This window comes from Plecotus auritus (assembly GCF_963455305.1).
Source record: "Plecotus auritus genome assembly, chromosome: 4".
Classification (NCBI taxonomy): Eukaryota; Metazoa; Chordata; class Mammalia; order Chiroptera; family Vespertilionidae; genus Plecotus; species Plecotus auritus.
In genome coordinates this window covers 63,353,156-63,425,244 of record NC_137775.1, presented here as the reverse complement: position 1 = coordinate 63,425,244, position 72,089 = coordinate 63,353,156, and the positions used below count along the sequence as shown (strand labels likewise).

The 72,089-nt window shown below is 37.4% G+C and overlaps 1 protein-coding gene and 1 pseudogene across 2 annotated transcripts; both read right to left on the bottom strand.

The window, feature by feature from the left end:
- Positions 1–11,496: 11,496 nt before the first annotated feature.
- LCA5 (lebercilin LCA5) lies at positions 11,497–54,727 on the bottom strand. The gene is made up of 8 exons (XM_080666739.1): positions 54,536–54,727; positions 37,278–37,665; positions 31,813–32,342; positions 22,564–22,701; positions 19,215–19,311; positions 18,368–18,507; positions 15,721–15,853; positions 11,497–14,226 (listed from the first exon to the last, which is right to left on the bottom strand). Exons 2-8 carry the CDS (start codon positions 37,474–37,476, stop codon positions 13,391–13,393), a joined length of 2,073 nt encoding a protein of 690 aa, XP_080522865.1. The 5' UTR covers positions 37,477–37,665; positions 54,536–54,727; the 3' UTR covers positions 11,497–13,390.
- Positions 54,728–70,076: 15,349 nt separating this feature from the next.
- Positions 70,077–71,103, bottom strand: LOC308246128 (heterogeneous nuclear ribonucleoprotein H2-like; annotated as a pseudogene). Its single transcript has one exon. The product of its transcript is annotated as a heterogeneous nuclear ribonucleoprotein H2-like (transcript).
- Positions 71,104–72,089: the final 986 nt, after the last annotated feature.

The following is a 72,089-nucleotide window of genomic DNA, read 5'->3' as shown; positions in this document are numbered from 1 at the left end:
AATTTAAAATTAAGAATTATTTCAGCTCCAAATCCATATACATTGTACAACACAAAGGAATGCTCTCCCTAAAATAGAAGCGACCCATCCATTAAATTGTTATTCAAAACACATCCCTCTAAGTGTATCTAAACACATTTCTGTAAAGCTAAAAACATCCAGAGATATATAGCACTCATCGTGCTACAATTTTGAATGCAATCCTGACCTGTATTTTTATGAATTAGTAAAGCTGTTACTTGGGCAATCTGAGTTTTGCAGTTAATCAAGAGAATTGTATCTTTAAGAGAGTATCCTAGCAACCTTTCAGCTGCTAAGGAAACACCCAATGACAATATACACCAATTTAATTATGCTGCTGGTCTCCATCAAACTTTGCATTTAATCAGAAAGATACTTAAAAACAGAGACGGAAATTAAGCCACAGCTGAACATGAGAACCCCTGCTGGTGAAGGGGTTTAAGGAAAGACTTTCATAACTAAATGAGAACTTTTACTCTGGAACATATTTAGCAACAAGCAGAACAACAGTGAAATTGGTAAAGTTATGATTGCTGTGGGGGTGTCAGAACCAATATGTTAATTACTCTAAGAGATTGTAGTCCCAGGGCCAAAATTACACTGGGATAATCACAACTTTAAGGGTAAATTCAAAACTTGCAATCCCACTACATTTTCAATGGCCCATCCAAATGTACATTTTCCAGTGGCAATGTATTGTACAAGATTTAAGTCCAGGAGAAATATGATTTTCTTGAGTACACATTTGGAAATATAGCTAATTACATCACCACCACCATCTCCAGCCACCACTTCTACCCACATCACCACCACTGTTTTACACAGCTCAACTCTTGGCACCATCTTTATCTGTTTATATTTAACAGATTACACAGAATAGGTCTAGATGAGGTGGAGTTTTTTTGATGATATACTCATAAATCAAGGAAGCCAGAGAAAGACAGATGGAGACTTTGTATAGCAAACAACATCCAGCCTCATTAAAATGTGACCCACTCTGTTGATAAACACTTTTTCTGGATGTATATAGGACTTCTTGTTTTGTCTTCACAGATGCTAAGGAATTGACACATGAGAAATTTGAATACTTAGTTCTAATTTTTCTTTTATCTAACATATTCCCTGCATATAGGCTAATTTCTTTTAGATAATTTTAATATTTCTTAAACCTCAAGCACAGAAACTATTTTCCTGGACCATTTAGTACACGGATACAGACACACACACACACACACACACACACACTGACACATTACCTCAAACTTCAGAAAAGCTTAACTTTTTAAAAATACTTTTATTAAATTTATTGGGGTGACACTGGTTAACCAAATTATAGGTTTCTATTGTACAGCTCTGTAATACATAGTCTGTATATTGCATTGTGTGTTTACTACCCAATGTCAAATCTCCTTCCCTCACCATACATTTGACCCCCTTTACCCTTTACTACCTCCCCCTACCCCCTTCCCCTCTGGTAACCACTATATTGTTGTTTGTGTCTGAGTTTTTGTTTTTTGTTTGCCTTATTTGTTCATTTGTTACTTTCAGTTTTATATACCACATATGAATGAAATCATATGGTTCTTTCCATCTAATTTATTTTGCTTAGCATGATATTCTCAAGATCCATCCATGTTGTTGCAAATGGCATTATTTCATTTTTTTCTTATGACTAATATTCCATTGTATATATGTACCACATCTTTATCCAACCATCTATCAAAGGACACTTTGGTTGTGTCCATGTGTTGGCCATGTACATAATGTAAAATTATTGGTGATTGGGGGAAGGGGGGAGTGAAGCAGAAGAAGAGGTGGAAGAGGGCATAGAGGCATAGAGGTGGTGATAGAAAAAAATAACATTAAAATAAAATAATTTAAAAAGAGGGAGAAGAAAACAATTAACTACTGCAATTTAAAAACGAACTCACAACACAAATAGGTATAATTCGTGACAACAAAAACAAAAAGGGAAGGGTAAAAGTCTGAATTTGCAAAGGGAAAACTTAACTTTTCAATTTAAGAAGCTTACTGCTCTAAGGAAATGCATGCTCACAAAAAAAAAAAAACATCAAATTTAAACTACATTGATTAGTTTTTCTTCAAGAAATATTGCAGGGCAGTGTTTTAAAGGTTGGGGATTACAGGCTATGATGGAGGAATGCCACATGATCTATCCAATTCTTTTGGTGCTGGTTGTTCCTGGCAAGTTCAAATCTCCTGACATATTAACAGAAAACTGACATTACGGACTATAACTGGTGTAGCCATGAGAAAAGACAGCGTGCGTGTTTTTCCAGACCGGGCAGTGTGCAGTGTGAGGGAGTCCATGCATGACACCCGCACACTGTGAGCACAGGCTCCTAGGGGCTGGATTGGAATCTGCAGAACCCCACAGATGGCCACTTCTGTCTATAACAGAACGCTCCCCTCACACCACCTACTAGTGCTGTCAGAGCCGCGGTTCTCACACTGGAGCGGCGTCCGAATCTGGAGGGCCTGACGACAAAGACTCCCACCCAGAAGTTCTGACTCGGGAGGTCCGGAGTGAAGCCCCCCGAGAATTGGCGTTTGTAACAAATTCTCCGGGGACGCTGCTGGGACTCTGGCGGGGGCACTTTGGGAACTGCTACCTAAAATTACAAGCAAACTTGTCTCTTTCAATGAGGCTGAATCTGTTCTTCAAGAGGAAACTGTGGTTGTTGTCCAGGGAAGTTATTTTCTGCCTAGGACCAAGGAGTGTGTAGTTATTCTAAAACGAGACGTCAGCGTTATGGGCGTCATTGATCTGGCCCCGGTGACGATGGTTGAGGCGATGACGTTAACAGGTTTTCCTGCCTGTGTTCTTTGGTTCTATTGATTCTATTTCTCTCCTGAAGAATATTTTAGATAGTAAGAACTTACAGATTTGTGCTGATCGACTGAAGGAGCGCCTCTGTAAGTGCTTAGGAGAGTAAATAGTACAGGTACCGCTGATATTAGAAGCAAATAATGAAGCTAAATTTAAAATTGGGGGAAGTTCTTATGGAAGAAAAAGGACTTTAATAAACCTTTGTTTCTACATATACCCCAGTTTTTTCTGTCTCCGTGATCGTCTGTGTAGGCCGAATCAGATGTTTTTATCGGTGGTAAAAAACCTGAAGTCTATGATGCCCTGTTACAGATTGTGTTAAAAGTGTACCTAACCAGAATCGACAGCAACTGGTTCAGGAATCTGGAAATTTGATATTCAGGTCAGTTAGCGAGAGAAGCAAGGCAGCCACCTCTGGCCATGCTGCTCAGGGCTCTCGCTGGCTCCACTGGCAGGGAAGCCTCACCCTGAATTCTAATGGCCTGCCTTCAGACCAAAATATGAGCTCCCGATTTCTAGCTATTACTCCTCCATGGAAACGGCCTGTGAAGCAAAACTATGTATACAAACTGCTTCTCCCACAGGCTGCTTGTCCACAGAAGCCGCCTAATGCCTTCTATGGAAGACTGTAACCTTTGCAGGGCCTGTAAAGACAGAAGCCATTTCAAAGATGGCAGCTTATAGGGTGAAATAACATGTTTAGTTTTTAAAATCCCATACTGACCAGCTTCTGTTGTTAAAAAAGTTTGGGGTGTCAATACAGAAATGGAAGAAAATGCTTTATAGGAATGCTCTCTCTGCTTACAGCCTCATTATTTTACCTCCCTTCTCTCAAAAGTCAACTCATTTAATCCATATGATGACCTTGTAAAATATGATTGGTCTCATTTCACATTTAAGGAAACTTAAGAAAAGTTAAATTATTTGACCAAAGTTGTAATTAGTAAATGGCAAACTCCAACACAACTCCCAACCCAAAAGCAATGTTCTTTCTACCCTAACCTAACTACCCAATTCTATTTTTTGTTTTGTTCTGGATTGAAATAGACTACGTATATTTATTTGGATATATATTTCACAGCTGTAGCATTTAGTATGGGAAAATGTGTATCTGGATCTCTAAGCCTTTTCTATGAACTCTAAAGTTCAGTTTAAAGGTCTTCTACATTCATCTCACCCTTCAGTAACAAAATGAACTTCATACTGCAACCCCATGGTATAATTATATCTTATTACAGAAATGACTTGTTTTTGAAATAAGGTATGTTGAGTAAGTAACGAATGCTTATTCCATTAAGAGCCTTTCAATTTTTTTCCACAGAGCCATTAATTTAAAATATTTTAATTGGGAAATACGGTAAATATGTTGTTTTGTAAGTCCAACATTTCTTCATTAGGGGAAAATGGCACAGATCACCTGATAATTCCACGAAGGGGGTAGGAATAGGGAGTCCACCCTTTCCCTGCACAATGCCACCAGCCCTATAGGTGAGCACAGAACATAAACTAGCCAACCAGACTTTTGCCAGAGATATTGGAAAGACTTTCTCTTTTTGAGGCAGGTGCCAGCTAAAGGGATGAAGTGGGTTTGAGGCTGCCAATTACAATATTTTTACCAAATGTAAAATTTATCTGTGAAACCCAGCAAGGCAAAGAGGGGGACAGCATAAGTACTAATATTTGAACCTCCAGATCAAATCACAGTTCTTGAGCTTTCCATATTCAAGTCAAAAATAATTTCCTTATTTTGCTTAAGCTAGTTTTATTTGGGTTTCTGTCACTTACCATTTAATGAGTAGCAATGCAAAACTCTTCCTAAAATATTTTACTTCTTTGGACTTCTTAAATTGAGACTACTGAATGTGTAACCTACCACTTATATATTACAATCTATTACCCTCAACTGTAAAATGAGAGTAATAATAAGTATCTATCTTAGAAAAAATATGAGAATTAAATGAGCTAAAGTACGTATATAAAAACACTAACTGCCATGCCTGGCATTCAACAAATATCACTTCTCTCCACCTTTTCTTGATTACCTTTCCAAAAGATAAAAAATGATAATTTGAGCACTTATAGTTCTAAGTGTTTTTCATGCATCAACTCATTTAATGTATACAACCACCGTAAGGTAGGTACTGTCATTAGCTCCATCTTATAGATGGGGAAGGGAGTACAGAGAGGTTTTGTGACTTCTCCAAATTGTGGGAGAGTTGGGATACAAACTGCTATATTATGTAATCATAAACTCTTGTGTTTTCTGGATTTCATCATTTTTTGCTGGGAGGCTGTTAACTCTCACCCCTCCTTATGTCACTGAAAGAGTCTTCAGAAAATCTTTCCAAAGTTTAGGTTTTCTACTCTTCTGTGAATCAGGACACAAGCTCATCAATTTTACTGCACAGTTAATGCTGAATAAAGTAAGGAAAGTTCTAAGTGCAGACCTAAGAGGCACAATATAGTACAGATGTTTTAGGATAGTTAACTTGGAGATATAGAAGAGTTTTTTGCTTGTATCTTGTGCAAAGTATAGTGTGTTATATATACACACCTATTATCTATTTCCTCATTTTTAAATTACTTATTTTTTATTTTATTTTTTAAAATTATAGTTGACATTAAATATCATATTAGTTTCAGTATACCTTAGTGATTAGACTTTATATAACTTACAAAGTGATTACCCCAATAAGTCTAGTACCTTCTGACACCATACATAATTATTACAATACTAGAGGCCCAGTGTACGAAATTCGTGCATGGGAGAGGGGTGTCCCTCAGCCCGGCCAGCACCCTCTCCAATCAGGGACCCCTTGGGGGATGTCCGATGCCAGATCATGCCTAAACCAGCAGTCGGACATCCTTCTCACAATCTGGGACTGCTGGCTCCTAACCACTCACCTGCCTGATTGCCCCTAACCATTTCTGCCTGCCAGCCTGATGGATGCCTAACTGCTCCCCTGCCGGCCTGATTGCCCCCAACTGCCCTCCCCTGCCGGCCTGATCGCCCACAATTGCCCTCCCCTGCTGGCCTGATCAACCCCAATTGCCTTCCCCTGCCAGCCCAATAGTCCCTAACTACCCTCTCCTGCTGACCTGATCACCCCCACCTGCCCTCCTCTGCTGGCCTGGTTGCCCTAACTGCCCTCCCCTTCAGGCTTGGTTCCCCCATACCTGTCCTCCCCTGCAGGCCTGGATGCCCCCAACTGCCCTCCCCTGTAGGTCTGGTTGCCCACAACTGCCCTCCCCTGCCGGCCATCTTGTGGTGATGTCACGGTGGCCATCTTGTGATGATGCCACCTAGGCTTTTATTATATAGGACTAGGGGCCCATTTCATGAATTGTGCACCTTGAGAGGAACTGTGAGCTGTGAGGCTGTGGTGGGCACAGGGGTGGGTCTTGGCCCATCCTCTGTACCCCTGCCCAGCCCCTCCCGAGCTATTGGTCTGGTGCCGATGAAAGTGGGTGTGAGTGGGGCCGGCACCAGTAGCAGGTGTGAGTGCCAGGCAGGACTGCGGCACGTGGGACCAAAGAATTTTTAGTAACCATCAGAGTCTCATCCCAAAGACAGCAACCAGCACTCCACCTGGGTCTGGTGCCCCTGCTCACCTGCTCTACCACCTGCCACGGTCAACACCCGCCATGTTCAGCGTGCGTCCCCTGTTGGCCAGTGCACGTCATAGTAACCAGTTGTTCAGTTGTACCGCCATTCGGTCTATTTGCATATTAGGGTTTTATATATATAGATCATTGACTATATTCCCATGCTATACTTTACACTTCCATAACTTTTTATAACCTGAAATTTGTATATCTTAATCCCTTCACCTTTTCCACTCAGCCACCCAACCCCCTCCCATCTGGCAACCATCAGTTTGTTTTCTGTATCTATGAGTGTGTTTCTGTTCTGTTTGTTCATTTATTTTGTTTTTTTTTTGTTTGTTTTAGATCATACATAAAAGTGAAATAATATGGTATTTGTCTTTCTCTGTCTGACTTATTTCACTTAGCATAATACCCTCTAGATTTATGCATGTTGTTGCAAATGGCAAAATGTCATTCTTTACTATGACTGAGTAGTGTCCCATTGCATATATGCACCACATCTTCTTTACCCATTCATCTATCAATGGACACTTAGGTTGTGTCCATATCTTGACTATTATAAATAATGCTGCAATGAACTTAGAGGTGCATATATCTTTTCAAATTAGTGTTTTGGATTTCTTTGGATAAATACCCAAAGAAATGCTGGGTCATATGATAGTTCTATTTTAAAATTTTGTAGGAACCTCCATACTGTTTTCTATAGTGGCTGCACCAATTTACAATCCCACCAACAGTGTACAAGTTGACAGAACTTGTTTGTTGATTCATTGATGATAGCTATTCTGACAGATGTGAGGAATATCTCATTATGGTTTTAATTTGTATTTCCCTGATTAGTGATGTTGGGTTTTTTTTTCATGTCTTTTGGTCATCTGTATGTCTCCTTTGAAGAAATATCTCCAGGTCCTCTGCCCACTTTTTTAATGGGATTGTTGTTTTTTTGGTGTTAAGTTGTATGAGCTCCTTATATATTTTGGATATTAACCACTTATCGGATGTATCATTGGTGAATATCTTCTTCCATTTTGTAGGTTGTCTTTTCATTTTGTTGATTGTTTCCTTTCCTGTACAAAAACTTTTTAATTTGATGTTGTCTCATTTGTTTTTGTTTTTGTTTTCCATGTCTAAGGAGACATGCCCCTCCCCCCCCCAAAAAAAAGTGATAAGAACAATGTCAAAGAGTTTACTACCTATATTTTCTTCTAGGATTATATGGTTTGGGGTATTACATTTGTCTTTAATCAATTTTAAATTTATTTTTGTATATGATATAAGAAAGTTACCTAGTTTCATTTTTTTGCATATATCTGTTCATTTTTCCCAACACCATTTATTGAAGAGACTATCTTTGCCCCATTGTATATTCTTTGTCATAGATTAATTGACCATATAGGCCTGGTTTTATTTCTGGGCTCTCTATTCCACTCTATTGCTCTATATGTCTGTTTTAATGCCAGTACCATGCTGTTTTGATTACTACAGTCCTGTAGTATAGTTTTATATAAAGTAGAAAGACACCTCCAACTGTGTTCTGTTTCAGGATTCCTTTGGATATATTGGGTCTTCTGTAGTACCATATAAATTTTAGGATTATTTGTTCTAGTTTTGTGAAAAATAGCAGATATTTTAGATAGGGATTATTTGAATCTGTAGATTACTTTGGGCAATAATGATATCTTAATGATGTGAATTCTTCCTACCCATGAGCCTTCCATCTCTTTGTATTTTCTTCAGTTTCTTTCTTCAATATCTTATACTTTTCCCAGTTTAGGTCTTTTAATTCCTTGGTTAAATTTATTCCTAGGTATTGTATTCTTCTTGATGTAATTGTAAATTGGATTATTTTCTTAGTTTCCCTTTCTGATAATTCATTATTGGTGTGTAAAAATGCAACTGATTTCTGTATATTTACTTTGTATCCTACTACTTTACTGAATGCATTTATCAGTTCTAGTAGTTATTTGGTGGAATCTTTAGGGTTCTCTACATAGAGTATCATGTCATCTGCAAATAATGACAGTTTTATTTTTTCTATTCAATTTGGATGCCTTTCATTTCTTTTCTTTTTGGATTGCTGTGGCTAAGACTTCCAAACCTATGTTGAATAAAAGTGATAAAATTGGACATCTATGTCATTCCTGTTCTTAAAGAAAAAGCTTTCAGCTTTTCACTAAATATGATCTTAGAATGGGGTTTGTCATATATGGCCTTCATTATTGTGAGATATGTTCCCTCTATTCCACTTTGCTGAGAGGTGTGTTTTTTAAAAAATATTTTGTCAAATATTTTTTCTGCATCTATTGATATGATCATATGATTTTTAAACCTTCATTTTCTTTATGTGGTATATCATGTTAATTGATTTGCAGATATTGAACCAATCTGAAATCCTTGGAATAAATCCCACTTGATCATAGTGTCTTATCATTTAAATGTATTGGTGAACTTGGTTTGCTAATATTTTATTGAGAATATTTGCATATATGTTCATCAAGAATATCGGTATATAATTTTTTTTTTGTAACTCTTTGTTTGGTTTGGTATCAGGGTTATGCTGGCCTTATGAAATGCACTTGAGAGCTATAAAATTAAATACCCATTGCATTTTGAAGTTATTACATGTTCTTACAAACTAATATCTTTTTAAAGTATGATACTTTGTAAAACACTGTAAGATGAAGCTAGAATTCTCGTGATCCATCCACAGTGTGTTAAGTAGTAGGTATCCTGTGAGCTCAGTGATAGAGTCTCCTTGTTACTTGAACCAGGTGCTCCAGTATCTCTCAGGTGGGTTGTGTCTCATGCTCTAGTTGAGCTTGTCTGTTGTTGGCACATCGCTGACCCTCAGGCTGACTGGATGTGACCACAGCAGACAAGCTGTTGTGTGGGGGCTTACCCCCAGAGCAGGACTCAGTTTAGTGCGGCTATGGTGCCAGTGGAGTCTGCCCTTCAAACACATCCTTCGTGGAGGTGGGTAGTGCTCTGTTGTGATCTAAAGCCATCCACTGGATGTGTTGGTTCTGGAAGGTCCTGAGAGGGGCTCTGGTGCAGGCCAAGGTCAGCTGCCTACTCCTGGTTTGAGACTAGTAGGAGCTACAGTTATCTGTGGTTGGTTGCTTCTTGGGCTGGGTTTGGAGGCGCTTGGGAGAGGCTATGTTCGAAAGTGAAGCCAGCTGCCCCTGGTGCCATGCATTGGACCTTTGGTAGGCACCATAATGAGTTCAGGCCAGCTGCCTCTTGGGCTGGGTTGGTGGCTACTTAGTTGAAGCTACATACCTGGGCAACACTAACTGCAGGTAATGCCAGGCTTGGGACCACCTAGTGGGAGTTATAGTGCCAGTTAAGACTTATTTCCCCTTGTGCCAGTCTTGGGGCTGTTTAGCAAGAGGTACAGAGCACGCCATAGTCAGCTGCTGCTTGTTTAGGGTTTATGAACCTTTGATTTTAGGGAAGTCTACAGGGGGAGACAAGGCAGGCAACTTGTGTGTGGGAAAAGCTGCTGGAAGTGGTTTGTCAGGGAACATGAGGTAGGTGGGGTGGTATTAGCCAGGTTAATGAAAGGCTCAGATTTGGCACCCACCTGCACCTGCTGATTGTGTGTGTGGAAGGTGGGAGGCTCAAAAAAACAAAACAAAACAAAAGCAATGGCACCTGCTAGCACCTCTGTCCTCAGAAAGAGCTGCCCTGAGCCCTGCCCTTTAAGCCCTCATCCTGAAGCCAGTCAATTCAATTCCTCCCTATGTGCCCATGCTGTTTAAGCTGCTGCCCTACACTGACGCCCAGAACCAGTGAGGCTGTGAGTTAATCCGTATGCCTGGGATTGCCTGGGACTCCAGCAACTATTCATCTCACTTGGGAGCAATCCCCACAGGTTTTCACAGCCAAATGGTATGAGGACTCCTCTCCCAGCACTGGTGCTCTGGGCTGGGGAGGAGGGTGTGGAACTGGGAACCCTTGCTCCTCAGGGATGCCTCTGCAGCCGAGCTATCCCCCCGTTTCATAATTACCACCCCATAGGTATGGAACTCTGTGTCTCCTCCTCCTCCTCCTCTTGTTGTGGCTTCTTTATAACCTTATAGTACTCCAGCTTGTCTTCAGGTGATTCTCAATGATGGTTGTTGTGTAATTTGATGTGGTTATGGGAGGAAGCAGGACAGCATTTACCTCCTTCATTACCTTGACCAGAAGTCTATGCTTTATTTTTAAAATTATGTCCTGAAAGAAACTAGTAATTAGCTATAATAGCTGATATTTACTGAATGCTTATGATAGACCAGACACCCAGTCAAACATTAACCTAAGTTTTTCATTTATTCCTCAAAACCACCTTAAGAAGTGTTTTAAGAAATCTTGAACAGCTGACACTCAGGGAGGATGGGTGGGCAGAGATGGCTCAGCATGTTCTGCATCCACTCTGTGAGGGCAGTCTTACTCTCCTGGCATCTAATACAGTGCAACATACCCAGGAAGCACTCATAATGAATGAATACATGCTCTTTACTAAAAGAGCACTTTCAAATGATATAATAGGGGACTTTCTTGTGAAAGGAGCATTTATTGCGTAGAAAGGAAAAAGCTTTAAAGGCAGATCCTTCCTTGATAATTTATGGTACCTTCTTTAATTCTAAAAAGTCCATTTTGTTACTGTAATACAAATTTCCCATCCCCTTTTCATCAGGCAGATACACATCTAATAACCAACAAGGGATAAGTTTTAGTATGTCTGAATATGAGATGGAGAGGAGAATAAAAACAACAGCAAGTCAGCCATATAATAAGTTTATGATTTAATTTAATTCTTTACCCCCACCTTTTTTTATTATGAGCAATATGTCATTATGATAGCTATTAAGGATAAAAAGGCTAATTAAAACTATAACCTGATAAGACTAGCATACTAATCTGATTTAGGGTAAATTAAGCTAAAAAGAAAGGTGAATAATGAAATAAAAATTAACCCTGTTTCCATTATATATTCTCTAAGGGACCCAAAGTATCACTCAAACAACGAGTCACAGTTTTTAACTTTATTAGTAAAAGTTCTGAGTACAAATAACAAATTTCACTTGACATTTAGAAATAAATGATTTACTCTCTATGGTTTGTTCATAAAGAAAAACCTGTTCTGTACATTTTAATCTCCAATTTTAATGCTTCAGACCATAATGCTTCTAAGTCTATGACTTAACTTTAGGTTTAAATTTAATAATTCTGTCTTGTTGCATCTGGTTAAAGAGCCTCGAAAACACCAGGTAGAGAAAAGTAAGAGAGTAATTAAAATGACCTGAATATAAAACTTTACCAAAGTGCTTTTCAAAAAGCTTGTAAGACAAAGTAACCTAAATATTAGAATACTTTTGGCAGAAAAACTAGCAGTTATGAACAAAATTAATATTACATAATATTTTATCAAGAACTGCATTACAATATTGTGGTTCACATATATTAGACTACACTAAATGTGTATTTATATCAGATATAAAAATGTATTAAAACATTTAAAAAATACAGTTTAGCACTTTTGGGAGATTCAATTCCCAATAAATGACAGGAATATAATTTAAAAGACAGCTGGTATATCTTTTAATTAGAGACCTAACCAGGTAAGTCGTGTCAAATAGTTATGAAATTATATTCAATAATAAGCATTTATAAGAACTCAAGATAAAACACTAACACTTGCACCCTCATCAGTATGTATGCTTGGCATTAGAAATCATACTGAGTGAAAAAATAAAAAAAGACCTCACTTTAGAATAAGTGCCAATCTACATTTTTTTACTCTTCCTTCAACACACTTTTTCTACCACTTTCCATTTTAAGTGTTAACAGAAAACTCTCCTTGGTTGGTAATGTATTACTACTTCTTAAAGACCAACCATACCCAGCATAATCCAAGGTCATAAAATCCTTTGTAGATAAAGTGAGCTACAAAGAGCAAGACTAATTAATGCAAATGCATTTCAACAGTAAAACATCCACCCTACACTGCAAGTCAGAAATCCCATTTCTAAAACACCTTTAACTGCAATAGTGTTACACTATCACTGTCTCTTTGATTTGACCATAAGTTCAAATCTTAATATATATTTTAAAATTTCCAAGTTATGTTACTTTGGAAACATAATTGAGTTGAAAATCTTTCTATATTGGAATGAAATCTCAGATTCAAATAATGTAGAACAAGAAGAGGAATTACTGTTTACACTGGGAGCCATGTCAGGAGAATTGTCCATGCAAACTAAAGTCGTCTGAATTGAACCTAATGTTAGCACAGTTGTAGGTAGGTGATTTATGGGACTTATAATTGGGAAATGAGTAGTGCTTAACTATGGTTCTTTCCAAAGGAATGGGAAATCCCAATGTGACAGCGTCCACTTACAAGTAGCTCAGACTTGCCATGTAAGAAAGGGACCTGTACCCCTAACCAGTAAAGACGAGGCTCCGAAGCAGCATCCATTCTCCACCACCTGGGAGTTTCAACACTTCCCAACAGTCTCTCATCCTTAATTTACATTCAGTAATCAGCAGGGAGGCTATTCTTGGTTATATCCTCACTGAGCTAAGCACAAATAAATAAATAGGGATTAAAAATAGAAAATAAACTCCAATGGAGTTAAACTTCCCAAAGAGCTGATTTAAGAGGTAGAATCTATATGTAAATAAAGTAAAAACGAAGTTAAGATATATATCTCTATTTTTGTTTCATTCAAAAGAGCCTCCTTCATACTTGGCAAACTAGCTAAGTGGTGTGATATACTTTACTTATTTTTATTTGCACTGTATTTATCTATTAAAATCACTCCTTAATAAGGACTTTTCAATATTAAAAAGTCTAAATGTTTATAACATATACTATTAAAATATTGTATTTAAAATTGGAAAAAAAGTATATACCCTAGTCACTCATCTCAGTGCTACTTCTTCAATTTCATCTTCTACAGAATCAACTGGTTTATGGTTTGCCTTTTTTAATCTGTGCCTGTTTGGATTAAAACCTCTTCTTTCGTTGAGGAAAAAGTCATCTTCATCATGTCCTCCACCCCTGCTGCTTTTGTCCCCAGGGAGAACATTTAAAGGGTCAGAGTCTCCCTTGTTGGCAGCCAGGGAATTCCGGTCACTGCTTTTAGAGGATCCAGTGCTGCTGGCACTCGTACCAAATAGCTGTTCCATCAGATTGGCTTTTTTCTCTTTTCTTGTGGTTAAATCTGCGCTGTCTTTACTACCAAGTTTCTCTATACTGTTTCTTTGGAAATCCAAAAGGCTACTTTTTTGGCTAAATGGACTGGACTTCCTTGTGTTTGCAAATGAAGGCACATAGCTGCCAAATGCAAGCTCATTTGGAGAGAGTGGGCTTCTGATACTTCCTGGAGTCTGACCATCTCCTTTTGAAGTTAAAACACTGATATCTTGTAAGTGATGCCCATTAAATAATCTCTCTGAGGAGTCAGAGAACATGTATGGTTTGGGGCTTCTCTTTGGGGAGGGCAGTTTAGATTCCAAATCAGGTAGCAACGGCAGAGGAGGACATTTTAGATTCAGAGACTCTTGTTCTCTGCTGATTTCCTTCAGTTTAGCAAGTAGCAGTTCTCTCTTCAGTCTGTCTTCTTCCTCTTCATCAATATTTTGAATTTGGTACATTTCCACTTGGTATCTTCCAGTTTCCAGTGGTGTTTTTTCTTCTCTCTCCAGCATAGATGCCTTTTCCTTTTGCTTTTTAGCAAGTTCTTCTCTTTCCCATTCTGTATGAAATCAAATTTTAAAACTGAAATTTACAACAGTCAATATTTTTAAACATAAAATCTCAACTCTCATCTTTGACAAAACAACAGTCTTTATTTAATTTGGGCATTATCGGTATAGTGAAAATGGACACCATAAGAAGGGTGGTGGGATGGATGGGGAAGACTTATCTTAAAAATGAATGGAACCTATGGATGTCATACCCTGAGACAGACACATCACTTATGTAATATTCTGACAGAAGATGCTTTAACCTGAATCTAATTAAGAGAAAGCTTCAGATAAACCACAAATGAACATTCTATTTTTAAAAAAAATGGGTCTGTATTCATCAGTAATATCAATCTCACAAAATATTTTTTAAAATGCTATGAAGGACAATACTGTGTCAGCTGATAAAACTAATGTAGACAGCAGATTAGAGAAATGGGTTGTATCAAAGTAAAATTTACTGAGGTTGAAAACTATACTGGAATAAAATATTAAAAGAATGTCCTTATTTTGGAGAAAATATACATGAAAGTATGTTAGGTCTACAACTTAAACAGTTCTTTGGCTATTGCTACTTTGCTGTAATTTTGAAATGATTTCCAGGTAAAATAATTAAAAATATTAACATATGTAAGAACACTCTGCATTTGGTAATTTTAGTGAATGGCAAACATTCTCACTGATGTAAGAAATCATTCCATATAAAGTCCAGGAAAAATGTAAGTCAAGAAGGACAAAGAAAAGTGACAGTCTGTTACTTTATTCCTTTTCCTGGTACCCAGAAAGAATTGAATAGAACACCTAATTGTCTATTCTACAGTTTAACATGTGAAAGCATCTTCCTTTCTGAATTAACCAATAGTGATGTAAATATAGCTTCTATTCAACTGTTAACATTGTTTTAAATCCATATAGTAATTTAAGTAACAATTACCAGTAGTCACAATTTTATGTTCCATTAACTTTGAGAGGGGAAAAAAAGGATTTCTCTGTAAGCAGCCACTATATAATAAAATACAATCAAAGGATTAGCCTCATCTATACCTTTAAGATCTTTTATCCAGACGGAAATAAATTTTATTCCTGAACTTCATTTATAGTATCTGAAACCATGCGAGTTGATTCACTAAACTTCCACACTAATGGTTGAACATATTAAAGATTAACTTATTAAAATCAACGAAAAATTATAGGAATATATTCAGGACCTCACAATTCATTAATTTTAACGCTTAGGCTAGTCTACACACTAAAGAGTTTCAAGGTCAAGACAATAAAGCGGGTTGTACTTCAGTCATATCTTAATCAAACTTTAATTAATATACAAATAATTTTTTTCCCTTCGCCTGAATTTTTGAAGGTAACTTTGTCATTATTCCCTACCACTGTTATCAGTCTTTTCTTGGTCTGTATATCCAATTCACTCTTCAGCTGGAAGACATTAGGGGATGTTAACCCTTTCCCAAGGGATGCTGACTCATCACTTGCTTAAACAAACTCACCATCCTCCAGCTTCTCAACCTCTTGTTTTACAACATGACTTCTTTGATCTTTAACAACATTTTCTTCTCTTTCCTCAACTGGGTTTAGAATCCCTGTTTCTTCATGCTCATCTCTCTCTTGAGATTTCAGGTCCTATTACACATTGTTTAAAAAAAAAAAGGAGAAGCTACTTAAATATTGTAGATTTATCTCTCATTAAGCATGATACCAACTGAGAAATTAAAGCAAGTTTTTCAGTAAATCAGATGTAACATCTTTTGAACGATGCTTCAAAAGTACACAGGTTTATTTCTTAAAGAAGCATTTATAAGCTATATCTAAACCAATCCTATATAATAAAAGGCTAAAATGCAAATTGTCCCCTTGGGAGTTTTGACTGACTGGGACTTCAACTGCTCACTATGACATGCGCTCACCACCAGCAGGTGGTATGGAATGAAGGAAGGCCCCGATTGGCTCTGATTGCCGGCCAGGCCTAGGGACCCTACCCATGCACAATTTCATGCACTGAGCCTCTAGTATAATATAAGTAAAGTCAATACACTACATAAAATTCTGAAGAAACAAGTTTCAGATATATCCTTGTTTTGTACATTTCACAACAAAATCTGATTCATTCAGTTAACCAGAAAAGCTATTAACTAACTATAAACACCATCAATGGTGCTGAATTGTAACACAGGCAGAGACAATTACTGACTCAAGTTTATGTTAGGATTTGAGTCTCACCTATACCTTTAGGCCCAAAGCCTTTAGTTAATAAATTTTGTAATATTTAAATCAAATAAAAATATCAATTTAAATTCCTAGTTTCTGATGGTCCCTTTCAGGTGTCTAATTTTTCTTAACAATAGTAAAGTATCTATTAGTATTATTAGTAGTGTTGTATTAGTTGAGTACTGTCCCCTAGTATCCATCTTCCCCTCCTCCCTTTGAGTTACAAAATACATGAGTTTTAGCAGAGAACAGGGCTGCTTACCTGGAGACTACACTGAGTAGCCTCCCTTGCAGCTAGACAGGACCAATAAGGTATGAGTGGAAGTACTATGTATACAACTTCTGATCACATGTATAAAAGCAAAAGCTGCTTGCCCTTTATTCCTGATTCCTCCTTCTCATAGGGGTGGTCAGCCATTTTCAAGCATAGCGAAGAGGACTACACTCTTTAAGATGGAAGAGCAATAAGACAGAGGATGGAATAAAGCTGTCTACCTATTCTGGACCACCCATTGACCTTCAGTCTATTACAAGAAAAAGAAACTTGTATTTTGTTTGAGCCATTGTATTCTGGGTCTCTTTCTAGAAGCAACTTGGCCTGTACTTTAACTTCCATTTGCTGAGGCCCTTTAAAAGTGGCAGGATCAGTCTTAAGAGCTTTATAAACTTCATTATTAGTTATTACCACAACCCTAAAAGGTAACACACCCCTACTGTATAAATTAGGAAATTGCAACTCCAAGAAGCCATACAACTCAAATGTCAGAACCAGAATTTAACTAAAAAGCAGTGTTAATTCCAAAGCTATCCCCTTTTCACTATATCAAGGTGCTGTTCCTGCAACGGAATCTTCTAAACACCAAATATTTTTATTCTCTTGAAGTTAAGAATTATGCCCTAGCTGGTTTGGCTCAGCCGATAGAGCGCTGGCCTGTGGACAAAAGGGTCCCGGGTTCGATTCCAGTGAAGAGCACATGCCCAGGTTGCAGGCTCTATCCCCAGTAGGGGACGTGCAGGAGGCAACCAATCAATGATTCTCATCATTGATGTTTCTATATCTCTCTCCCTTCTCCCTTCCTCTCTGAAATCAATAAAAATATTAAAAAAAGAATTACTTTGTTATTCCATATTTTACCCTTTTGAAAAGAAAAATTAACATGACCTCTAGTCTCAATGATAGAGCAGATAGAGCTAACTTGTCTAAATTGTAAAACAAAATAAAAAACTAGAGGATACATAGGAACAAAGTCCATCCTTTCAAGAAGAGATCTCAAAGTCTCGGGAAAACTTACAAAAGGCCCAAAAATATAGGATTATGTAGAATATGATGGCTCTCTGCTACACATTTCCTTTGGATTTCAAACTAAACACGAAAGAGAAAAGCCTCTTAGAGAAAAGTACCTTCTGGTATTCAGAACAAAAGTCCTGTGAAATGAAGGGCTGACAGAGACCCACGGAATGTCACTCTAATTTGAATGGTATAAAGTCAGATTCATGGCAATTACTTTGCTCAGCTTTCATCTAACTTGCAACATTCTATTACATAGAAGGCCCCCCAAATTAAATGCAAATTCTAACAAATCATTTGAAAGCTACTATAATTTGCTTTTAAACATAAAAACAAGGATTTTGAGGGACTACTTCGGTACACACAAAGTAAGACACTTAGTAAATTTTTCTTCCCTTCTACTTCCAGCCCACATGGTACAATCAACTTTTCTGAAGCATGTGAAAGATGCAATGTGAACTAAGAGTCAATCCACAGCAATTTAATAAAATATACAGATGTTATCTGTCTCTCTGAAAGGCTAGTTGCATATTTACAGATGTAGCATTGGTGTCACTGCTGAAATTTTAAAATGTTTGATTGGTGTTGTAGGAATAATTTCAAACTCTGAATTGGGTACCCAATCATACTGCTGAACTCACCAAAGTAAGAAGTTCGGGTTCCCATTTGTTTTCATAACACATAACTGTTTGTGGTATAATAGGAAATTCGTCCAGCGTGAAGTCTTCACTGGTTTGCACTCCTTTTGTACACTGATATGTAAAATCACTCTGGCATGCAGCTTGAAACACCATGAAAATTATAAAAAAAATTTTCTAATTGTATTAAACAATGCTAAGATATATGGAATTCAGCTTGTATGTATATTTACCATCTAAATGAGATAATGCATATTTTGCTTAGCTCCAAGACTATTCACATTAATATTTTTGTTTCTAGGATTTACTGGCAATTACATAATTTGAGAACAATTCTGACAGGTAAATCCTAAAGTATTTACAAAATTTACGTTTTTAACTTTTTGTAATTTACAGAAGAGGGAAATTATACCTTTATTTTAAAAAATATAAATATATTTGCATAACAATAACAAAGTATTTAGGAATAAAATGACTGCTTTAAAATACTCTGGGGGAAAAGTATTACAATTAGTAAAATGTATAACGGTTAAAGTTAGGTGATATGTAAATAAAGGTTCATTATAATATCAAATTAGTAAAACGTACAGCTGTTAAAATTAGGTGATATGTAAATAAAGGTTCATTACACTAAAAGTTATGTAAAATATAACTTGTGAACTCAGAAAAACTTGAGAAAGTTGAAAGAATTTCTGAAAACTATTTAATATTAAACTAGTCAGTAGTTTAAAGGAAACATTAAATTTTATTTCAATGAAGTTCTTTCCTCTTTGCCTTCCTTCTATTTCAGAATTTATTTTGTTATTAGTAATAGCTACCACATGTTTTTCAACAATAATAGCTACTATACCATTTTTTCTTGATATATGTTCTCTTTCTTTCTTTAGAGAAGACTTTGGTAGACGATTAGAATATATGTTTTTTATATCCAGTTCTCTCTCCTTTTCCTGAAAAAAAATCCAATACACAGAGTCTCAGTTTAAAACAAATATCCCCACGTTGTCAATTGGTACTTTACTTACTTACCAATTGGAATATCTAGTTCAGCTTCCCTTTATAACTACCTAACTATAGGAGGGAATGTCTCTAGGACCTTCGGGTTAGGGTAGAGAAATGATTCTCCCTACAAAATCCAATATGTAATAACAGTTAAAAAAAATGAGAGAAAATAAGGCAAAATTAATTTTCTACACAATCCTACGTGATAGAGCTATTACTGTCCTACCTAAACTGTTTTCCAAGCTCAGCAATAGAGACAAAGAATTTAGTTATAGTGTCTCTCAAATGTGAGTTATAAATTATTAAGTTAAAAATTAGATCTTTTTGTAAAAAAAGAAAAGTATTCTTGTTCATTTGGGGACTATAGCCTTCTCTGATAAGTTGATTAAAAGAGTAAAAAGTTTATGCAAGGTAATGTCTAAACACTAAATTTTGCACAACATTTCAACCCATCAATGAGGTCAGGAGAGAATGAAAAGAATACCTGTTTTAACAAAGTAATTCGAATGTTTCTTCTAAAAACTATGAAAATGAAGGGATTATTTAAAATAACTTTAAAAATAATTACGCATAGGGTTATCTGAGGAAGAACACTGAATTATTCAAACATGTGACAGAAAAACTCTAGTTTCCATAATTTTCTTCCAGGATTTTATAACTTGAATAAGTTCTATCATTACTGTATTCAATGTTTCATTTTTGACATATGTTTTTATTGATTTCAGAGACGGAGAGAGAGACAGAAACATCAATGATGAGGACTGGCTGCCTCCTGCACCGGGGGCATGTGTCCCAACCAGGGATCGAACCAAAACTTCCTGGCTCATGGGTCAATGCTCAACCACTGAGCCACGCTAGCTGGGCAACAAACTTTTTCTTTATAAGTGCTGAAGATTATATATATTGGAATTTTGTAAATTATACTGTACCACTGTATAAAATATTAAGTTTTCATTTAATAAATATTATAGGGAGAATATAATGATTTAAAATAAAATGCTGAGAATGGGGAGAAACCAAGATGGCGGCATAGGTAAACACCTAAACTGCTGCCTCGCACAACAATTTCAAAACTACAACTAAAAGACAGAACGGACACCATCCAGAACCACAGGAAAGCTGGCTGAGTGAAAATTCTACAACTAGAAGGAAAAAGAAAAGCTCACAGAGAATTGGAGGTACGGCAAAGGGGCTTTGTGCACGCAGAGAGGAAGGGCGGCTGAGAGCCTGGCTGACTTTCTCTGGCGGAAGGGGGAAGGAAGCCTCCGACCGCACTGAACCCCAGTTCTGACTGCACTGAACCCCAGTTCCGGGCGAACCCCTGGGGACCCACGCTCTTACGGGGGGAGTCTGGACTCTCGGGTGGAGACTCGGGAGCCGGGGAAGGCGGAGGACTGAAAGTGCGCACGCGCGCGCGTGCCAGTGCACACAAAGGCTGCGGAGGTTGCCACAGGCTTTCCCTAGTGGAAGGGAGTCAGAGGATTCTGACTGCACTGAGCCCCAGTTCTGACTGCAGTGAACCCCAGTTCCAGGCGAGCCCCTGGGGACCCACGCTCTTGTGGGGGGAGTCTGGACTCTCGGGTGGAGACTCGGGAGCCGGGGAAGGCAGAGGACTGAAAGCGCACATGCGCGCAAGGGCAAGGCTGACAGGAAGCCAAGACTGAGACTCCACCCCATCCAAGCTGAGCACAGAGGCTATTGCAATTTGGCAAGTCTAATCCTATAAGGCTGTCTCCAGCACCGAACTTCTCCCAGCATAGACACAGCTGATCCTTACAGCCAACTGGCCCGGAGGTCAATTCTTCCCAGTGATACCAACAACAATAAAGACTTAATTACAACAAGGCTGTACACACAGTCCACAAAGGGGTGCACCAAGAGTGTCCACCTCAGGTTAACTGGGGAAGCAGACCCACTGGGCCATATTGGAAACCTAGCACAAATATCTACCTTACCAACTCAGGGAATCAATGAAAATGCGGGGTCAAAGAATCAGATCACAAACGAAAGAAATGGAGGAAAACAAACGACTGGATATAGAATTCAAAACCACGGTTATAAGAATTTTTAAGAATATCCTAGAAAAGGCCGATAAATATAATGAGACCCTCGAAGATATGAAAAAGGACCAACTAGAAATTAAACATACACTGACTGAAATAAAAAATATTATACAGAGACCCAGAAACAGAATAGAGGAACACAAGAATCAAGTCAAAGAATTGAAATACAAAGAAGCAAAAAACACTCAACCGAAAAAGCAAAAAGCAAAAAAAAAATCCAAAAAGTTGAAGATAATGTAAGAAGACTCTGGGACAACTTCAAGCGTACCAACATCAGAATTATGGGGGTGCCAGAAGAAGAGAGAGAGCAAGATACTGAAAACCTATTTGAAGAAATAATGACAGAAAACTTCCCACACCTGGTGAAAGAAATAGACTTACAAGTCCAGGAAGCCCACAGAACCCCAAACAAAAGGAATCCAAAGAGGACCACACCAAGACACATCATAATTAAAATGCCAAGAGCAAAAGACAAAGAGAGAATATTAAAAGCAGCAAGAGAAAAACAGTTAATTACCTACAAGGGAGCACCCATACGACTGTCAGCTGACTTCTCAACAGAAACTATGCAGGCCAGACGGGAGTGGCAAGAAATTTTCAATGTGATGAATAGCAAGAACCTACAACCAAGATTACTCTACCCAGCAAAGCTATCATTCAGAATTGAAGGGCAGATAAAGAGCTTCACAGATAAGAAAAAGCTGAAGGAGTTCATCACCACCAAACCAGTATTATATGAAACGCTGAAAGGTATTCTTAAAGAAGAGGAAGAAGAAAAAAGTAAAGAGAAAAATTATGAACATATCTATCAACAAGCGAACCTAAAAATCAAGTGAATTAAAAACCTGAGGAACAGAATAATCTGGTGAATATAATAGAATCAGGGGCATAGAAAGGGAGTGGACTGATAATTCTCAGGGGGAAAGGGGTATGGGGGGTTCATGAAGAGAATGGACAAAAATCATACACCTATGGATGAGGACAGTGGGGGGGAGGTAAGGGCAGAAGGTGGGGTGGGAAATGGGTGGAGGGGAGCTATGGGGGGAAAAAGGAGAAATAATTGTAATAATCTGAATAAAGATTTATTTAAAAAAAAAATTAAAAAAAAATAAAAATAAAATAAAATAAAATGCTTACCTTTAACTTATGATGCAGTTGTTGTAGCTCCTTTTGAAGAGCTTTATTTTCATCATGAGCATCATATGCCCTTTTCTTTTCAGCAAGCAACTGTCGTTGGAAACTGTTACTACTCAGTTCAAGGTTTTTTGATAGTTCCTATGATATGTGTACACATAAAAAAAGTGTTTAAAAGTAATTCAGCAATAAAACAATGCACTTAGCATCAAAGTGATTTTTTTTAGCAGTACTGTACAAGACATGGAAACGAAGCTGGGATTAGTGTTCATAAACAAAATAAGCTATAAAATAGACTGACCAACAATTTAATACTTAGCTATTGTTCCTTTCTTTGTTTTTCACAATGATTTATAAATAATTTCTTAAGTGTTTGAAGCGTACATGAATAGTGATTTAAGTTGGGAGCAAAAGAAAGTTAAAGGTTGTGATAAGAAACACCGGCTTTTGATAATCATTGGGCAAACAGATATGAAGACAACTGTAATTACACAGCATTATTCAAGGTGCAGAGATTACCTTGTAAAATATTTTTAAGTAAAGACAATGGGCAGTTCCATGGTCTTTAACATGTTTCATGAAGTTTGTGAAAGAATTTATGTTAAAATATTTTCTTTAGGTAATGTCAGCATCATGGTGGCTTGAGTCATTCCTTTTTTCTCTCTCCTTTGACTTACAACTAATCAGACATCCATAATGGAACAAAAGTGCCTTCTGCACAGCATACCAGGAAACTCAAGAAATCCATCCACATGTACACCCAAAAGTGGGTGGATTGGGTCTCAGAGAAGGCTGCAGAGCCAGGAGAGGGGCAGCAGAGGTAGCCAGCATAACCTTTCTGGCAGAGGCGGTGAGGGTGAAGGTAGTGAATAGAAAGGTCTGCCCTGCTGTGCATAATGCAGCTGGAGGAACCCATTGCTCTCTCTCAGAAGAGACCAGAGTCACTAGATGGATGAAAAGGAAAGGGAAGAAGGCAGACAAAGAGAGTTGAAGGAATATGTTTCCTTCTGTAGGCCCCAGGATACTGGCAAAAGATCCATCCACAGACCTCTGAGGATCCCTCTATATGGGCACACCTAAAGCCACACACACCTCCCCAATAGCTTTTAGTTGTTTTTTTTGTTTTTGTTTTTGTTTTTTTAATAAAAGAAAGGTTCCTAATTATGGACCTATTAAACTGTTAGAATCAAAGTAAACAAAGGTGTTCACTATGTCAAATGCAGCAGCAGAGGGACTCTTCATCAGACAGAATGAAAAATTATGGTAGCAATATCACAAAAAGAAAATGACAATATTCTAGCAACCAAAATATGAAATATTGTGATATCACTGATAAAGAATTCAAAATGATTGTTATAAAGAAATCCAGCCCTAACTGGTTTGGCTCAGCGGATAGAGCGTCGGCCTGCGGACTGAACGGTCCCAGGTTCGATTCCGGTCAAGGGCATGTATCTTGGTTGCGGGCCCATCCCCAGTGGGGAGTGTGCAGGAGGCAGCTGATTGATGTTCCTCTCATCGATGTTTCTAACTCTCTATCCCTCTCCCTTCCTCTCTGTAAAAAATCAATAAAATATATTAAAAAAAAAAAAAAGAAATCCAACAAGCTACAAGAAGACTCAAAGGCAATACAATGACTTTGGTATAAAATTGATGGAAGAAGTACTTTACCAAAGATACTGAAATTCTAAAAGAGCCAAATAAATTCTGGAGCTAGAGAATTCAATAAAAGTTATGAAGAATGCATTACAAAACACTAGAAATAGAGCAAATCAGATGAGAGAGAAAACTAAAATGAAGAAACCCTGTAAGAACTGTTAGACTGCATTAAAACAGCTACCACAAAATTAATGGGTAAACCAAAAGAAGAAGAGGAAAAAGGGAGCAGAGACTTATTTAAAGACATAATAGCTCAGAAATTCCCAAACCTGAGAAAGGAACTGCACATTCAAGTCCATGAAGCTAATATGACACCATATTATCTCAACACAATAGACCTACTCTAAGCACATTATATTAAAACTGTCAAAAATTAATGACAAAGTATTTTAAAGGCAACCAAGGGGGGAGCGGGGGCGCGGAGACGCAGTAATCTACAAGAGAATGCACATTAGGCTATCAGTCAATTGCTAGCAGAAATGCTACAGGCCAAGAGAATGAAAAGACATATTCGAAAGATTGAAAGACTAAAATTGCCAGCCAAGAATACTCCATCTAGCAAAGTTACCCTTCGGATATGAAGGAGAAATAAGGCTTTGGCAAACAAAGGAGCTCTTCAAGATGAAATGAAAAGAAAAGAAAAAAAAGGACACAAAACTCTGATTAAGGTGATAGAATTAGAAAACTATAACTTTTTTAGAATAGTATACTAAACAATTATAGCATAAAGTTTAACTACAGCTATTACAACTTGGTAACAAATCACAGCATAAAAAGAATTTGTGACATAAAAAATACAAGAGGGTAGGATAAAAAGATAAAACATTTATAAGTGAGTAAAAACAAATTGCTATCAGCAGAAAAAGGACTATTTTATCTTTGGGATGTTTTATGTAAACCTCATGTAACCACAAAGCAAATACCTAAACCAGAGATATGAAACATAAAAAAGGGGGAAAGACTGAGAAAATCACCATGGAAAACCACCAAACTTACAAAGGTAGACAGAATCAAATGGAAAAAAAGAAATAATGAAAAGACAAAATAACCAGAAAGCAAAAGGTAAAATGGTGATAGTAAATCCTTACATATCAATAATCCATTTAAATATAAATGTATTGAATTTATCAATCAAAAAGTACAGAGTGGGTGGATAAGTAAAAAACAAGACCCTACTATATGCTGCCAACAGGAGACTTATTTTAGCTCTAAAAACACATACAGACTCAAGTGAAAGGATGGCATATGATGTTCTAAGCAAATGGAAATCAAAGGATGGCAGCCATCCTTATGGCAGACAAAACAGATGTCAAGCCAAAAGGGTAACATGAGGCAAAGAAGATCATTATATAATGATAAAGGGGTCATTACATCAAGAAGATGTATCAATCAATCATAAATATTATATGTTCCAAATGCGCAAGCACTGAAATATATTAAGCAAATAATAATGAATTTTAACAGAGAAAAAGACAATAAAGTAATACTAGGAGACTTTAATACCCTACTATCAGCAATGAATAGATTGGCCAGGCAGAAAAATCAATAAATAAATGTTGGCATTGAACCACATTTTAGAACAGGGGTGGGCAAACTTTTTGACTCGAGGGCCACAATGGGTTCTTAAACTGGACCGGAGGGCCGGAACAAAAGCATGCATGGAGTGTTTGTGTGAACTAATATAAATTCAAAGTAAACATCATTACATAAAAGGGTACGGTCTTTTTTTTTTTTATTTCAATAGTTTTATTCATTTCAAACATTTTAACAAGAAGAATGTAAACACTAATTATTATAATTTGAAACTTCAAAAAATGGAGGAATCATAGCACAATAACATACCTTATATTGAAGATGGCAAAGGCAAAATGAAATTGCCTAACAAAGGAAAGGTACAAAAGCCTTTCAAATTAAACTTAAATATAATAAAATAATTTAAAACTAAAACTAATAGAAAAGAACAAAATGTGTAAACAGTAAATTAAACATTTTCTTTAGTGCAACTTCCAAATTATGCCCGGGACTTAGATGTAGATGGCAATGTAGACTGGGTTGAAAGGTTTTTGGTCTTTAAAACATCAACTTCAGTGGGAACAGTGTTGTTGGTCTCCTTTTTAGCTAATGCTCTGATACTGTGCTCTCCAGGGGCGTGTCTCCCTACATCACCAAGATAACGTTGTCTACGCATTCCCAGGGTGATGTCGGGCATTACAAGGAGCCTCTGGAAGATTGAGAGGTTGTTCCTTCTACTGAATGGGCGGATATAAATCCACCCACTCAGAAGAAGGAGCTGCGGCCGTGTTTCCCGACATTGCCATGTTAACACTGCTGCTGGTGAAGGAGTGGAGGGGAGAGCAAGAGAACCCTCCGCTCTTTCGGCTCCGCGGGCTGGATAGAACAGCCGAACGGGCCAGATCCGGCCCGCGGGCCGTAGTTTGCCCATGGCTGTTTTAGAACAACTGGACTTAAGAGATATAACAGAACATGCCATTCAACAGCAACAGAATATACATTCTCAAGTGCACATAAAACATCCTCCAGGAAAGATCATATAATTGGACAAAAATCCAAGCATATTTAAGACTAAAATCATACCAACTATCTTTTCTGACTAAAATGGCAAGAAACTGATTTCAAAATAAGAGAAAAATGAGGGGATCTACAAATAAGTGAAAACCAACAATACACTTTTAGACAACCATTGAGTTAAAGAAAAAAAGGGAAGTAAAAATTTTCTCCATAAAAAAAAAAAATATCTTTAAACAAATACAAATGGAAATACAAGCCAAATCTTGTGGCATGCAATAAAAGCAGTTCTGAAAGGAAACTTTATAGCAATAAATGCATACATTAAGAATTTAGAAAGACCTTAAATAAGCAACCTAACTTTTCACCTCAATGGACTGGACAAAAAACAAATTAATCCCAAAGTAGCACAAAGAAGGAAAAAATAAAGATCTGGGAAATGTAGCAGAAACAAAGGGAGAAAGCCAAAATGAGAAGACAAAGAAACATGTCCCAAATGAAAGAATAGGACACAACTCCACAAAAAGAATAAAAAGGAGAAAAGCAATACAGAGTTCAAAACACTGGTGACAAGGATGCTCAAATAACTTAGGGAAAGAATAGATGAAGTTAGAATCTCAACAAAGAGATAAAAACCATAAAAGAACCAGTCAAAAATGAAGAATACAATAACAGAAATGAGAATATATTGGGGAAGGAGAACAACAGCAGATTAGATGAAGCAGAGGACTGAATCAGCTATCTGTAACAAGGTAGCAGAAAGCACCCAATCAGAATAGCAAAAAGAAATAATAAATGGGGGGAAAAAAGAGAATAGTTTAAGGAAACTCTGGGACATAAAGTATACCAACATTTGCATTACAGGGGTACCAGAAAGAGAAGAGAGAGCAAGGGATTGAAAACTTATTTGAAGGAATAATGACCAAAATTTCCCTAACCTGGCTAAAAAAATAGACATACAGGTCCAACAAGTTCAAAGAGGCCCACATGAAACATTTAAGTAAAATGCCAAAGCAAGAATATTAAAAGTAGCAAGAAAAAAACAATTATTTACATACAAGGGAACTCCCATAAGACTATCAGCAGATTTTTCAACACAAACTGCATATCAGAAGGTATTGGCAGAACTAAGATTACCATACTAGCAAGGCTATGATTTAGAACAGAAAGGGAGATAAAGAGTTTTCCAGACAAGAAAAGGATAAAGGAGTCCATCACCTCTAAACCAGTATTATGAGATATGTTAAAGGAACTTCTTTAAATATTTACGAAAGATAAAAAATGTAAATATAGGAAAGAAAAAAATTCTCACTGAAAAGGATACTTAGTAACTAGTAGATTAACCAACTACAAAGCTAATACAAAGGTTAAGAGGCAAAGTGGGAAGATCATGTGTAATTAGTACAACAAATTAAAGGACATACACAAAAGAAGTGAAAAAAAATAATAAACACTTAAATGTAGAGGAGGTGAGTAAAACATGTAGTGATTTCAACTGATAATAGACTGAAATAAACATAGCTTTATATGTGTATATGAAGCACATGATAACCACAAACCAAAATCTGCAAGAAATAAAGAGAAGGAATCCAAACACAACAGTACAGAAAGTCATCAACATACAAGAGAATAAGAAAGGAAGGAGAACTACAAAAACAATCAGAAAACAATGAACAAAATGGCAAAAGTACATACCTATCACAGGTTACTTTAAATTTAAATGTTCCAACCAAAAGGCACAGGGTGGTTAAATGGATCAAAAAACAAGACCCATACTTATATTGCCTGCTAGAGACCAACTTCAGATTGTAAGACACACCAAGACTTAAAATAAAGGGATTGAAATAGTTATTTCATGCAAATGAAAGTGAAAAAAGCTGGGGTAGCAATACTTGTATTAGACAAAATAGACTTTAAAACAAGGGCTGTTCAAACAGATAAAGAAGGGCATTTCATAACAATAAAGGGACCATTTCAACAAGAGGATATAACTCTTGTAAACATCTACACACCCAATGTAGGAGCACCTAAATACAGGGTGTTCCAAAAAAAATGTATATACACTTAGAATAATTATTAATTTCAATGGGTTAAATCTGAAAAGAAACATCAATTGCGCTATCAACTGTTAAGTGTCTGCATATTTTGGGGGGACACCCTGTATATAAAACAAACATTGACGGACATAAAGGGAGAGATCAACATTAATAGTCACAGTAGGGGACTTGAACACCCCACTGATTTCAATGGGTAGATTATCTAGACAGAAAATCAACAACAACAAAAAATCATCTTAAATGACACATTTGACCATACGGACTTAATTGATACTTTTTTAAAAAAATGTATCTTTAATGATTTCAGAGAGAAAGGGAGAGGGAAAGAAAGATAGAAACATCAATGATGAGAGAGAATCATTGATTGGCTGCCTCCTGCACGTCCCTTAATGGGGATCAAGCCCGCAACCCAGGCACGTGCCCTTGACTAGAATCGAACCTGGGACCCTTCGGTCCACAGGCTGACACTCTATCCACTGACCCAAATCAGCTAGGACTTAATTGATACTTTTAAACATTTCACCCCAAAGCAGCAGAATATACATTCTTTTCAGGTGCATTTTCAAGGATAGACCACATGTTGGGCCACAAAACAAGTGTCAATATTTAAGAAGATTTAAATCATATTAAACATCTTCTCTGATCATAATTATATAAAACTAAAAATCAAGTATAAGGAGAAAACTGAAAAATACACAAAACACATGAGACTAAATAACATGATATTAAACAATGAATGGTTTAGTAATGAGATCAAGGAAGAACTAAAAATACCATGAGACAAATGAAAATGAAAACATAATGACCCAAAATGTATAGGACATAGCTAAAATAGTTCTAAGAAGGAAATATACAGCAATACACATCTACCTCAAGAAACAAAAATTTCAAACAATCTAACCTTACACCTAAAGAAATTAGAAAGAGAACAAACTTTGCCCAAAATGAGTAGTGGAAGGAAATAATAAAAATCAGATTGGAAATAACAAAATAGAGTAAAAAAAAAAAAAATCAAGAAAACCTAGTATTGATTCTTCCAAAACAAACAAATTTGGTAAACTTTACCCAGATTAATCAAGAAAAAATGAGGGGCCAAATAAATAAAATAAAATAAAAAATAAAATAGGAGAAGTGACAACTGATATCACAGAAATAAAAAAGACTAAGGAAATAATAGGAAACAATTATCTGCCAACAAATTTTACAGCCTAGATCAAGTATGTCAAACTGCTTGACCTAGATGAAATGAACAAATTCCTCAAAACATACATTGTTCCAAGGCTGAGTCAGGAAGAAACAGGTAATCTTAATAGACGAATAACTACTATCAAAATCAAATCCGTAATAAACTCCCAACAAAAAAAGCCCTGGACCAGATGGCTCCACAGGAGAATTTTTACCAAAGGTTCAAAGGGAAATTAATACCTGTCCTTCTCAAACTACTCCAAAAAATTGAAGATGAGGGAAGGCTTCCAAACTCATTTTACGAGGACAGCATTACCCTAATACCAAAACCACAAAAAAGAAAATTATAGGTCAATATTCCTGATGAACATGGATGCAAATATCCTCAACAAAGTATTAGCAAACCAAATTCAGCAATACATTAAAAAAATCATACACCTTCAGTGGTCGGCAATCTGCGGCTTGCGAGCCACATGCAGCTCGCGAGCCGCTGTTTGCCGCTCTGTTGACTAATGAGTTTGCCGACCACTGCCTTAGGGAAAAACACTTAAAAAACATTTTAATAATGTACTAATGTCTTTAACTTGAAGTCAAAACTTCTGGGTAAGGGTAATGCCTTACAGCAGTGGTCGGCAAACTCATTAGTCAACAGAGCGGCAAACTGCAGCTCGCAGTTTAACAACCACTGATCCTAGATCAAGTGAGATTTATTCCCAAAATGCAAGACTGATTCAATATCCTCAAATCAATTAATGTGTTGCACCACATAAACAAACTGAAGCCTAAAAATTATATATTAGTAGATGCAGAAAAGGCAATTGACAAAATCTAACTTCCATTTATGATTTAAAAAAACACCCTCAGCCATGTATTAAATACATTGCAAACAGTTAATTCATTTACAGTCTGACTTTCCCTTCCTCAGACAGCTCTCTCAGCAGGCATTATTCCCATGCTTTTCCCTTACCTTTGTTTTCCAAACTCTGTGTCAATTCTTAGCAATTCTAAGTCCTAACTCAGGGCTTCTGTTTAATACGTATTTCTAGCAGGTAGCATCTATAATAATAAAAGCATAATATGCTAATTAGACCATACGTCCTTCTGGACAAAGCCGGGGCTGCGAGGGATGCCCAGGTTCCGGGTGCCTGCCAGTGGCCAGAGGGAAGCTGGTGCCAGCAGCGGGGGGGGGGGGGGGGGGGGGGGGGAGGGGGGGGGAGGGAGGAAGGCCTACCCTTGCACGAATTTTGTGCATCGGGCCTCTAGTCTAATATAAATTCCCTTTGTAACAATGATGGGATAGTACCATTTTCCTCTCTCATTTCAAGAAAAAAATACTTACAAACATCTGCTGTATTCTCAGACTAGTAACTCAACATTCTTCCATCTACCTCTCATGTCAGTTTTCATTTTGGGGAGTAGGGGCACAACTGCCCAAAAGATGTCTTTCAGAAATGTTGAAAGGAGTAAAAACAGAAAGTATTGCTCATGTGGCATTTCTTATACAATGGCTCCAAAATGTCGGTTTCATACACTACAGCTATTATATAGTATTTTCAATTTAGAGAAACAATCAAATAATCAAATAGTGTATTTCCCCCAAATGATTATGACCCACAAAATTAAACATTCATCTATTAACATGTGGCCCTTAATCTTTTGCATCTTTCTCTTAAATATATGTTAAATTTTTCCTAATCTCTTACTGAGAAAGATAATACTAAAAAAGTCTTCAAATGATGAACTGCAATAAGCAATCTTAATAGAGCACATTAAATACCCAATGAAAAATAATACAAAAAAGCATAATTAGAAGCTGTAGAAATTTTACCTTAATTTTTCTCTCAGTGTCATCTAATTTTAACTCTGCTGCAACTAGTTTCTTTGCCAAATCATCTCGCTCAGGTAGGTGTCTAGCTTCAGAGATCATTTTCAGTTTCTTTAAGGAAAATTTTGTCTTAAATAATTCACCTTCTGCATCTTTCACTTTTTTCTCAGTTGCCCGTTCTTTGTCCTGAGATTTTCGTAAGCGTTCTTTGAGTGCTGTAATCTCATTGTTATGACGAGCAATAAGTTGTGATATTTCATTTTCTGTATCTTCAAACTTATTCAGGGCTTTCTCCTGTCTGTATTGAAGCCTTTTCAAAGCCTTATTTTCTTTTAGCTGCTCAGCTAACTTGACCTGGAGTTCAGTCACTTCATTCTGCAATTCACTGATTTTTAGCAGTCTTGCAGAAAGAACCCGTTTTGTAACGAGATCAATATCTTTCCGAGGTGGCTCCCTATTGAGGCTCTGGGAGCGAAATCCCACTCGGACTTCCTTTCTGTTTGATGGACCCTTAGGACTTGCTTTCTTAGGGGCTAAAAAAGAAACAGTAATATTGTAAAGTGAAAAAGCTGTACCAAATATACTATTTTTCATTCTAACAAGTGGATCCATAATATTAGTTATTTTGTTCCTTAAAATCTGATTTTACAATATTTAGTTAAATATCAGATTTTATTTAGAACTTTTAACGTAATCTTTTTAAGAAAGGTTTGGAATCTTCTGAAGAAAGGTAAAGAATATTCTGATCCATCAAAATGATATAACAATAGCTTATAAGGAATTGTTTGACATTAATTTAAAGGATGGTTATATCAGGATTTACCATTTTTAACTTTATAAGATGACAAGTCAGAAATTCGAACATGGGCTTCATGAGCATTAGCATGGTGCCGAATAAACACTGGACAAAACTGTGTTATTCAAGTCACTTGTGCCAAGGTATTCGAAATAGGAAAATGTAAGTTTTCTCTAAATTAATTAGAACTCTTTTCTTTTTTATTTGAAGAGGATGACAACATGTTGAACAGTGAGAAGATTTGGGTTTGTAACTAAGATTTACCACCTAATAACTCCTTGGTCAGTTCAATAAACCTTCCCAGGTCTATTTTCCCCATCCACAGGATGAGGATAATACTACCTACATAATTATGCTGTTTTGAAGATTAAATGAAGTATGCTTGTAAAACAAAGTTCTCCACAAATATTCTCTGCCAGTAATAAGAACTTAATCCCATTTATTAGTGATTGAAAATGAAAAATACTCCAGCAGTACTGATGTGATTCTAAATGCTTTCTCAGGGGCTTTCTTTTGTGTGATGCTCATATCAAAAACATCGGACATAATTTGAGAACAAGATAAAAACTAAATACTACATCTGAAAAATATAAGCATGTGAAATCCTTAAAGTATACATACTAGATCCCAACATTTCACAGAAATCTGGAATGTTATTATTTTTAATAGAAGTTCATTAAACTTAGGCCTCCTCCCTTTTTAAAGAGGCTTCTGGATATTTGTTATAGTTAAGAATAATGAACTTTAGTCATAGTTAAGAATAATGAACTTTAATCTCCAAGGTGACTGCATTTTTTCAAGAAGGAAATGCATTCCAGAGTAAAAAACAACAAAACCCCCCTAGAAAATCCAACCTTTCCCTACCCATCTCACCAGCCAGGAATACCCTGATTCCATTATGTAAATAAGCAAAGATAAACAAGTAGCATTTACAATTCAACATTATAAAGTTTCATTAAAAAGATAGATTATAAAGAAGGTGTTTGCACACATACTAATTTGGGATTCCAGCTCTAATAATGCTTAAATACATTAAAGGAAGTGGTAATAAAAAGAAATAAAGGAAAAGCTACTTGCAATTTCAAAACTATACAATATTGTAGTCACTAGCCACATGCGGTTACTGAGAAATGTGAAGTATGGGTAGTACAAACTGAAATATGCCATAGCTGTGAAATGTAGCCTGGAATTAAACCACTTCTGCCTTCAAAAAGAATGTAGAATATTTCACATACAATGTTTTATATTAACTGTATTTAAAAATATTTTGGATATGCTAGGTTAAATACAATATATTAAGTTCACCTTTTTTAAAATGTGGGTTATTAGACAATATAAAATTGTATGTGTGGCATGTATTTGTGACTTGCATTATATTTCCATTGGACAGCAATGCTCCAATTTTAAATTAGAGAGTCCATCATTTCAAGGTTCTTTCTTTTCTAACATACCAAGTTAATAGAGTATTGGTATCTATACGCTATTATGGAATATGTACTCAGCTCTTGGACAGAAACTTGTTACATAAAAATTATTATACATAAAGATGAACTTCAATAATTTCATATCTCTGGTTTTTATGTATAAAGTTATATTGCTCAGCAAAAAAGATTTCCTATAAATAGAAACTTACTTTATTTCAAACTTGAAGCCTATGTAAAAATCAGGATAAAAACTTTCTACTAACATTTTACTTCAAGTATTCAGTCAGACAGAAAGGGCTTCCACAACCAACTTTTGACATACTAAAAATCTGACCATTTACTTTTAGCCTATTCTATTTGTATGACTACAAACTGATTAACAAAAGTATACTTAACTTGAAGTAAAAAATACCAGCTTTCATCTACCTTTTTTATTTTCATTTTTAAAATTATCAAGATCAAATGCAGTGTTAACAGGACTGAGAATATGACTGATTCCCATATCATTCTTCATCTGCCCCATAAGTCACCACCAAAAAGAGGGTGAGAAAATAATGCTTTTCTTCTTCCTCCAGGAGTTAAAAATAAAGTATGACATTGAAAAAATATGTAGTAAAGGTAAACTATATATCTACCAAAACACCAATATATTTATTTTACTGACAAAAGCAAGAAGTAAAATAAATGTGTAATACACAAACATGCATATCCTAAACTATTATTATACTAGAGGCCCGGTGCATGAAATTCGTGCACTCAGGGTGGGGGTCCTTCAGCCCAGCCTGCACCCTCTTGCAGTCCAGGAGCCCTCAGGGGAAGTTCGAATTTCCCTGGTCCATGGACACCAGGACTAAGCTGGCAATTGGACATCCGTAGTACTGCTGCAGAGGCGGGAGAGGCTTCCGCCATGGCCGCTGCACTCCCTAGCCATGAGCCTGGCTTCTGGCTGAGCTGTGCTCCTCCTGTGGGAGCACACTGACCACCAGGGGGCAGCTCCTGCATTGAACATCTGCCCCCTGGTGGACAGTGCGCATCATAGCAACCAGTTGGTCCACCGTTAGGTCGATTTGCATATTAGCCTTTTATTATATAGGATTTTATCATTATACATCCAACTTCTGATAGAACACAGTTTTATTTTTTTAAATAATAAAATATGCCAATAAAGGAGAAAGGAAAGAATTGCTATCAAACATGCAAACCCAGCCCTCCTCAGTTTTGCTCAGTGGATAGAGAGTTGGCCCGCGGACTGAAGGGTCCCGGGTTCCATTCCAATAAAGGGCACATGCCTGGGTTGCGGGCTTGATCCTCAGTAGGGGCTGTGCAGGAGGCAGCCAATCAATGATTCTTTCTCATCATTGATGTTTCTATCTCTCTCTCTCCCTTCTTCTCTGAAGTCAATAAAAGTAAATTAAAAAACAAAACAAAAAAACCCAAAACATGCAAACCCACAAATTCAAGTGTTCAAAATGCTGTAGTTTTTTTATTATTAATCTGACTGGCGATCAAACCTTCAATTTAGGTACGTGCCCTTGACCGGGAATCGGACCTGTGACCCTTTGGTGCATGGGTCCAATGCTCTACACATTGAGCCACACCTGCCAGGGCCAAGAAGCTGTTTTAATCATATTTGTTCTTTTCTTAGTCTACACTGGTGATTGCAACTTTAACCAAGGGAAAATAACTTAATGTTTAAGGGAAGGTATAAGTTTAGTCCTGTTGTTTGATCTAATGTAGTTAAACTACCACAGATTTTAATCCAGAAGACAATGCAAGGCAGAAAACTGTGCAAGTCAGAGTGAAGACAATAATTGAAATTTTTATAGGTGATGTTAGAACTGTTTTTTCACAGCTTTTTATCAATTATCTTCTCAAATAAGATAAGGCTTAAGAAGTTCCGAATCCTTAATTGGGTGGCCTCCAAAATGCTCTGGGGAAGGATTGAAAAATCCAAATATTCCTACCAGTAATTCCCTAGGTATATAAATTATTTCTTGGGAATAAATACGCATTTCCCAAGGTTCAACCCTAAGGTCTGTTTGTTCTTAATTATGTAGAGCAAAAGTTTAATATCAGATAATGATCTCAACCACAAAATCAAAATAGGAGGCGCACATTGATACAGATGGAGGAAGAGACCAAATTCCTGCAGAAGGAAAAAAAAGGCGGGGGGCGGGGGAGGAGGGAGAAAGGAAAAGAAGGTAGGAAGGGTGAGCACCCAATTGTTAAAAGTATGAAGATCCCTGAGAAGCTAAATCTGGGGTCCATGAAAGGGTTGTTTTTGAAAGAAACATGTATTCTTATTGACTTTTAAAAAGCAAATATTATTTTTTCAAAGTAAAAATTCATATAGGCAATTTTAATTATACCCCTGCTTAAATCTTTTCAATGGCTATTCTCCCACAGAAACAATCAATATATTGCATAGGATTCAAGGTGTTTCGTGACCTGGCTACTGTTTTCCTTTTCCGTTTCCAATTTCACCACTCCTTGCCTTGCAATCTGAACTCTCACCATTCTAAGCTACTGCTGTTACAGCTGTGCTGCATTTATTAGCACAGACTATAACCACCTCACTTAGCTCATTTTTTATGGCATACTTGTAGTCCTTACACATTTTGTTACTAAGTAACATTGGGGTTTACTTGACCAGGGATTTATTAAAATGAAGAGTTTCTATAATATTATCTAATCAAATGTGTATTAATACCAGTTCCAGACTAGTAACACTTTAATAAGAAAACTTATTTAAGAAATATTAATCTTGTCTCCATTATAACACAGTTTAATAGGAAACTGAATGGTGATCTCAAGTCTGAACTTTTGCAGTAAGCACTATATTACTCAGTAGAAGTAATTTTACTCAATCTAAAATGCCTCTTAACCACTTTATACCAATGCTTTTCACTACTTCTTAAAACTGAAGACAAAAAAAGGTACATTTTGATTTTTTTTTTTTGCCTTTACTGTACCTCAAAACTCCAAAATAAGCATTTATTTAGGAAGAAAACAAAATGAAGAGCCTTAATTATGGTTCTTTCTTCTGTATATATTATGACTTTGAATATAACAAAGGCTAATACAGTGCCATAAGCAACATATAAATTTACAAAAATATAGTCTATTCAAACTGTAAATTAGCCAATTTCCATGCATATATTAATAGAAGAGTTTCATTCATGCAAGCTTTCCTTAAGTCCTTAAAATGAGTCTTCTATGTCTATTGGACTCTCTTACAAAATGCTTACCTTGGTGATGCACTTCGCTATCTGAAATTTGTCTTTTAGGATTTTTTTTCTTACTACTCCTATGTGAGGAGGGGTTGACCAGCGATGACCGGCCAGAAGACTGTGGTGTAGTTTCAAAATCAGATGAACAATAATAGTAATGGTGTTTATCTGCCTTATTTTCTTGGTCAGTGTCTAGACTTCTTTCTCTTTCCCCCATGATTTTGAAAAAGTCTCTATTCACATAATTTCACAGATTCCTTTGTCCAGAAAAATCCATGACAAGCCTGAAGAGAACTTCTTTTAGTCTTTAGATCCTGGTGAAAATATTCACGTGTGTGGTCTGTTTTCTCTATGTATCTGTAGTCCACAATTCACATTAGCAACCAGAAGAAGCACTTTTATACCCCTACAATTAAGGAAGGGGGAAGAAAACTCATTATTTTGTGAAATACATTTTTACAGTTAATTACCATGAAAGATACTAAAAGCAAAATAATATACTACTTAAAATTTTTAAAAGAGGCTATAATATAATCATATTTTCACACAGATATTTACAGTATTTGAAGAAAAGACAAACTGTCAATAGTCATGATAGAGAACATGTAAAATGCCTGACATATAACTGCTTCTGAATAAATATTGTATTTGACCCCCTTGAATATTAAGATATGAATATGAATATGCAAATACTGATTTTTAAGAGTTGGATAACGATCAAATAACCAGTTGTTTTCTTTGTGGGCGGGGGGGGGGGGGGGTGGTAAAGAACAAGCCTGCTAATAAGAACCAGGAAAAATCTCTAAGATTGACTACATAAAAAAGTAACACTGAAGTATGTAAATGTTAATAAAATTAAAACACTTGAAAAACATTTGCAACATTACAGCAAAATGGTTACCATTAACACATAAGAAAATACTCATACCACCTCATTAGAAAAATAGGAGCCCAAAAGTTAAATGGGCAAAAACATGTTAAGACCCATAGCAGACAATACAAATGACAGGCACATAAAAATATTCCACCTCAAAATACCTTTTTAAACCTATCAAATTATCAAAGATTTTTCAAAACAACTCTTCATGCTGCTATCAAAATCCACAGAATTTTTGAAAAAATGTTGGCAAGATAAATTAAAACTTTAATTACGCTTTTAACCTTAGATCCAATAATTCTAATCCCAGATACCAATAACCCTAAAAATAGGGGAAAAGTTATGTGAAATATTTAATGAAATACATTAAAAAAAGGGGTGGAGCACCCATGGCAGGGCTTTTCAGTTGGTTGGAGCATTTCCTGTGTGCACCAAAAGGTTGGGGGTTTGATCTTTTTCTCTCACATTGATGTTTCTCTCTCTCCCCCCATTCTTCTTTCAAATCAATAAAAACATATACTTGCGTCGGGATTAAAAAAAAATAAGGAAGCAACTTAAATGTCTAATCACTGTGCTGTAATTAAGAACAATATTGTACACACATGTCAGAATGGTTATCATTAATGAATCAACAAACAACAAGTACTGGTGAGGAACTCTTGTGCACTGTTGGTGGGAATGCAGATTGGTGTAGCCACTGTGGAAAACAGTATGGAGTTAACTCAAAAAATTTAAAATGCAACTACCTTATGACCCAGCGATTCCACTTTTGGGAATTAAGCCAAAGAAACCCGAAACACTAATTCCAAAGAACATATGTACCCCTATGTTCACTGCAGTGTATTTAAAATATCTAAGATCTGGAATCAGCCCAGTAGATCCATCAGTATATGAGTGGATAAAAAAGCTGTGGTACATTTACACAATGGAATACTACTCTGCCATAAAAAGGGAGAAAATTTTATCCTTGGTGACAGCATGGATGGACCTGGAGAATATTATGCTAAGTGAAATAAGCCAGTCAGAGAAAGACAAGTATCATATGATTTCACTCACTGTGGAATTTAATAAACAAAGTTAACTACCAAGCAAAACAGACAGACTTATATAGATAGAGACCAGGCAGACAGCTCTGAGTGGGGTGGAAGCGGGTAGTGAGATTGAGCAAAAAAGAACAAAAAAATGAGAGAGAACTCATGGACGTGGACAACAGTGTGGTGATGGTGCAGGGTAGAGGAAGAGGGGTGGGTAGAGGTGGAAGAGTGCATAGAGTGGCTAAATGGTGATGAAAAATAAATAAAATTTTATAAAGAACAATATTGTAAAAATCAATACAACATAATATGCAGTTGTTAGAAATGTTTACAAAAAGTCTGTGTCAACAAGCAAAATGTTTATACTATTATGGCAAAGAAAAATTTAAACAGGTATATACAATAGGATTTCAACATATTCATTGAATAAAAAGTATTCGATTTGAACTCAGGAACTGAAAAATATTTTCAAAGCAAAGGGTACACATATACACCAAAATATTGTCTGTCTGGGCAACATGAATTTTAGATGATTTCATCTCTCTCGTAATATATTTTTATTTTTTAATAAAATGAAATTAGATTATTTTTATAATTAGTATATTTTTTAATAATTAGAAGAAACAAAAATCCCACTGAGGAAATTAGTGTTAAAAAAATAGTGGTTCTAATAATATGTGAAAAAAGACATACATTAGACAGCACTACAACTATTCATTGCAGCACTATTGCAGTGGTTAAGGATTAAAACAATCAAAATGACCATCAATAAGGAACTGGCTATATATATTTAACCATCTACACCAAGTACAGTATTATGAAGCTATTTAAGGAATGAAGACTATCTTTGTATATTCTCTGCAATCTGGAGTGAACTTCAGGACATATTAAGAAAAAGAAGATGGAGAAAAGCATGTAAAATATATTACCATTTACTAAAGAAAGAGGTATATATATACACACACACACACACACACACACACACACACACACATATATACACATATATATATTAAATAATCAAATTTATTTTTCCATTCATTTATTTGCTAATTCAACAGGTTTTTTTTTCTTTATTGATTAAGGTATTACATATGTGTCTTTATCTCCCCATTGCCACCCGCCCCCCCCCCATCATGCCCTCACCCCCCTGGTGTCTGTGTCCATTGGTTAGGCTTATATGCATGCATACAAGTCCTTTGGTTGATCTCTCCCCCTAACCCCCACCCTCCCCTACCTTCCCTCTGAGGTTTGATGGTCTGATCGATGTTTCTCTGTCTCTGGATCTGTTTTTGTTCATCAGTTTATGTTGTTCATTATATTCCACAAATGAGTGAGATCATGTAATATTTATCTTTCTCTGACTGGCTTATTTTGCTTAGCATAATGCTCTCCAGTTCCATCCATGCTGTTGCAAATGGTAAGAATTTCTTCTTTTTTATAGCAGTGTAGTATTCCGTTGTGCAGATGTACCACAGTTTTTAATCCACTCATCTGCTGATGGGCGCTTAGGCTGTTTCCAAATCTTAGCTATGGTAAATTGTGCTGCTATGAACATAGGGGTGCATATATCCTTTCTGACTGGTGCTTCTAGTTTCTTGGGATATATTCCTAGAAGTGGGATCACTGGGTCAAATGGGAGTTCCATTTTTAGTTTTTTGAGGAAACTCCATACATACTGTCTTCCACAGTGGCTGCACCAGTCTGCATTCCCACCAGCAGTGCATGAGGGTTCCTTTTTCTCCGCATCCTCGCCAGCACTTATCATTTGTATTTTTAACAACACAAGAATAAAATAAACACCTAATTTTAAAAAGGGAGGGGTCTCTAGGGCAGGGTTGTCCAACAGAACTTTCAGCAAGAATGGAAATGTTCTATAATCTATGCTGTCCAATATAGCCACTGGCCACATGTAACTATTGAACACGTAAAATGTGGCAAGTGAGACTGAGGAACTAATTTTTAATTTAGTTAAATCTCAATTAATTAAAAACTAAAAAGCCACATCTGCTGGTTAGGTGATTAAACAAACAGCTTTAGGAGAAGAAAGAAAGCAGAGTTTAGGGATAGGAGCTACATTTCATTGTCTATAGCTTTTATAGACTTAAACATGGAAATTATAATTTTAGAAATTAGATTTTTAACATAGGCAGAAACAAATATAAAATAATAGGGATTTTAAAACTCTGTAGTCCAAATTTGAATTAGACGTGTAAGTATGGATTATGATGGATTTTATACTAAGAAAAAACTATCTCCTAGCTCATTGACAAAATCCTAAAATAAGGAACAAACGAATTGCAAAGAACATTCCTAGCACCCAGATGTAGTGTCTAAATACTATTTCCCTTTAAAAGAAACAAATGCTCCTTGTAAAATATCTTATTCCACATTTGAGGGAAGAAACATATAAGATGAATCTACAAATCTAAAAATGTGGTTACACTAGAAAGCAAGGAAACTATCAGACACCAGATGGAGTGTCAAAAGGGCTCAAGAGCCAACTTGAAGAAGCTCATAATAGCAAAAGATGGAACAATTTCACCACCAATAAGAATTTTATTATAAAACACAACAGATATGTTTAAATCCATGGGGTCATATAATATTTTTTTAAAAAAACTAATTAGCCTTGGAAGATGCTAGGGAACCAACTTAATTCACCTGACAATTGATATAATAAAGAGAAAAAATCAAACATATATCTTGCCTATTTTGCTACAAGCTGTATCTCAAAACAGTAATAGCTTTAATGGGAAGTGTTTCTTTACAGAATTATTCTAACAAATGAAAAAGAAAATATTAGAATGACAAAATTAAAATATTGTCATTTTGTACCCATAATGAAATAATGATCACTAATGGCTGCTAACACCACAGAATAGAAATAAGCAGACACTGTGTGCCTCCAGGTAGGACATAATGAGATCTCTGAAGTAATCTGCTTCCTTTCAAGAAAAATTAAGTCTGATTCTGACAAAATCTCTAAATGTAAATAACATTTTACAAAAAATACAAGGAAACAAAAATCCAGAATGTGGCAAATTCTACTAGGAAAAACCAGTTTCTTTAACGCAAGCAGAAAAAGAAGAGACTGAGAGGGCTATCTATATATTAAGAAAGGGAATAAGCACTTATAATCTATAAACCTTACTTCAATATAGACTTAAATATGGAAATTATAATTTTCAGAAACAAATTATATGCAAACAAATTATAAAGAAAAGAAAATCGTAAGGTAATAGAGAAAATTTAAACAATGGACATTTAATGATGACATTTAATGAATGGACATTTAATGATGTTAAGGAACTACCATTGCTTTAGGTGAGATAATGGTATTATGCTTAATTTTATAAAGAATCCTTATCTGCCCTAACTGGTTTAGCGCAGTGGGTAGGAGAGTGTCGGCCTGTGGACTGAAGGGTCCTGGGTTTGATTCCAGTCAAGTGCATGTACCTCGGTTGCAAGCTCAATCCCTGGGGCCTGTGCAGGAGGCAACCACACATCGATATTTCTCTCTCTCTGTCTCTCCCACTCCCTTCCACTCTTTAAAAATCAATGGAAAAATATCCTTGGTGAGGATTAACAAAATAAAACAACGAAAAAGAATCCTTATCTTTTAGAGATTTATATTGAGATATTTACACATAAAATTAAATAATGTCTGAGGTTTGTTTCAAAATAACCTAGTCAGTGGTCGGCAAACTGCGGCTCGTGAGCCACATGAGGCTCTTTGGCCCCTTGAGTGTGGCTCTTCCACAAAATACCACGGCCTGGGGGAGTCTATTTTGAAGACGTGGTGTTAGAAGAAGTTTAAGTTTAAAAAATTTGGCTCTCCAAAGAAATTTCAATCGTTGTACTGTTGATATTTGGCTCTGTTGACTAATGAGTTTGCCGACCACTGACCTAGGGGGAAGTAGGTAAAGGCAGAGTTGAAATAAGATTGTCTATGAGTTAATAGTTATGTAAACTAGGTGACAGAGACACATGGCTTCACCACTGTAACATCTCTACTTTTGTATGTTTGAAATTTTTCTTAGTAAAAAATATTTTTTGAAAGTAAGCAAACAAATTTAAGATTTTACTTTCTAGTGTATTTAGTGTATGGCAATCAATCTAATTCTTTATTATAATTATTACTGGATAGGAAATCAGCAATTCCAATAAGCACTAATATTTTAAAAATATGTAAACTGGCCTGCAGTCATGAAAGAAAATATTTACACATTTAAAAATTGTCTAGGCCTGGAGTGGGGGGCAAGGGCAGGCTAGAAGGGGTCAATAGGAGAAAAAAAGTGGATATATGTAATACTTTCAACAATAAAGATTTAATTAAAACAATAAAAATTGTCTAGAAAAAAAGGATGATGGACTAGAGCAATTAAATGTCTTCACTACTTATCAGCCGTGTAAATCTGGAGAAGTCACCTAAGTTCTCAATCTAAATTTGAACCTCAATTTTCTCATCTATAAAATAGGGATAATAATAGTAACTTCTTTAGAGAGTTATTGTAATGATTCAATGGGATAATTCAATCACTACCATACAATAAGCACTCAGGAAATACCAACAATTATATTTACAATTCAAACATACGAGATGCTCAGTTAATTCTGATTCATGTTCCTTGTAAAAGTCTTTCAGTTTTAATTCCAATATAATTAAAAGTTGATTATATGGAATATATGAGGATGATTTGACTTAATATGCACATAGCAGAAGTAGCTCAATCATCTAGTTAGAGGTGCCACCTAACTTTTCATTGCAAAGGGTAAGAATCCACAAAACATTACCTGCCACTCATCTGATGCATCAGCACATTTCCCACCCCACATACATGCATATAGTTTTAAAGAAAATATTGCCCAGCCAGTGTGGCTCACTTGGTTGAGCGTCATCCTATGCACCAAGAGGTCTCTGGTCAGGGCACATGCCCAGGTTGTGGGCTTGATCCCTGGTAGGGGGCATGCAGGAAGCAGAGAATGGATGTTTCAGTCTCTCTCTCTCCCTCTCCCTTCTTCTCTCTCTCTCTCTAAAAAAAAAAGAATCAATAAAAACATTTTTTTTTTTTTTAAGGAGATATCCACTGCCCCAATATCCAAGAGTCTTGATCCCTGGGGCAATTATTTTAATGGCTTCTACTTTTATGCTTATGTATTTCTTGAATTAGCATGTTTAAACTATGAAAGATGAGGATTTAATTAAACCTCAGTTTGAAGGGTTACAATATGCAATTACATGTTGGTTATGCAGGATTTTCTCCTTAGAATTCTTAATTGTCCTTTCTCCCCGCCTAATTGAAAGGAAAAAGCATCCTTCTATGATCACTGACATCTACCAGTTTGTCATTCTATATACAACCTAAATTCCATTCCATTCTTCACCTTACAGATATTTTTTGTGGAGACCTGTGATTTCCTATTCAAACTTAAACCAATTACTTTCTAGACCTGTTGCACCGCTGTCCTTCTGGAATTACTTTTACTGTACTCATAAGTTAATCCACCATTTCTAATAGCCTATGCCATCATCTTTATTAGTTTTCATTATAATTTTACCAGTCCAAATCCTCAAATACCTTCTCCAGAAAGGGTGTATGAGTTAGGAGGTAAGTGTTCTAAGCCCTCGCATACCTGAGAATGTTTTTATTTTGTCCTCATACTTGGTAATTTTCAGAGGTTCTGAATTCTAAGTCATTTTCTCTCAGAACTTTGGAGACTCTGTTCCAGTCTTCTAAACCTTCAGAGGTGCTTGTGAGATGTGAGTCATTCTTTTAATCAACATTTTTTTTTTTAGCTCTCACTATGTAACAGTAATGACAACAAAAAATGCCTGCCCTAAGGGTGTTTACACTGCAGTTGTGCTCATCTGTTTCTCATTCCTTTACAAGTTAACTTTTTCCCCCCTCCCTAGGAGCTTTTAGGATTTTCCTTCCTATTCTACTGAAATTTCACAATGATGTGCCTAGATGTGGGCCTTTTTCACTGATTGTGTTGCTCTTTGCTCTCCCTCTTCCTTTTGATATGGAAACTTGTATTTTTAAGTAGCAGAAATGTTATGTTACCTTTTTGATAAGTGACTCTCTTTACTCTTTTTGAAACATCTACTGGTTACATTACAGACATGTTCTCTTTTTCTTTTTTGTACTATCTTCAAAGAGAATTACTCAATTTATCTTCTAAACCACACAAGTTTTGTTTTGTTTTTTAATTTGTGCAAACATCTTAATTTCCAAGAACTCTTTCTTGTTCTGATTTTTTAAAAATAATTTTTCTGTTCTTCTGTTCTTACTTTACAGAGGCGACGTATTTTCATTCCTCTGAAAAAACTAAATGTTTTAAGATTTCTTCTGATCCAGGAATTATCTGTTTCATCTGGTGACAGTTTTTTCTGTTTGTCTCAGGTATTTTACTTTATATTGCTATTCTGTTTTTTGTTTTTTACTTTGGAGGCAAGTTTTGGTTGTCCATTGATACTTAAGAATGAAGAAAAAGGAAGAATGACTGGAAAACATATACATGTGAGTTGGGGACTCCCTTTCATCTAGAATGAAGAGGGATTATCTCCAGACACAAATGTCCACTTGGGCAACTCTTTTCCATGTGTGTGCGCGTGTGTGTGCGTGTGTGTGTGTGTGTGTTGCTTGTTTTTTATTTCCAGAAGAAATTAACTCTGCATTTATGATGGGAAAGGGAGGGAAGGGTGTAGGGCAGGGAATAATTACACTGACTGTAACTATACGTTGGGCTTGGGTAGGAAAGAAAGCAAAACTACTTCATATATAGTTTTTCAATTATTCTTCCTTCCCATTTTCAATCATCCTTTACTTCTGACTTTAAATCCCAAGATTCTCTGAGATTCTGTTTGATATTCTGTTTGGATACATTAGAATCTCTGTTTGCTGCAGTTTCCTCTTGAATATTTTAGGACATAGTTTCCTCTGTTCTAATCTGTTTCATCTAGCATTACTCTTTGCCTCTTTCAGAAATGTGTTGTAATTGCTCATCTACTGAGAGTACGCTATCATTCCTTCAATGCTATAGGTTTGTCCTTTTTTCCGCCTTAATATTATTTTAACACTGTCTCCAAAGAGAAAGAAAACAAATGCATATGGTCAGATCTACATCACTCATAGCAAACATGTCATTTTAAAGCCAATAATTTCTAACAATTATTCTCCCCCTTTTACAACTTGATAAAGCAATCACTTTTCCAAAGTCCATGAAACTACTATTCAATTCATGTACCCATTAGTTCAAGAAAAAAATTACAGATGCCATTTTAGACAACAAGAAAATCAAGATGAGCAAAAATATACTATGAGTTCCTCTAGGGCAGGATCTGGCTCTTCTATCAAAGAGAAGCAATGAAGAAAAACATTCACAATAAATTATGTATATATCCTTTACATATTCTGTAAAAATATTACATGCTAATTACATGAGAACACTGTCTTTTCATTTTTTAAAAAATGTGTTTTTATTGATTTTTTAGAGAGGGAGAAGGAGAGATGGAAACATCAATGGGAGAGAATCATTGATCAGCTGCCTCCTGCAGGCCCCCTACTGGGAATTGAACCCACAACCCTGTCATGTGTCTTGACTAGGAATTGAACTGGAGACCTCTTTGTTCATGGGTTGATGCTCAACTACTAAGCAATACCGGCTGGGCGAGAATACTTTCTTAATAGTGATAAAAAAATTCAAGAATAGCTCCAAGAACACTAGAGAATACTTTACCTTTGCCAAACTTCTAATTATTTAGGATCTATTTAAAAATAAGGCAGGTATTTCTAACTAACATATACCATACTTGTATTATCCTGTACTCTGTTACAATTCATGACAACAAACAAGTAGTACTCCTTAGAAAAGATAGCAACCCAAAGATCAAAGCCATCCTAGAGAATAGAAACTTAGGCACTTGTGAAAAGTCACTTTTAAAAATGTGGTCCTTCATCCTCATAAAAAAACATCATCGTATGGCTGACAGTGCTGTCAGAAAAATGGTTTAAACAAGCAAGTAGGCAAACAAAAGTTAACAAGTTAAAAAAAAAAAAGACATGAAATATTAGACCAAAAGAAATAGACAGAGATGAGATAATACAACTATTAGAATAACTACGGTTTCTTATAAATTTATAAACACGAAGTACAATAGCTTAATAAGATTACATAACAATTTAGCACAGGTGAACCCTGGGGAATCACCCCTTTCTTTACATAGATTAAGGAAATTAAGGCCTATAAGACAAAGTGACTTACCCAAGATCACAGTTTATCTAAGATCTCAGAACTAAGTAAAACTTGAAATGGACTACAAGTTTTCTGAATCTTAATTGGGTGACCTATTCAGTATTTCACTCTCAACAATCATATGAGAACTACCTCATCTGTGAAGCCACCTCCATCTGCAACTATCCCATATTGTAGTCCTCTCCTTGCTAAAAACTGAAGAAGCATTTCTGCTCCTTTTTTAGAGCTAAACCTCTCACGAGTCTCCTTCCCCACACCACCTCACCATCTCAAAAATTGTGCTCCTGCAATTGTGTCCTCTCTACAGGATCCTTTCTGTCAACAAAGAGGCTCTAATAAAGCTGTCACTTGACTCCCTGTCCTATTGCATTTACAACCCAATTTCTCAACTCCAATTTCCAATTAAATTTTTAAGAATAATCTATAATCTAGAATATCTCTACTTCTTTTCCAACCATTTTCTTCTGAATCCCTACTAGTCAGGTTTTCATCCCCACTGAAATACCTTTTTTTAAAATAGACCACGACTTTCATCTTGGCTAAATCCAATAGCCAATTTTCTGTCCTATTCGACCCTAACCTCACAGCATTTGACACAACTAATCATTCCTCCCTTTCGAAAACACTCTATTTTCTTGCTTAGCTTCCATTGCCATCTGCTTTCCTGGTTTTCTTACTATGTCACTGGCTGTCTCCTCTCAATCCCCTTTGTTAAATCTGCCTCCTATTCCTGATCTCTTTGGAATGCACAAGGCATGACATGTTGGTACTTTTTATCTATACTCTCTCCTTAGGTAATGTCATCTAGACTTCTTTTACCCTTTCAGATTCATATATCCACCTTCCTATCTGACAACTCCATCTAAGTCACTTCGCACTTACATGTCCAAAACCAAAATTATGATCCATCTCCCTTCTACCACCACTCTTTCCTGCTTTTCAGATCTCATTAAATGGCATGCTCATTTACTAAATGACTTGTGTTGCAAATTTAATGATCATTCTGGATTCCTTCTTAAGCTCATATCCCACATCCAAACCATTTGTAAAACCAGGTGGTTTTTATCTCCAAATATATTCCAAATTTAATTATTTCTTACCATCTCCACTGTTACTTAGTCTAAGCCAGTGGTCGGCAAACACATTAGTCAACAGAGCGGCAAACCGTGGCTCGCAAGCCGCATGTGGCTCGCGAGCCGCAGTTTGCCGACCACTGGTCTAAGCCAACATCTTTTTCTCACTTGAACTTCTGCAATAGTCTCCTAATTGATAGTCTGCTTTCATCCCTGCTTCCTCAGTTAGAAAACACTATTTGAAACAATGATCAATTGGCATTGCTCTCCTGTTTAATACCCTTTAATGGCTTCCTACAGCCATCATATTCCTTAATCAAACCTGAAAATTCCTGTAAGGTCTAGCCCTTGTTGCCTACTTCTTCATCCTTACCTCATGCAACTCTTCCCCTCATCTGCTTTTTCAGCCAAGCAGCCTCCTTTTGTGCCTCAAAGATGCCAAGCTTGTTGCCAACTCACAGACTTTGTACTTGCTACACCCTTTATTTACCTAGAAGGCCCTTTCCTTAGAACTTCACAAAGATGGTTCCTTATCTTTATCCTGTTCACAGCACAAATGCCACCTTCTCAACGATGGCCCCCATAAGTTCTATTAGAGTGAGTCCAGTCAATATCTTATTACTATTTTTTCTTCATAGACCCTGTTACTATTGGAAATAATCTTACATTTGTTGTCTCTCCAACTAAATATAAGACTCATGAGAACAGAAATCTTTTCTGTCTAGTTCACCATGGTAACTACAACACCATTTACTAATTTTTTGAGGAATAAAAGATTATTCTGTAATGTTATTCTAAATAGAATATTACTAGTTTCATTGTATAAAACTTGCCTGTTTATTTAACTTGCCTTTATTTAACAAGGAAATGTTAAATCTTCCCTCTTTCAAATAATTGCCAGGAAGCTTCATTAAATCTCTAAAATTCCCAAGAGAAAAGTTAGCAAGTCAAAGAGTTTTGCTTAGAACCATTACCATAGTAAAGTTGGAATATTATTATTGAGTTAATTTTAAATAACTAAGATGACCTAATAGGGCTTCAGACAAAATAAATTTCACTTATAGTTACAAAAATAACTTCTATTTAATTAATATAAACTAGTCACAATATGTTAACTAAATAAAATTAATTTTTTCTTACAAGAACGAAGTTATGTAGATTAATAGAACACTGAAGATTTATATTCTATGTATAGTTCTCCAACTACACTGAGTGGCCAGATTATTATGATCTCTGAACACATAATAATCTGGCCACTCAGTGTACTTCTCTTGAGTACCTCATTTATTTGATATCAAAGATACTATAAATCGTGCACCTGATCAGTTTTCCCCTTTGCATTGGCTTATAGAAAGCTCAGGGCAAATAGGTGGTTGATCGCCAACGAAAGTCTAGAATACTTTGGTACCCATTTGAGATACAAATACATTGAGTGGCCAGATTATTATGCGTTCAGAGATCATAATAATCTGGCCACTCGGTGTAATTTAAACTAATTCTTTGTGACCAAGAATGAATTGGTTAAGTTGTTCATCTGTTTTCCCTATCTGTACAGGGGTAACTAGATAAAAGCAACAACAACAAAAACCCTGAAAAACTGTAAGTCTTACCCAATTTAAATTCCTAATATGTGTTTATTTTCTAAAAATGGCCAAGAGCATTATCATGATAATGTTAGAAAACATTAAATCTAACACTTGTCATTTTTCATCCAAAAACAAATTTTCTTCCTAAAAAATGTCCCAAATAGTATAGGTCATACAAAACAGGTCATAAAAAAATTAAGCTCCTTCAGTATCAGAATGCCTCCTTTATACACAGTTTCAAATGACTCAGGATATAAATCTATAGAATCCAAAATTCCCATTTTCTCCACATCCTCTCCAGTACTTATTGTTTGTTGATTTATTTGGTGGGAATGCAGACTGGTGGAGCCACTGTGGAAAACTGTTATGGAGTTTCCTCAAAAAATTAAAAATGGAACTGCTTTTTGATCCAATGATACCACTTCTGGGTATATATCCTAAAACACCAATCAGAAAGAATATATGCAGCCCAATGTTCATAGTAGTGTTATTTATAATAGCCAACGAATGTATATGCATATATGCATAACTCATGGACACAGACAATAAAGTGGTGAAGGCGTAGGAGGTGAGGGGGCAGGGTGAAGGGAGGCAAAGGGGTGGGTGGGGGAGATGAAGGACATCTGTAATAGAGTCAACAATAAAAAAAGAAAAAAGGAAAAGTTTAGTTTCAAGAGAAAAAAACTTGTATAAAATCAAATAACTGTTCCTGTCATTTCTCTGTGTTCAGCTTCTTTGTATAAAACATTGCTGCCTGGCTACCTCTGCTGCCAGCAAAAGAGCTCACACAACAGACAACTAGGTGAGTATAATAAAAATAGAGAAAAACATAAATAAGGAGATCGCTCTCCCCCAAAAGAAAAATAACCGAAGATAAAAATAAAAACAATATTGCTGCATTAAAATTGCAATTGCTTCTCTCCCACAAGGAGAAAAATGATTAGAAATTAATAAAACCAAATAAATTTTTCCATTTCTCTACCTATGTTCCAGAATATTCCAAAAGCATTTCCTTATTCTACATCTATTTTCATGACACTACTCTTGCTTTAAAATCAAACTATGCTTAGATTTTAAATATGGTCTCCTAGACCAGTGGTCGGCAAACTGCGGCTCGCGAGCCACATGCGGCCCTTTGGCCCCTTGAGTGTGGCTCTTCCACAAAATACCACAGCCTGGGCGAGTCTATTTTGAAGAAGTGGGGTTAGAAGAAGTTTAAGTTTAAAAAATTTGGCTCTCAAAAGAAATTTCAATCGTTGTACTGTTGATATTTGGCTCTGTTGACTAATGAGTTTGCCGACCAATGTCCTAGACTCGGTCAGAACACAGTAAATGCTAGACTTAAAATTTAAGGCATAAATTAGCCTCTCTTAAACAATGGATCCAATTAAAGCATTTTTTAAAAAAAATATTTTATTGATTTTTTACAGAGAGAAAGGGAGAGTGATAGAGAGTTAGAAACATAGATGATGTGCCGGCAACCAAGGTACATGCCCTTGACCAGAATCGAACCTGGGACCCTTCCGTCCGCAGACGGATGCTCTATCCCAGCCATGGGCAAACTACGGCCCGCGGGCCGGATCCAGCCCGTTCGGCTGTTCTATCCGGCCCGCGGAGCCGAAAGAGCGGAGGGTTCTCTTGCTCTCCCCTCCGCTCCTTCACCAGCAGCAGTGTTAACATGGCAACGTCGGGAAAACGGCCGCAGCTCCTTCTTCTGAGTAGAAGGAACAACCTCTCAATCTTCCAGAGGCTCCTTGTAATGCCCACGGACGCGTCCCCTGACATCACCCTGGGAATGTGTAGACACGTTATCGTGGTGATGTAGGGAGACATGCCCCTGGAGAGCACAGTATCAGAGCATTAGCTAAAAAGGAGACCAACAACACTGTTCCCACTGAAGTTGATGTTTTAAAGACCAAAAACCTTTCAACCCAGTCTACATTGCCATCTACATCTACGTCCCGGGCATAATTTGGAAGTTGCACTAAAGAAAATGTTTAATTTACTGTTTACACATTTTGTTCTTTTCTATTTGTTTTAGTTTTAAATTATTTCATTATATTTAAGTTTAATTTGAAAGGCTTTTGTACCTTTCCTTTGTTAGGCAATTTTATTTTGCCTTTGCCATCTTCAATATAAGGTATGTTATTGTGCTATGATTCCTCCATTTTTTGAAGTTTCAAATTATAATAATTAGTGTTTACATTCTTCTTGTTAAAATGTTTGAAATGAATAAAACTATTGAAATAAAAACAAAATGACTGTACCCTTTTATGTAATGATGTTTACTTTGAATTTATATTAGTTCACACAAACACTCCATGCATGCTTTTGTTCCGGCCCTCCGGTCCAGTTTAAGAACCCATTGCGGCCCTCGAGTCAAAAAGTTTGCCCACCCCTGCTCTAGCCACTGAGCCAAACCGGTTAGGGCCAATTAAAGCATCTTAACTTCTTTGAAACAATGGGTCAAATTAAAGCATCTCAACTGTAGTACATATTCCTAAAGTTTAGTCAATCAAATGAAAACATTACAGAATATTCACTCATTCATGAAATATTTACTGAACACCTAGTAAGTGTTAGTATTAAGGATGGAGCTAGAAATACAAAAACAAGACACAAGTGATCCTCTACCGTTAATAAACTCCCAGCCAAGAAGAGAAAGGTAACGTAAGAGTGTAAGTACCAATGATAAAGGGAAGTAAAGGAGACTAAGTAAACTCAAACCTAAGATTAGAGGACAGAAGGGAGTTTGGAAAGGTTTCTAGAGGCAATAAGGACTAAATGGAGTCTTTAGGTACTAGCAGAGATTAAGCATAAGTATGATTTGGGTAGTAGGTTTATGTTTTAGGGAGGTGGGATGGTAGATGATGTTAGTAAAAGAAGGCAGTTGGTGACCTTATTTCAGTAAGAGGAAGCAGCATGTGCAAAAGTAAAAGGCATAAAGCTGCTGGCTTCAAGTAATGAGGCCACTCCTGATTACATCTAGGTAGAAATGTGGCCTCATCTCTGGGCTACTCTGAGGGTGTCTCCTGGATTACTCACCACAACTGGGCAAGCCTTTTCTTCAGCCATGCCAGAGGGATTTCAGTCTCTACCAATGTTCTCTTCGCACGTTTTCCAGGCCCATGTTACTTTTCACAATAGAGGTAGTGAGCTCAGGAGGGTGAGGATTGTGGAAACTCCGGGAGGGAGCACTGTGGGGCATGGATGGAGGCCACCACACCACCAGCTACAGCACAGAGCCTCCTGTATCTGCAAGGAGTTCCATAGGCCAGGAGCCCTTCTGAGAGAACTTGCAGATGGTGGATGTCTTGCTGTCCGCCAACGCATGTGAGAATAGGCATTGGTTTCCTTCCTGACACACACCATGGCATATAACTGAACTGCAGATAGTTTTACAACCGTGCTGTCTCATACAGTGGCTTCTGAGCACTTGAACTGTAACTAGTTGAACTGAGATATGCTGCAAGTGTAAAATACACATGGGATTTTGAAAACTCAGTACATAAAACATCTCTTTAATAATCTTTTATATTTGTTATATGTTTTGGAGTAGATAAAATATATTAATCTCACCTGTTTGTATTTTCTTGCGTGGCAACTGAAAAAAAAGTTAAATTATTTTATGTTTTAATGTTATGTATCTAACCCAAAACATATAACAAATATGAGATCATTAAAGAGATATTTTATGTTCTTTTTTATACTGAGTTTTCAAAATCCCATGTGTATTTTACACTTACAGCATATCTCACTCCTTGGTCCTGCCAATGTAAAACACCAACTATTTAAGCACCCACGCCAACTCGTCTATGCCAAGAAGGCCCACTTTTTTTTTGCCAACCCTCTTTCCTCCTCTCATTCCGTCCCTAAAAGAAGTGTAAATCCCCCCCCCACACACACACACACTCTTTAAGAACCCTTCCACTCTAACCACAGTCTTCATCTCTTATTTATTGGCACCCAGAGTTACCAAAAGCCTCACAGCCTCCTTTCCAACCTTCAATCTCCACAGGCCTCTGGGGTTTTAAAAACAACGCCTAACCCCTTCTCTACGTTTTCTGCAATTCCTTCCGTCTCTTCTAGAACCCAACAAATGAAACAACCCTTCCTCCGCTCCTCCTCCTATTTTCCCAATCCCGCACCTGTTGGTCAACCTCCCCTCCTCCCGGCCCTCTCCCAGCTGCAGGCATTTCATTTATTTTCCTAGGACTTTCTTCTCCCCGCGTCCCCAAATCCTCCCGCACCCCTAATCCTTTCATCCCTCCCGCTTTAACAACTCTACTAGCACGCTCCCACTCACGAACGCTGAATCGCTAGCTCCCCCCCCACTCCAGTCCCACCTGGTACCCCGCAACTCCTCACGGTCTCCGCGCCCACCCCAAAGCCCACCCTCAACCCGCCCTGCCCCTCCCGCCCCCCTCGGACCGACGCGGCGTCCCACCTCCTTGCCTTCTCTCTGGGGACCCACTCCCCGCCGGGACCTCAGCGTCTGGCCGCCGGAGAGTGGGCTCCTGGCCCCTGCGGCAGCTGCGGGGCGGGCTCGGAGGTCGACGGGGTGCGGGAGGTTTGAACACCGGAGGGGCGGGGGCGACAGCTGCTGGGTGGCAGAGCGTGGCGACTTCGGCTCCAGGGTAACGGGGGCGGGGGCCCAGACGCCACTGCGGGAAGGCCGCAGCCAATGATGCTCGCCCAGATTTTCCATTGGTCTCTGCTGCCAGATGGCCCATTCTATTGGCTTCGGTGGAACTGGAAGGCGGGACGATGAGTACAGGAGAGGGTGGCCATTGGTTAAACCGCTCTAGCTTTAGCGGCGACCAAGAGCAGGGAGGTACTTAGCGCCGTCGCTCAGCGAAAGTAGCCTGCGGCCCTTTAAACTGAGGGAGTGAGACACCGAGGCCGAGCGTCCTGGGCCTCGGCTGGTGGGAGCAGGTTGACGCGCGCGGAGGCGACGGGGGTTCGTGAATTGTGGAAATTGGAGACTGCACAATTAAAACGTTAACAATAGTCTCGAATCCCTTTCGGAAATCGACTGGCTTTAAATTCGGAAGACATTATAAACCAATACGTAGCTAGCTAGTTCCTTCTTGGTGTGAGCCCTGAAATTGCTGATTTTCAGGAGAATGCGGAGTTAGTGCATTAATACTCTTGCCTCTAGATCGTGGGAATTTGGCTTGAAAGTGGCTTTTAGGTTTTGGAACAGGTTTGAGGTGGAAGGACATTCGAAACATTTGCACACAAATCTGTAAAAGGAAACATCTGTGGTACATGCCAGTAACCTATTCAGAGCTGTTGCATGACGTATTTTCAAAACCTTTAAAAAATGACAGTGCATTTAAACTGCATTAATTGATGTCAGGAGGTAGAAAATCATCTCTTCCGTGAAGGTTACGTCTCTCCATTCCAATAACTACGGGCTGTTGTTGTTCCTTGTGATTAAGCCCCTTTCTGAACCTTCTGGTTGTCAAGATGTTTGACACGGTATTCCCCTTTCTTGCCATTGTCAATTTCTCCAGAACTGGGCTTTGCCTCCATCTGCAGAGAATCTAATTTATCAAGGCAAATAAATGCGTTCTAATCAGTCTTCTGACCTTGAAAATGGTCATTCCGTCTCTTGCTTCACCTCGTTTTCTCAGCTTTGCACAATTTCAGAGCTTTTATTTTATCCTGTCAATATATTTTACTTCGACTTTCAGACTAACCCACCTAAACAATACCACGATTAAATGTAATTTTCGGTAGAAGATAGCAACCATCTGTTAGTGAAAAATAAATGAGTCATCCCTAAAACGGCACTGAAGTACTTTTCTTCGCCGTTTGTTTAAATCTGCTAATACTCTTCTAAAAATAGCTCAATGGTTATTGACTCCGTTTGAAATAGTTTAATAAATGCCTCAGTGGGTTACTTTAAAAGAAGTTGCTATAAAGAGCCAAGAAATATGTTGTATTTAGGTGAAAAAACAAACAAACATATCTCTCCAGAGTCAAATGGGGGTTGTTAACACTCAGGGACAGTTGAGAATGAAACAAATTTATTCACTCACAGGTGTTAGGCAGTATAATCTCATTCCATCATCACTCATGACAGATAGTTACTTATCATTATACCTGAGAAAATATTCAGGGAGGTTAAAGAATCTACCACAAGATACTGAAGTAGTAAGTGGTAGGGCCAAGATTCAAACCTGCCTCCACTCAATTCCTGGTTTCAAATTTAATACCTTTAATGTGTTTTACCTACAGGTTAATAGAGTTGCTGGAAAGCGAGAAAATATTTAAAAGGTCTGTAGTCTCTAAAACAGTCTCTAATTGCATGTAACACATTTTCAATGTCTGTTCACTTTATCACACTTGGAATAACCGTGACTACAACTTATTTGACCCTAAAACAAAAAAAAGCCTTTGCCACTTTGCTCAGCGGATAGAGCGTCAGCCTGTGGACTGGAGGGTCCCCAGGCTCTCCATCCCCAGTGTGGGGCATGCAGGCGGCAGCCAGGATCAGTGATTCTCTCTCACCATTGATGTTTCTATCTCTCTCTCCTTCTTCCTTCCTCTCTGAAATCAATAAAAATATATATATTATGAAACAAGACCAAAAGAATTATAAACCCACAGAAGTAAAAACTAGCTTATTGAACTATTTTTAAAAATTTATGCAAAATACGAGGTAACAGTTTCAAGTTTTAATGATTTTTACATAATTGAAATAAAAATATTTTCACAGAATTAGAATTTTCTAAAACTATAGCATTTGCCATTTCATTTCACTACATACTACATAGGATTCAGCTTTTTCAATAAAAAAGGAAGGCCAATAAAACCACTTTTTTATATTACTATCACTTGAAATAATATTAAACAGGAATCAGGTTTCATATTGTTTTTAAAGATGATATTTATGACAGAAATTATACTAACAATCATTAAACATTTTGGAGCTATATTTTTAATATTCCTGGGCTTACATTAATATTCTAATATCACCAGATTTGTTATTTACTAACTAATTATTTTCTACAGAACTTTGATTGCCTTGTTTTATGCTATTTGGCAATGATACAGATAATATTAAAATTTTCCTAGATATGCTTACCAATAGAATTATTCCTATTTTCCACATGGGAAAATTACAGAGTTTGAATAATTTGTTACAAGTTTCATAAAGTTAATAGGCAAAATAATAAGTAGACTTTCCAACTCTAGACAATCCAGAAATTACAATGATTGTAATTTAAAAGGAACATACTATAAATAACCATATCCTTAGGTAATGTTCAGATGTTCATTTAATACCATTCTTAAAAATCAAAAAAGAATAGTACAGTCACAATTTTATATATTTTACCTAGATATAAGTATTACAAAATTCAGAAATTTAAAATCTAACTTCTTGGTGTCCACATTGTTAGAAATTTTTAAATTTAACAATAAGTTCCAGGTAAATAGTAGATTGTCAGCATATAATAATGTTGGGGAGCACAAGAGACTTGGTTGGAAAGTTGTAAGGAGGACATTCTGAGAAAAGGGAAGTGTGTGGAAGGCCGCCTGCCCTGTTTATCAGAATTGAGAGTTAGGGGAGTGTCAAAGGCAGCACCCCTAATTATTCCTTGACCTTCCCAAATAAGTCTGTTCATGTGCAGACCCCCAGCTGTTTACTGGAATCCTTAATCTTAATCTTTGGTTGCCCTTGCTTAAAGGGCACTACAAACACAGGTGTTCTCCCAAGATTACGTCTCCTACTGATTGTATCTTAAAGATAAACTTCATTTCAAACTGCTGTTACAATAAAAGGCTAAGAAGGCAGGCAATCGGGGCTGTCTGGTTGCTATAGCCGGGCCATCCCTTAGCCTCTCTTTCACAGCAAACGTTGTGTCGGAGTAATCTATTCATTTGTCGCTCAGTGTCTTCTGGGTAGCCCTGGCATAATAACTTTTAAACAGTATCTAATATGTGAGGTGTTAAACTGAATGGCTTCGGAAAACTTGAGTTGGGTTTAAAGAACAATAAAATTGGGGACACAGAAAGTTGGTCTGCTCTTATAAAAAACAAATTTAGTCCAACTGTTGTTATTTGCCTTTGCAGTACAGAAAGCTGATACTTTTATCGTTCTGTTTAAAGGATAAGTCTTTTTTGGTAATTTGATGAAATTTACAAGTTAATTATTTTGTTAGTGGAGAAAGAAACAAAACTATTGAGATGTATACTAGTATTTTTCTTCTTTCATAATTAGTGAATCATTAATAGTACCTCTATTTCATGGAGTTTATTGGAATTTTCAGGGCTTTTGCTTTCATTTTGCATAAAAACAACTAAACCAAAAGTTGGTTTGAGCGTGTTTTTTTTAATATATATTTTTAATTGATTTCAGAGACTAAGGGAGAGGGAGAGAGAGATAGAAACACCAACGATGAGAGAGAATCATTGATCGACTGCCTCTTGCATGCCCCACACTGGGAACTGAGCCCTCAACCCAGGCATGTGCCCTTGACCGGAATCAAACCTGGGACCCTTCAGTCCACAGGCCGACTCTCTATCCACTGAGCCAAACCGGCTAGGGCTGAGCAAGTTTTTAATACATGTTTTCAGATTTTGTTACTCCACAATTACATCTTTAAACAAATTGATCTACAGATCAAATGCTATCTCAGTGGGAAAGCACTGAATGAAACCATAATTCTGTTAGTATTCACATTGTTAGATTTGAAATCGAGAATGTCAATACAATTTTCTTAGTAGACAACTGCCTGTTCTCAGCTGAACATAATTCACAGGAGATTCTGTTAAGATTAGTGACTATATTGTTAATTGACAATAAATATGTGAGGTAAAGAAAAAAGTGTTTTTACTACTTTGGAGTTCTAACATAATAAAATAGCCATCTATTTCTCCAGTGAAAAGAAGACAATGGTATAGCAGAATTGCAATGGAAAATTTTTAAGTCGAAACCTTTGTTCATTCATTAAATACATACTGAGTACTTATTAGGTGCCCTCAGGGAATACAGAGATAAAAAATGAAGTTCTTGTCTTCCAGCTGCTTACTGTCCAATGAATAAGAAAGATGAGTTTATCTGATTGTAGGTACTTTGTAAAAAGGGTGATTATAAAAGTATGTCCAAAGTGCAAATGAAAGGGAGAGAGAAATAGAAACATCAATGATAAGAATCATTGATTGACTGCCTCCAGCATGCCCCCTACTGGGGATGGAGCCTACAACCTGGGCATGTGCCCTGACTGGGAATCAAATCGTGACTTCCTGGTTCATTGGTGGACACTCAGCCACAGAGCCACGCCAGCCTGGTGGAAGTAACTCTTGAATTAGAGTTCATGTTACATGAAAGATACCCCTCTCCCCCAACACACATACACACAAAAACCATATAAACAACAGCAAGATATAGAAGATAGAAACAAATCTGTATATATGCAGGCATTAGTGAGGTTTAGGGAAGACATATGGGGAAAGATGGGGGTGCTCTAGGAGAGGGAGTGGCCAGAGAGGGGGCAAAAGCTAGATGTTTAAATGCCTTTTTAAGAAGTTTACATTTAATCCCCAAAACCATAAGTAGTGATTGATGAATTGAATAGAGGACTGATATGATTTGACCTGCATTTCAGAAAGCTTATCCCAGTGGCATCATGCTGGGTGAGACTAGAAGCAGAAAGGTCAGCTAAGACCTTTTCAGGAAAGGGACCAGTAACAAGCAATGATTAGTAAATAATAATACAAGAATAAACTGTGTTTCACATACAAGGGTAAACCTACTTTTGTCCCACCCTGTATATTACTGTTAGATGGGTCCCAGGGAATTGACACTTGCTGTTATAGACTGAATGTTTGTGTCCCCCCAAATTCATATGCTGAAATCCAATCCCCAGTGTGATGGTATTAGGAGATGGGGCCTTTGGAGGGTAATTAGGTCATGAGGGTAAAGCCCTCAGGAATGGGGTTAGTGTCCTTGTAAGAGGCCAGAGAGCTACCTCTTGCTCTCTGCTACGTGAGGATGTAGTAAGACGAAAGCCACCTGCAAACCTGAGGTGGGTCCTCTTACCAGGTCTGCCAGCATCTTGATCTTGGACTTGCCAGCCTCCAGAACTGTGAGAAATAAATTTCTGTTGTTTAAGCCATCCAGTCTATAGCATTTTTTAAAAGTTATCTTTATTTTTGAAAGTATTACAGATGTCACCCTTTTCCCCATTGACCCCTTCTAGCTAGCACCCAACTGGAACGGATTTGAATGGATTTGAATAATGGTCACCGTGCTATAGTCAGACACTGTCTTCTCTGAGAGCTCGCCATTGAGATAGCTGCGCTTGACTCTTTTCCCCTTGGAAAAGTTCTTTCCCAGAAGGATTCTGAGGTCTATGACTCAAGCTGAGATCCTCACTGTATGTAAGTAGCATTTACAACATGTAGGGTTCAGTAATGAGGCTAATGAGTTGATGGACTCAGCACATACAAGGAATAGAAATGAGAGACTGAATAAATGGGCTCATTATTAGGTTTGTAGCCTACATTATTATTTAACCCTCTCCCCCAAGACACACACACACACACACACACACACACACACACACACACACACACCAGATAAAACAACAGCAAAAGAAAAACTCCATAACAGTGTTAGCACCTTCCAGGGAGCAAGTAACATAGTAAGTGACCAAACAAGGATTAAAATGCCTCAAAGTATGACCTTATATTTGTGTAGCACTTGCCAGAGTACTTTCACAAGATTACCTCATTTGATTTTAAAACAACCCTGAGAAACTGGAAAAGCAGATAGTTTCCACTTTTAATAGGAGAAGAGACTGACCCTGAGGTTAAATCAGATTTGCCTAAAGGAAATTGCCTAGTATAATATCAACCACATATTTAATTTTAAATTGTCTAGTAGTCACATTAAAAAAGGTTTAAAAAGTGAAATTAATTTTTACAATATATTTTGTTTAACATATCTGAAGTATTAGCATTTCAACATGTAATCAATATTTTAAAATTATCAGAGATGTTTTACTATTTTTTTTAACACTTTGAACTTGGTGTATGTTTTATAGTTACAACACATCTCAATTTAGACCTGCCTCATTTCAAGTACTCAGTACTCACATGTGAGTTGTGGCTGCTCTATTTGACAATACAGGGTTAGATTACGTGCCCTGAGGCATATTATAGGAAGCAGTGGTCTCAGGTAGCCAAGCTTCTGAAAAGGGACATGACGGTCTGGTCTGAAAACCTAGAGACCTGAATTCCAGACATGACTGCCTCTTTCTGGTCATGTGACAAAGCATTCTACTTGGTTAAAGCTTGGTTTCTGGTTTGTTAAACAAAGCCAATGGCACTTTGCTTACTTCTCCCACCCCCCCACCCACCCTAGCGAAGTCTTTCCACAAATTAAATCTTATAGGGAAGCTTACTGTTTAAAACATCGGAGGCATATTTAAAACATAAGAGCTGTTTCTCTGTTGAAGGCATGGCAGTGGGAAGGTTGAAAAGAGGATTACAACCTGTTTAGTGTACACACGTGTTTATGTGTACACACACACACACACACACACACACACACGACACATATTCTGAGGGGGTTCTGATGAACCCTTTGGGCATATTTGAAAAAGCTTGAAGGAAATTGTCTCTAAGATCCTTCTCATCTGAAAAACATGCCTTTGATTCTGTGGATACAATTCTATCCAGGCCTAGTTGACTCTCTCAACCAGTGTTTAAGCTTTAACCAAGAAAGAGAAAGTACCATTGTTAGTCCACTACTGTCCACAGACATCAGTATATTGGTGTTTGACTCACCATTTTTTCTCAATGTTTACCACTTTCTATTGTCCGGTGGGTACTGGTTCCTTTGCTTTTTAGTTTCATAGATCATGAATTTTTATCAGTAAAAGGGGGTCTTTAAGATCAATTATTCAAGTGGTTTTCTGAATTTCCCCCTTCATCAGAAGCTTCTCTCCAAAGAGTGCTTTACACAGAAATCTAAAATACTCCTTGAAAGAGTTAGGGTGGCCCTTCAAAGATGAAGTGGAGGTGAAAGGGTAGAACCCTAAGAGCTGAGAATCTCCCAAATACCCCCTTCCCGAGTAGCCCCCCAAGAATCCACTCTCAAACCATCAAACCAATGTGCAATTTTAACAGCCACAGTTCAAGCCTAGATCCGACCCTTTAATCCAAGTGCAGTGCTCAAGGTCCCACCACTAGTTGGTGTCAAAGCTGGCATAGAACCCAGTCACTGTGCCCTACAAGCCAGTTGACATCAGGCTTGCAGCTGGAAATCAGGTATGGTGAGAATGTTTATACCACAGAAATCAGCAAATGCTACAGATCAGGGCTCTCCCTAGAGAGCTGGCTGTTAATCCTTTTCCAGGCTACCTCCGAACCCGGCAGAGTCTGGGTATTTATACACACACAGCCGCCTGGGAATAAATGCACTGCCTTTGATAGGAAACAGAATTTTAAATTAACACAAAATTTAAAATAAACTGAAGTAAAAATTGTTCATGAAGAAGAGCATACTACCTAAAATAGCAATTTTTCTCAATTTTTACTACTTTCTATTGTCCGGTGGGTATTGGCTCCTTTGATTCTTTCAAGCTGTTACTTGGAGGCTTTAGGGATTGATTTTTAAAATTAGGTGAGCCAAGCAGGTCAAAGCTTTAGGACATTCGTTAAAATCAAAACCTACACATAAAATAAGGAGAACATAAAAAGAAACCATCGTAAATGCCATTTGAGTAGCGAATGACCTGATGATATACCTTCTCTCTCAGTCTCCCTCTGGTTCTATTTCAGTCTAAGAAGCTTTAAAAGGTCGATGTAAACAACTGCCAGTCTCCAAGCTTCTTGGTTGGCCTCCTGCCTCCTCCTATTTAATCCTCCCAACTGAACTTCTGATTCATCCTCTTAACAATGACCGGTTCCCTCCGCCTCTCCCTCCCCTCCCGTCACTGTTTTTCTTCCTTTCCTTTGTGGGGCTGCACGCTCTCCTCCCAGGCCTGCTTGGGCATGCTTGTGATGTCAGATGCTTGCACTTCAGCTGTCCTTTTGTATCCATGGTGATGGATAAAAAATAAGCTGCTTTGCAGTGATTTGAACTTTAATCCATTCAAATGATGCATGCTTTATTACTCAGGTGACTTTTTTCCTTAATACTTTCAGTTCAGTGAAATCTTGAATTATTAAAAAAGAAGTAAAATGCTTTTTCTTTCTTTCCCTTTTTTTAAAACCTTTAATGCCTTGGTACATTAAAATAATCTCCGATTTCAGCATCTGAAAATTTTTTCTTGATAGTTAAATCAATAGGAAACTAATTTCAGAAATATGATTCCAAAGGAAAAGAAATTACAAAATTTAAATATTTAAATTTCCTTCTCACTACAGCTATATAAGTAACTTGTATTAGGCTAAGTAAAGCATGCAGGACCCAGATAACATGAGGGAAAACATGACAAAAATTATGAAAATAGTGTCGCCAACTTAACACTAGTGGTACCTGAAATCATTTTAGTGGTCTATAGACAGAATAGTAAATAACTGGATCCCAATCTTTCTAAATTCAGGAACGAGAAAATCTCAGCCTGGTAGCAGTCTTTAGCACATTGCTAATGCCTGCTAATTTTTAAAATCTTTTTTTTTAATGTTTTCATTGAATTTTTTGTTAATATTTTTTATTGATTTTCAGAGAGAGAGGGAGAGGGATAGAGAGATAGAAACATAAATGAGAGAGGAACATCATTGATTGGCTGCTTCCTGTACACTCCCCACTGGGGATTGTGCCCGAAACCCAGGCATGTGCCCTGACCAGGAATCAATCAGCAATGTCTTGGTTCCTGAGTTGATGCTTAACCACTGAACCACACTAGCTGGGCTATTTTTTTTTTAAAGAGCAGACTTTTGTATAAAAAAACTTTGCATGCAATAGTATCTAGCTAAAATGTAATAACTATGTTTAAATTCCATCAACTTTCAGTTTCTTTTCATTTATAAACAAGTGATATAAAGTTTCCTTAATTAAATAGTGACATAATTAATACTATCAGTGATACAAACAAATAACCAAGATCATGAAGGTGGTAGTCATGGGAAACCCAGTACTCTACAGTGTGCTACAGTCAACAGCTAAGACCCTGCATCTCTTTCTAGGGTCAGGGGTTGTGAGGGACATACATTTAGATACTTTCCTTAACTGTTATCTCTGTTTTCCTGCTTCAAAAGTCTGGGCACTCAATAATTACTGATTAGTAAACCTTGGGGGAAAATAATATTATATGAAATATCTAGAATAGGCAAACTCATAAAGACAAAATTTAGAATAAAGGTAATTAGTGACAGAAGAGGGGGAATGGGATGTTATTGTCTAACAGATACAGAATTTTTGTTTGGGATAATGAAATCGTCCAGAAATGGACAGTGGTGATGGTTGTAGAACAATCTAATGCCAATGAATTTTACACTTAAAAATGGTAAATTTTATGTATACTTATGTATATTTTTACCATGATTTTTAAAATATTGTTATTTATGGCTTTTTTTAGCCTTGGTGAAAGAAGTTTTAGTGAACTGACACAGACAGAAGCTAGTGATGGGTCAGATCCTGGCATTAGAGTTTAGTGAAGCTGACTTGCACAGGAATGTCTTTTCTGAAAACTGAGAGGCAAAGCAGGACCTGTGGCAAGTCTGGGCTGTCGCTGAATACCAGGAACCATGCAATTCACTGTTGGATCCGGAGACAACAAGGAGGCATCTGGCTGTGTAAGCTCAGGTAATAACTCCAACAGCAGGAAGCATGAGCCACTCGTCTTGCTTGGCCCCACTGAACTCTCTTTCTTCTTATCAAGGGCATAGTGGCCAGTTGCCTGCTCTTAGCAACAGGACAAGAGTGAGCCTGATGTCATGGCATCTGCCAGGTCACAGGGTAAGGAGAACAGGGTGGTCATTTCATGTGCTTCGATCCAGTCTATAACAGCAAAATTATAACTGGGAACAAAGCCGGGTAGACTGCAAGACATTTAGAAAAACCATAATAGTTGGGTGACTTAAGAAGACTTTTCCCCAAGATAATATAAATTAAACAGTACAAATAGTGGGGTAAAAATTATTAAACTTAAGATGCCTCTAGCCTTTCTCTTTCCATCTTTGCTAAGTGGAATGTGATGTGGGATTATTCCTGTTGCCCCAGAATTGTGGCCACTGCCCAAAGTTGAGACCATTCTCTAAGGCAGTGGTCGGCAAACTCATTAGTCAACAGAGCGGCAAACCGTGGCTCGCGAGCCGCATGTGGCTCACGAGCTGCAGTTTGCTGAACACTGCTCTAAGGAGTCAGAAATAATTAGTACTCAAAACCTCCTACCAGGACTTATTAAAAAGTGTACAACCAACCTTCCCACTAATCAACCACACCCTAGGGAACTCCTCTCTTTGCCCTCACCTTAGCAAAGGAAAGACTAGGTGTGTGGGAGTAAGGGGAGGAAATCCAGGAGAATAATTCATAGAGATTCATAAAGTGCCTTGAACAACAGGGGACTGGCATCTCACTCCCTGACTGATGCCTGCTGAGTTGCAGGCCCTTTGCAACTTTGTGCTGCCATTGGAATAAAGTGTTTAAAGCAATTCTTGGGAGAGTTTTCCATTGTTCATGGGGCATGCATACAGACCAATGTGCATGTCTACTCTAAAAGATTCTGAAGGTGGGAGTAGAAAAACCACTGCCAATAAGGCTTAAAGAAATAATATACCTACAAGAAGATGAGGGCTCCTGCCCCCAGTCTGGTTCACCATGACCTTAAAAAATATGGCAAGGACATCTGAGGTTTTATGATTCCATGTGAAGAAGTGGGGAGTTAGAGGAGGAGCAGAAGAGCATGGGGCTGTCCAGGAGGCTGCTGGGTGGTAGATGCACAACCCGAAGAAGAAGCTGGAAGGGTGAACTGCTGGTCGACCTGAGGGAAGTCTACTCTCTTCCTCACAGCAACAGAGGGGCCTGGCAAACCTGAGCATTATTCCAAGGGAACCACACTCTACCTGCTTGGAGACCATCTCCTCCTCTAGGACACTGGCATCAGACATGAAACTGTTAAACCAGAGGAAGGCCAGTGAGGCCTCCCCACCTCGGACCCCTCCACCATGGCCAGCTGCACCGCCTCCCCTACTTCTGCCACATGGGGGAAGGAAAGGCAATGGAATCAGAAATGAGACTAAAGTTTTAAAACTAGGCTATACTTCAAAACCTGAAAGTAACCAGAAAGTTAGGGAATCTGCCCAAGATGTTAATCTGGAATTCAATAGAGCACAGTTGAAAATAACAATTGGCAAAAAAAATAATACTATTTTTATTAATACTCCACTGAACTGAAACAGCTCAATTATTACACAAAGCCAAACTATATACATAATTTGTTTTTTTAATATATTTTTATTGATTTTTTACAGAGAGGAAGGGAGAGGGACAGAGAGTTAGAAACATCAATGAGAGAGAAACATCAATCAGCTGCCTCCTGCACACCCCCTACTGGGGATGTGCCTACAACCAAGGTACGTGCCCTTGACTGGAATTGAACCCGCGACCTTTCAGTCCGCAGGCCGACACTATCCACTGAGCCAAACCGGTCAGGCTATACACATAATTTGATACTGTGATTTTCACTTAATTTTCTCTTCTTAAAAAAATCTTCATAAATACCATTTATAATAGTCTCATATTTCCATTTTACAGATATGTCATCATTTATTTAACCATTACTCTATTGTAGGACACTGGTGTTGTTCTCAAATTTAAAAAATTGAATTATAATATTTATTTGTTCCTTTCATGTGATTATTCGTATTAGTAAATAGCCACTGTTCTATTGACAAAGAGATTCTGACTTCCCAGTGATTCATTACGAGACAGTTTGGGGCGTTGATAAGCCAGCCAGGAGTTTTAATGATCTGTTTGCTAAGCCAGCAGCATTGCTCGTTTCATCCTTCTTATGTTTGCCAGATGTGTGCTGCTGATAGCTGTAGTCCTACAGGACACAACGTACCCCTGCCTTCTAGAATATAAGCACCACAAGTATGGGGTTTGTTTTTATTTCATCCTCTGCTTTATGCCTAGCACTCTGAATCATTTACATCAGGTGGCTATGGTGTGTTGGCTGTTGTCATTTTTTTATTTGACAATCTAAGGGAAAAGAGGTCAATGCTCCTTACTAAACAGTTAGGTATTACATGTTTTAAAAATTCTTACGGCACACGGGTTGAAAATCACTAATGTAACTGAAGAAACAAAGGAGACAGGGTCTACAGAAGACAGAGACAAAAGAGAAGGAGGGGCTCAGATCCCTGGCATCTGAATAAATATTGATGTGATCTTATAGCTTTGGTTTTATTAAGACCTAAATTAATTAATCCAGTTAGGAAGATATCAGGCTCATAATGAGATAGCTGAAACCAAACAATTGCCATATGGGGGAAATTATTCCTAGTGTTTCGAAGTGGTGAACTGAACACATATGCCCAACCAAAGTCCCTGTGAAGTAACAGAAAAGCCATAAATGAAATGGAAAAAAAAGTTTAAGGACGAAAAGCATAGCATTAAGGGATGGGAGTATGGAATGGATATAGCAGTTGAGGAAATTTTTAAGAAAATTCTGGAAGATTGAAACTGAATAGGATCAGACTGAAGGAGCAATTAAAGGAATGAAAAACCACAGCCTGAAACTTTATCAGTAAGAGGACTCTTTTCTAAAGGATGCCCAGAGACATTCCAAGTTCAGAGACAACATTAGCAAACATCAGTTTGGGATACAGTGCAATTAACTAAAGGAGTGTGGAGGCAATTGGGTCCTCCCCACTTCCCTTTCCCTCTCTTTCCCAGGGTTTACATTTCCAGACTCTGTCTATAAACACAGCACACAACAGCCACTTAAAGTCATGAGACAATATCAACATTATAAACTTCCACAATTAAAAAAAAATATAACAAAAACCAGGAAGGAGGAAGGTGGAAGAATATGTGTTCTAATTTCCTCATCTTTCATAACAAGTTGATGAATACTGTCTAAAATCAGTAAGTCAAGAAATGGTAATGAAACATATTATTGGAGGCTAGAGAGTAACACCATAAACAAATAAAAATCCCTTAAAAACATTCAGTGGCTACTGATGAAAATTTAAAATTTGTATTTTTGGGGAGTGAGACTTGGCATAGGTGTGGGGGAGGGGCAAGGAGTCTTAGATACATTTGTATAATTTAAAAGGTTTTCTGAGTTTTGATATTGCTTTAATAAAAACTAAAGTGCTTAGTAAAGAAATACACTAAAGCAGTGGTCGGCAAACTCATTAGTCAACAGAGCGGCAAACCGCGGCTTGCGAGCCGCAGTTTGCCGACCACTGCACTAAAGTGTTGATAGTGGCTGTTTTTGAATAAGAACTATGGACAACTTTTGTTTTGGTTTCCTACAATTTTACATTTTCCAAGTTTCCTATCTTCATTACTACTATAATAGAAAAACAAACATTAAGAAAACGTCATCGCCATGGGTTTTCGGTAAGAGAATCAAAGAGGCCAAGAGGGAAGAGAATCAAAGAGGACCTTTTAGCTACTGCTAACAGGAAGAGGCAAAAGTTGGAATTAAACAGAGGAAGTTGGCACCAATTTCAGAAAGGAATAAATTTTGAATGTACCCTGGAATGGAAAGTTTGACCAGCCATGGAGTTTAACTGAGTCGTTCCTGGATTTCCCCCACCATGATCCTCTGCTTATTTAGGTTTTTCTATATGATACCTGCATATCCACTCCTACCCTTACTTATCACAACCAGATAAAAATCTGACCGCTGCAGAGATCACAAATGAGCCCTCCCCCATTAGGACATATTGTACCTGGAGCAACTTGCTTCTTGGTTTTATACTCACGGGTCATGTCTAACCACAGGTCAGACATGACCCTACAGTTAGCTTCATGATCTCCTCACTGCTATTCCTACTTGGTCAAGGAGTCGGGGCCATGCAGGCTGTTGAGCTCTTCTAAAGGATGGTCGGTTGCTACATGTGGTGTGGCTAGTGCAGAATATTCTCAGAAAGTAACTGGTTACTGCATCAGGTGTCTCTGCACAGCAGCCTCAACTGTTAGTGCCTCCAACAAACCTGTCTTACTTGTACTTCAATGTCATGACCATGGCATCGGTCTCTGTGCATTTTGTTGTTGTTGCAGTTTTTAAAAGGGAAATTTATTTGACAAGTTTCATTAGCGCAATACACCTAAAAGGAAATCACAATACAATGAAAGATTTAAATCAAGGCCTCGGAATTTCATACAAACACCAAGACCAAAATCCTAAAGTATTGGTATTGCGTCTCAAAATTTCCCCATTAACAAACAACAACAACAACAACAAAAAAAAAAAGCTTAAACTTACATGCCTTGAAATTTATTAAATGAAACTAGAATTAACAAACATGCCAAATGTTTCACTTTTAATTGTAGTCACAGCTCCTATATTTTTACAAAAAAAAAAAGCATGTTTTTCAACATGCTTCCAAACTGTTCAATGTGAAGTGGTGTAAGAGTAACATTTAACATAATTCAACTTCTTTAATCTAAATATACTGAACTGCTTAAGTACATACAATAATACAACTAACTTGAGAAAAACTGCGAATTGTTTAACAGTTACAGTTTACTGAACTTAGTTGTTACATGAATATTTGTGTTCAAAAATAATGAACCTTTAAGTCTTTTATTCAATCCTGATTTCCACTTAGAGTAAGCATAACTCAGAAGCTGGTATTGCAAAAATGTTGTTTTGTTTTTTTCTCCTTTAAAATAATGTTGACCAAGAGTCAGTGATAAGGATCAATTACATTCCCCATCCACCACTCATACTAGACATGCTGGACATCCCCCCCATTCCGTTCACTCCCACAGATGCACGGCTTCCACTCCTGTAGTAGCTGCTGTTCACTGCTGCTTGGCTGCCCATGCAATGTTTGATTGAAAATCACTGGAGTTTTCCATAAAACTTGGTCATATCCATGCATGCTGCTCTGGCTGCCAAAGCCACCTCCATAACCACCACCCCGCTGCTGGCTGGCCGACCATAACGGGACTGGTTTGACAAGCCCGTGCCTCCCATCATTTGGCTACCATAAGTACCACCACTTGCTCCTAATGTGGAATTCAAGAAGAGTCTTACGTATCTGTCTTGCATATTTGCTTTGTCTTTCGACATAGCTGCCACAGCATCTTCATGAGTTGCAAATTCGACATCTGCTTCACCAGTTACTCTGCCATCAGCACCAATTTCAGTATGTACTCTCACAGGGTTGAGTGGTGAAAAAAAAAAATTATAAATGTCATTCTCAGTAGTTCTGTAAGGTAATCCCCGCATGTGTCCAGAGTGTCCAGTTGTGCTCTGGAAAGTAAAGCCACCATCCGCATATCTGTGGTCAGACATTCCTGAGAAACAGTAATTGAGGTCTCTTCCAAATCTGTCTGACCCCAAACCATAGCCATCATTATAGCTATTATTATCATCATAGCCTCCATAACCTCCACCATGAGCACCACGCCTCATCCTTTCAAAGCCAGCTCCCCTGCCAATGCTGTTATGCCCTCTGCTGGCCCCAGGTCTGTGGTAGGGACCTGGCTGCCGCAAGGCCATAAGCCTTCATAGTGGACCATAGTGAGTTCTAACTTCAGCTCGACTGCTCTTAAGAATTTCTATAAACCTGTGCCCTATTCTTTCCTTGTGTTTCTTTAAAGCCTTTTCAGCTATTTCCTGTGAAGCAAACTGCATGAAGGCCTCCCCCGTACGCCTCTCCTGGAAGTCCACCAGCAATGTTATCCCATTTGGCAAGATTTCCAACCCTGTGAAGAACTGAACAATTTCTTCCTTACTACATGAGTCCTCTAAGCTGTACAAAGCCATCATTGGCCATGTCAGGACTATTTGGACCAGTATGCTTCAACACCCAATCCATTTCAACGTTGCTCGATTTGAATACTTCAACGTATCTGTGTCCCATGGTTTCTCTGTCTTTTTTTCAGGGCCAATTTGACTTCATCTCCTGATTCAAGTTCAACAAAAGCCTCGCCACTCAGTTTGCCTTCTCTGGTATAGATGAAACATGTACCTTGAGACCCATTTTGAATTTTGCAATCAGAAACAAACAAACAAACAAACAAAAAACAAAAAAAACACACGCTGTACTTCATCCGCCCAGCAAGCCCAGGACAAGCCGCAGACCTTCACCACAAATCCCTCTACGCCTTCGGTACCCAACCTCCTCATCTCTTAGTGGATCCTGGTGTCGAAGTAGACTGATCACATGACTTCTGCGTGGCTGAGCAAAAATCTCTGTGCATTTCTTTTAATACTTTCTCAGCCAATGTCCCAGAAGAGCATATCTTTTCATGCAATATTCAGCAAAGATTTTCTACGAAAGTCAGTGGTCATGGATGTAGTGTTAATTGAACATCAAAAGAGTAGCATGCCAGCCTACTACAGGCAAAGGGCCCCTTTAGAAATATCCACCATTTCAAGAAGCCTGATGTAGACCATTTGAGAATTTTTGTGCAATGTTTCCAAAATTTGAAGAACTATTACTTTAGAATGACTTTTTTGACTGTTCCCTCTGGTGGGCTTTTCCACTGCAGGCTATAAAGACATCTTAAAGTATGTATAAGTTCTTTGGAATTACAACGTCTCATCCCCAAATTCTTTAACATATAATGGAGCAGTAGAAGCTATTGAGATATTAAAGGAGCTGTGGCTGCCTTCACGGTGGGTCAAATAAAAGTCAGCTAGGATCTTTTTCTGGCCAAGGTCTTGCCTCTCCAAGTGGGGTCCACAAATAGGCAGTGTCAGCATTGCTGTGAATTACTCAGAGTTCAGGCCCTACCTGAGACCTACAGAATAAGAATCTTTATCCCAGATGATCTGTGAGTTCAGTAACATCTGAAAAGGACTCACTTAGGAGAATCCAAGGTTGCTTTGGGAAAGTTCTCAGCC

Coding starts and splice junctions, on each gene's coding strand:
- LCA5 (XM_080666739.1), bottom strand. CDS start 37,476: ATGGGGGAAAGAGAAAGAAGTCTAGACACTGACCAAGAAAATAAGGCA. Junction 22,702..31,812: donor ACACTGAGAGAAAAATTAAG/GTAAAATTTCTA, acceptor CACATATCATAG/GAACTATCAAAAAACCTTGA. Junction 15,854..18,367: donor AACCCGAACTTCTTACTTTG/GTGAGTTCAGCA, acceptor AATGTGTAATAG/GACCTGAAATCTCAAGAGAG.